Source organism: Lolium perenne, chromosome 2 (genome assembly GCF_019359855.2).
Source record: "Lolium perenne isolate Kyuss_39 chromosome 2, Kyuss_2.0, whole genome shotgun sequence".
Classification (NCBI taxonomy): Eukaryota; Viridiplantae; Streptophyta; class Magnoliopsida; order Poales; family Poaceae; genus Lolium; species Lolium perenne.
Genome location: NC_067245.2, coordinates 306313253 through 306385341, shown reverse-complemented (window position 1 = coordinate 306385341; position 72089 = coordinate 306313253). Strand labels below are relative to the sequence as shown.

Sequence of the window (72089 nt, the reverse complement as noted above, 5' to 3'; positions counted from 1 at the left end):
GGAAGTTGTTTACTACTGTAGCAACCTCTCCTTATCTTAGTTTTGTGTTTTGTTGTGCCAAGTTAAGCCGTTGATAGAAAAGTAAGTACTAGATTTGGATTACTGCGCAGTTCCAGATTTCTTTGCTGTCACGAATCTGGGCAAAATCCCTCTGTAGGTAACTCAGAAAATTATGCCAATTTACGTGAGTGATCCTCAGATATGTACGCAACTTTCATTCAATTTGAGCATTTTCATTTGAGCAAGTCTGGTGCCATTTTAAAATTCGTCAATACGAACTGTTCTGTTTTGACAGATTCTGCCTTTTATTTCGCATTGCCTCTTTTGCTATGTTGGATGAATTTCTTTGATCCACTAATGTCCAGTAGCATTATGCAATGTCCAGAAGTGTTAAAAATGATTGTGTCACCTCTGAATATGTCAATTTATATTGTGCACTAACCCTCTAATGAGTTGTTTCGAGTTTGGTGTGGAGGAAGTTTTCAAGGATCAAGAGAGGAGTATGATGCAACATGATCAAGGAGAGTGAAAGCTCTAAGCTTGGGGATGCCCCGGTGGTTCACCCCTGCATATATTAAGAAGACTCAAGCGTCTAAGCTTGGGGATGCCCAAGGCATCCCCTTCTTCATCGACAACATTATCAGGTTCCTCCCCTGAAACTATATTTTTATTCCATCACATCTTATGTGCTTTTTCTTGGAGCATCGGTTTGTTTTTGTTTTTTGTTTTGTTTGAATAAAATGGATCCTAGCATTCACTTTATGGGAGAGAGACACGCTCCGCTGTAGCATATGGACAAGTATGTCCTTGGTTTCTACTCATAGTATTCATGGCGAAGTTTCTCCTTCGTTAAATTGTTATATGGTTGGAATTGGAAAATGATACATGTAGTAATTGCTATAAATGTCTTGGGTAATGTGATACTTAGCAATTGTTGTGCTCATGATTAAGCTCTTGCATCATATGCTTTGCACCCATTAATGAAGAAATACATAGAGCATGCTAAAATCTGGTTTGCATATTTGGTTTCTCTAAGGTCTAGATAATTTCTAGTATTGAGTTTGAACAACAAGGAAGACGATGTAGATTCTTATAATGTTTTCAATATGTCTTTTATGTGAGTTTTGCTGCACCGGTTCATCCTTGTGTTTGTTTCAAATAAACCTTGCCAGCCTAAACCTTGTATCGAGAGGGAATACTTCTCATGCATCCAAAATACTTGAGCCAACCACTATGCCATTTGTGTCCACCATACCTACCTACTACATGGTATTTTCCGCCATTCCAAAGTAAATTGCTTGAGTGCTACCTTTAAAATTCCATTCTTCACCTTTGCAATATATAGCTCATGGGACAAATAGCTTAAAAACTATTGTGGTATTGAATATGTAATTATGCACTTTATCTCTTATTAAGTTGCTTGTTGTGCGATAACCATGTTTACTGGGGACGCCATCAACTATTCATTGTTGAATTTCATGTGAGTTGCTATGCATGTTCGTCTTGTCTGAAGTAAGAGCGATCTACCACCTTATGGTTAAGCATGCATATGTTAGAGAAGAACATTGGGCCGCTAACTAAAGCCATGATCCATGGTGGAAGTTTCAGTTTTGGACATATATCCTCAATCTCAAATGAGAAAATTATTAATTGTTGTTACATGCTCATGCATAAAAGAGGAGTCCATTATCTGTTGTCTATGTTGTCCCGGTATGGATGTCTAAGTTGAAGAATAATCAATAGCGAGAAATCCAATGCGAGCTTTCTCCTTAGACCTTTGTACAGGCGGCATAGAGGTACCCCTTTGTGACACTTGGTAAAAACATGGGCATTGTGATGATCCGGTAGTCCAAGCTAATTAGGACAAGGTGCGGGCACTATTAGTATACTATGCATGAGGCTTGCAACTTGTAGGATATAATTTACATAACTCATATGCTTTATTACTACCGTTGACAAAATTGTTTCATGTTTTCAAAATCAAAGCTCTAGCACAAATATAGCAATCGATGCTTTTCCTCTATGGAGGACCATTCTTTTACTTTCAATATTGAGTCAGTTCACCTATTTCTCTCTACCTCAAGAAGCAAACACTTGTGTGAACTATGCATTGATTCCTACATACTTGCTTATTGCACTTATTATATTACTCTATGTTGACAATATCGATGAGATATACATGTTACAAGTTGAAAGCAACCGCTGAAACTTAATCTTCTTTTGTGTTGCTTCAATGCCTTTACTTTGAATTATTGCTTTATGAGTTAACTCTTATGCAAGACTTATTGATGCTTGTCTTGAAGTGCTATTCATGAAAAGTCTTTGCTTTATGATTCACTTGTTTACTCATGTCATATACATTGTTTTGATCGCTGCATTCACTACATATGCTTTACAAATAGTATGATCAAGATTATGATGGCATGTCACTTCAGAAATTATCTGTGTTATCGTTTTACCTGCTCGGGACGAGCAGAACTAAGCTTGGGGATGCTGATACGTCTCCGACGTATCGATAATTTCTTATGTTCCATGCCACATTATTGATGTTATCTACATGTTTTATGCACACTTTATGTCATATTCGTGCATTTTCTGGAACTAACCTATTAACAAGATGCCGAAGTGCCGCTTGTCAAGTTTTTCGCTGTTTTTGGTTTCAGAAATCCTAGTAACGAAATATTCTCGGAATTGGACGAAATCAAAGCCCAGGGGCCTATTTTTCCACGAAGCTTCCAGAAGTCCGAAGGAGAGACGAAGAGGGGCCACGGGGTGGCCAAACCCTAGGGCGGCGTGGCCCCACCCCTGGCCGCGCGGCCCTATGGTGTGGGCCCCCCGTGCCGCCTCCTGACCTGCCCTTCCGCCTACTTAAAGCCTCCGTGACGAAACCCCCAGTACCGAGAGCCACGATACGGAAAACCTTACTGAGACGCCGCCACCGCCGATCCCATCTCGGGGGATCCAGGAGATCGCCTCCGGCACTCTGCCGGAGAGGGGATTCATCTCCCGGAGTACTCTACACCACCATGGTCGCCTCCGGAGTGATGAGTGAGTAGTCTACCCCTGGACTATGGGTCCATAGCAGTAGCTAGATGGTTGTCTTCTCCCCATTGTGCTATCATTGTTGGATCTTGTGAGCTGCCTAACATGATCAAGATCATCTATCTGTAATTCTATATGTTGCGTTTGTTGGGATCCGATGAATAGAGAATACTTGTTATGTTGATTATCAAAGTTATATCTACGTGTTGTTTATGATCTTGCATGCTTTCCGTTACTAGTAGATGCTCTGGCCAAGTAGATGCTTGTAACTCCAAGAGGGAGTACTTATGCTCGATAGTGGGTTCATGCCTGCATTGACACCTGGGACAGTGACAGAAAGTTCTAAGGTTGTGTTGTGTTGTTGCCACTAGGGATAAAACATTGATGCTATGTCTAAGGATGTAGTTGTTGATTACATTACGCACCATACTTAATGCAATTGTCTGTTGCTTTGCAACTTAATACTGGAGGGGGTTCGGATGATAACCTGAAGGTGGACTTTTTAGGCATAGATGCAGTTGGATGGCGGTCTATGTACTTTGTCGTAATGCCCAATTAAATCTCACTATACTCATCATGATATGTATGTGCATGGTCATGCTCTCTTTATTTGTCAATTGCCCAACTGTAATTTGTTCACCCAACATGCTGTTCGTCTTATGGGAGAGACACCTCTAGTGAACTGTGGACCCCGGTCCAATTCTCTCTACTGCAATACTTGTTCTACTGTTTTCTGCAAACAATCATCTTCCACACAATACGGTTAATCCTTTGTTACAGCAAGCCGGTGAGATTGACAACCTCACTGTTTCGTTGGGGCAAAGTACTTTGGTTGTGTTGTGCAGGTTCCACGTTGGCGCCGGAATCCCTGGTGTTGCGCCGCACTACATCCCGCCGCCATCAACCTTCAACGTGCTTCTTGACTCCTACTGGTCCGATTAAACCTTGGTTTCTTACTGAGGGAAACTTGCCGCTGTGCGCATCACACCTTCCTCTTGGGGTTCCCAACGGACGTGCCAACCACACGCATCAGACACCACCGCCATCTTCATCAACGCTGCTGTCTCCCATGAGGAGGGAGTAGTTCTCCATCGAGGCTCGGGGCTGTACCGGTAGCTATGTGGTTAATCTCTCTCCTATGTACTTCAATACAATAATCTCATGAGCTGCCTTACATGATTGAGATTCATATGATGATGCTTGTAATCTAGATGTCATTATGCTAGTCAAGTGGATTTTACTTATGTGATCTCCGGAGACTCCTTGTCCCACATGTGTAAAGGTGGCAGTGTGTGCACCGTGTGGGTCTCTTAGGCTATATTTCACAGAATACTTATTCACTGTTATGAATGGCATAGTGAAGTGCTTATTTATATCTCTTTATGATTGCAATGTGTTTTGTATCACTATTCATCTATGTGCTACTCTAGTGATGTTATTAAAGTAGTCTATTCCTCCTCCACGGTGTAATGGTGACAGTGTGTGCATCGTGTAGTACTTGGCGTGGATTATGATTGTGATCTCTTGTAGATTATGAAGTTAACTATTGCTATGATGGTATTGATGTGATCTATGCCTCCTTTCGTAGTGTGATGGTGACAGTGTGCATGCTATGTTAGTACTTGGTTTGGTTATGTTGATCTGTCATGCATTCTAAGGTTATTTAAATATGAACATTGAATATTGTGGAGCTTGTTAACTCCGGCATTGAGGGTTCGTGTAATCCTACACAGTTAGTGGTGTTCATCATCCAACAAGAGAGTGTAGAGTCTAGCATTTATCTATTTGTTCTGTTATGTGATCAATGTTGAGAGTGTCCACTAGTGAAAGTATGATCCCTAGGCCTTGTTTCCAATACTTCTATCGCTGCTTGTTTACTATTTTACTGCATCTCTACTGCCTGCAATATTACCACCATTCATCACACGCCAGTCCTGGACAGCAAAGCCTTTTCTGGTGCCGTTGCTACTGCTCATACTTATTCATACCACCTGTATTTCACTATCTCTTCGCCGAACTAGTGCACCTATTAGGTGTGTTGGGGACACAAGAGACTTCTTGCTTTGTGGTTGCAGGGTTGCATGAGAGGGATATCTTTGACCTCTTCCTAACTGAGTTCGATAAACCTTGGGTGATCCACTTAAGGGAAAACTTGCTGCTGTTCTACAAACCTCTGCTCTTGGAGGCCCAACACTGTCTACAGGAAAAGGAGGGGGCGTAGACATCACCATCCTCGGAGACTAACAACTTAACAACACTTCCTTCGTCTTTGTTGTCTCTTTTGAAGGAGTTCCAAGATGTCTTCCCCGACGAGCTTCCTCATGGACTACCACCGCTTAGAGGCATCGAGCACCGCATCGACCTCATACCTGGTGCTCCTCTCCCAAACCGCGCCGCCTACCGCACCAACCCCGAAGACACAAAGGAGATTCAACACCAAATTCAAGATCTCCTCGAAAAAGGGTATGTTCGTGAAAGCTTAAGCCCTTGTGCGGTTTCCGTGATTCTCGTTCCTAAACCGGATGAGTCGCAACGAATGTGTATGGATTGTCGCCCCATCAATGCCATTACCGTTCGATACCGCCATCCCATTCCACGTTTAGATGACATGCTTGATGAATTGAGTGGTGCCACAATTTTATCTAAGATTGATTTGCGTAGTGGTTGCCACCAAATCCGCATGGCAATTGGCGATGAATGGAAGACGGAATTCAAGACCAAACTCGGTCTCTATGAATGGCTTGTCATGCCATTTGGTCTTCATCTACTTTCATGTGTCTCATGAATCACATCTTGCGACCTCTCATTGGCAAGAGTGTGGTTGTATACTTTGATAATATTCTCATTTATAGCAAAAATCTCGAGGACCATGTGCAACATGTGAGAGAAGTATTATGCATCTTGCGACGTGAAAAGCTTTTTGCAAATCTTCCCAAGTGCACCTTTGCCCAAAACAAGTTGGTTTTTCTTGGATTTGTGGTTTCCGCCGATGGGATTGAAGTTGATTCTTCGAAGGTTGAGGCCATACACAATTGGCCCACTCCTACAAATGTTGGTCAAGTTTGAAGTTTTCATGGACTTGTCGGTTTCTATAGACGCTTTGTGAAAGATTTTAGCACCATTGCTTGCCCTTTAAATGAGCTTACCAAAAAGAATGTTCCGTTTGTTTGGGGCAAGGCACAACAACACGCTTTTGATGAATTGAAAAAGAGACTCACCGAGGCACCACTACTCGTTCTTCCCGATTTTGCAAAAACTTTTGAGCTAGAATGTGATGCGAGTGGTCTTGGAATTGGTGGTGTCCTCATGCAAAATGGAAAACCCGTGGCATACTATAGCGAGAAGTTAGATGGCGCACGCCTCAACTATCCTATATATGACAAGTAACTTTATGCTTTGGTTCGTGTTCTTGAAGTTTGGCAACATTAACTTTGGCCAAAAGAGTTTGTCATTCACTCCGACCATGAGTCTTTGAAGTATTTGAAAAGTCAACACAATTTGAACAAAAGGCATGCAAAATGGGTTGAGTTCATTGAGTCCTTTCCATATGTAATCAAATACAAGAAGGGCAAGGACAATGTAGTTGTGGATGCTCTTTCCCCGCAAACTCACCCTTTTACTCACTCGATTGGATTTCCATGTTTTGGGACTTGATGAAATCAAAGATTTATATGCCTCCGATACCTTCTTTGGACCAATATTTGCAAAGTGTTCTAGTGATAAGGGCATCGATGATTTCTATTTGCACCAAGGATTCTTGTTCAAGGGCAACAAACTTTGTATTCCCATGTCTTCGCTTCACCTTTTGCTCTTACAAGAATCACATGGTGGTGGTCTTACGGGACACTTTGGACGAGAGAAGACATATGCCATGCTTTCCACTCACTATTATTGGCCAAGAATGTACCGCGACGTGGAGCGCCTTTGCCGACGGTGCACAACATGCTTACAAGCTAAGTCCACTTCCAACCCCTATGGACTTTATACACCATTGCCTATTCCTTATGCTCCTTGGTCCGACATAAGCATGTATTTCGTACTAGGATTGCCTCGAACTAGATATGGTCATGATTCAATTTTTGTAGTGGTTGATCGATTCTCTAAAATGGCTCATTTCATACCATGCTCCCGAACGGATGATGCTTCACACATTGCCTCCTTGTTTTTTAGGGAAATTGTGAGACTCCACGGTGTACCAAGAAGCATTGTTTCGGTCCGAGATGTCAAGTTCATGAGCTACCTTTGGAAGACACTAATGGCCAAGTTCAACATCAAGCTTTTGTTCTCATCATCCTCACATCCACAAACCGATGGGCAAACCGAAGTGGTGAACCAAAGCCTCTCCACACTACTCCGAGTCCTTGTCAAGAAGAATTTGAAGTCATGGGAAGATTGCATCCCGCATGCGGAGTTTGCCTACAACCGCTCCAAGCATTCTACAACAATGAGTAGCCCTTTCATGGTCGTCTACGGGTTTGAACCACCTACGACAATTGACCTACTTCCACTTCCACTACATGAGCAAGTCAACATGAACATCGACAAGCGAGCACAATACATGAAGAAGCTACATAAAGATACAAGGGCAACGATCGAGCAACAAGTTCTTCGCCAAGCCACTAGACTCAACATGAATAAAAAGGCACAGATCTTCAATGAAGGAGACCTTGTACGGATACACCTTCGCAAGGACCGCTTCCCTCAAGAACGAAACTCCAAGCTCAAGCCCCGAGGTGATGGTCCCTTCAAGGTCCTCAAGCGCATCAACGACAATGCCTACGTCATCGACATACCAACATCCAAGTACTTGGTGAGCAACACGTTCAATGTGTCCGACCTCTCACACGATCATGGAGATGAGGAGAACATAGAGTCGAGGACGACTCTTTCCCAAGGGGGGGGAGATGATACGGGGTGGCCTTTGGACACCGCCTCCTCAAGACCGGCAAGCCCTCCTCGTGGCCCAATGACACGCGCTCGAGCCCAAGCCCTACACCAAGAGGTGAATTCGCTCCTTTCCACGTATGCATTTGATACCCCCTTGGATGGCATGCTACTTCATGCAAATACCCCGTGTTCAATCAGGTACATCGACCAAGACACAAGCCATGAAGACCAAGCTAGTGGAGAGAGAGCTGGAAATGAAGAAGATGAAGTCCCAGCACGCCAGCCGGAACTTCCGCCCCTCAGGACCGGAACTTCCGAGATGCCTCAAAGATGCTCTCCAGCGCCCAGGAAGAAGCATCCAGCCGGAACTTCCGCCCCGAGGGACCGGAACTTCCGCCCACCGGAACTTCCGCCCAAGTTCCGCCCTTGTTCCGGAAACACGCCAAATACATCCCGGGGACATACTGCAAGGAAATTGGCCATTTCCGGAACTAGGCCGGAAGTTGGCCGGAACTTCCGGCCCTACCGGAACTTCCGGCCCCCAGGACCGGAACTTCCTCCCCGATGCCGCCAAGATGCTGTCCAGCCCACCAAGTGAAGGGAATCCAGCCGGAACTTCCGCCCAGGCCGATCGGAACATCCGCCCGTGACCGGAACTTCCGCCCAGGATGGCCGGAACTTCCGCCGATGTGACTTTCAGCACAAAAAACACTTTTCAGCGTGTAACTTACCCCTTCGCCCCACCAACTATAAATAGCCTTGTTGGCTCAGATCTGAGATTAGACTTGATGTGAAATTAAACCCGAGCTTTGCTCACCCTTGCGGGAAACCTACCTAGATCTTAGATCTTGTACCCACCCGGGCTGCTTGTCGACTCGTGAAGATCTCTTGGGCGACTTCTATCAATTGTTGATCTTTTGCTTGCACTTCTACCTATTTGGTCTTTTGCTTGCACTTTTATCAACCTTCCGGTCTTTTCGCCCTTCTAGATCTCTCGGGATTCGACTTGTCTATCTCTTTGCGGGACTTCTACCGGAAGGTATTTTCTCGCAACCTCTATCGAGTTGGTGGTTCGGGCCAACGAGGGAAAACCGATTTGTGTGCGTGTGTGTGTTGTATCCCACGATTCCCCTCCGTGTTCGTCGCGTTCATCCACCTCCCCCACGAATTCCACACAAATCCGTGAAGATCGGGCCACCCCTAGGGCTTAGCCCACATCAGCACCAGCAACCACGGCGCGACTTCAACTTCGTCGGCCATGACAACTTTTCTTGTAGTGCCAGTTAACATCCGCAACCCTTTCAGTATTAAGCTGCAAGGAATAGATAATTGCATTAAGCAATGTGTGTAAAGTAAACAATAGAATTACCCTTGGATAAAACATTGTTGTTTTCTCCCTAGGAGCAACAACACATCTACAATCTTAGAAGTTATTGTTACTCTTCCAGAAAACTAGAGGCATGAACCCACTATCGAGCATAAATACTCCCTCTTGGAGTTACAAGAACTTACTTGTCCAAAGCATCTACTAGCAACAGAGAGCATGCAAGATCACAAATAACATATGACATGACTATAATTGATCTCAACCATAGTATTCAATATTCATAGGATCCAAGCAAACACAACATGTAGCATTACATAAGGATGATCTTGATCATGATAGGCAGCTCACAAGATCTAAACATGAGGCACAAATTGGAGAAGACAACCATCTAGCTACTACTATGGACCCATAGTCCAGAGATGAACTACTCATGCATCACTTCGGAGGCGGGCATGGCGATGTAGAGGCCTCCGGTGATGATCTCCCCCTCCGGCAGGGTGCCAGGAAGAGCTTCAGAACCCTCCCGAGATGGGTTCTGCAATGGCGGTTGCGATGGAAGTTTTCGTGGATGGAGTCTCGGGTGGTATCTAGGGTTTTCCCGAGATCGTGAATAAATAGGCGGAGGAGATAGGTCAGTGGGGTGCCGGGGGACCCCACACCACCCCTAGGCGCGACCAAGTTGGCCCACTCCTAGGGCAGGTGAGGCCAACTCTTGGCGCCTCTCCGACTCCCCTCTGGTCTCAGTCTTCCTTACGGTAAAATATTGACTTCGACTTTTGTTTCGTCCAATTCCGAGAATATTTCCTTTACAACTTTTCTGAAACCAAAAATAGCGGAAAACAGGGAACTGGCACTGTGGCATCTTGTCAATAGGTTAGTGCCGGAAAATGTATAAAAGTGCAACGAAGTGTAAGTAAAACATAGTGAAATTTGTGTAAAACAAGCATGGAGCATCAAAAATTATAGATACGTTTGAGACGTATCAAACATTCCCAAGCTTAACTCCTGCTCGTCCTCGAGTAGGTAAGTGATAACAAAAAAAATTTGAGGTAACATGCAACTATCACAATCTTGATCAAGCTTTTGTAAAGCATTGTAAGCTGGAATCAAATTACTCTAAACATAGGCATGATAGATATAATTCTAACAATAGAACTTAGCAACTATCTTATAACATGAGAAGTAACTCAAAAAAAGGATCATGAATAATTATTCAATGAAAGCAACTGTTTGTTTATGAGCATAGAGAAAACATAGCAAAGTAGTATTCAGCTTGTCCTTTATGGAATAGCAAAACATAAATTCTAGGACACCTTTAAAGTTCAAAGGGTGACTAGATACAAGTAATTTAAGAACAAGCAATAGCATAATCATGAATGAATCAATAGGTCTTGGGACTATGCACATTACACTCAGAATGACAACTATGCTCTCTTAATTGGTGCATAAAGCAAGAAGATGAAGACACAACATAAAAGTAAAAAAATGTCCTTCAAAGAAGGAAGTAAGAATCAACAATTTTTATAGAGTTTTCAAAAAGGTATGGTACTTATTAGCTTTGAGCTCTCATTGTCCCTATCAGAAGAATCTTCAATGGTTAAAGTTAATGTGAGGAAAAAAATAAGTGATATTCTTGACAAATCATAAGTTGAAAATCCCATGCCCCTTGGATACGAGTACTTGCACCTCATGCTACTCAACTTAGGTCCCAAATAATTTCTTGTCATTGTAAGTATACATGTATTATTAAGAACGCAACAGGCGTACCACTTGCCCCATGATATGGAAGTACTCTTTCATATAAGAGCAATCCCACACCAAAATAACAAGACAGACAGACAATGAGCATCTCAGCAATCGTTTTATTTACTATGGGTATAGCTTTTTATTGAAGATGCTTCATAGAATGCTCACTATATAATGTTGTAAACCTCCACCATGAATGATGCATGATTTAGGTTAGCGGCCCAGCGTTTCTCTAAAACATATACAAACTCCATGGACTTACAAATTTCCATTTTATTTTGCATCGATAGGAATCCATAAACAAAAGATCATGACATCAACTAAATAATAAGTGCAATGTTGAAAGTGTTCCCCCTGAAAGCATGGTTGTGCTAACTCCCAACTTACAACTTGTAAGCATATATTCTACATAAGATAGTCGCAATGGTTCAACTTTATTAAGTGCAAGAAAGTAAATGTATCATCAAGTTCATGAGAGCTTTACTGACAATTTTTCTCATGATCAATTCGAAAGATAGATAAAAACATGATGAATATACTTGGACTAGCAATAATGCTAATAGGTTGATATGGTGGACACACTTGGCAAACTTTGGTTTTTAGTGGTTGGATGCACGAGTAGAGCTTCATACTCAGTACATGCGAAAGTTAGCAAAAGACTGGGAGCGACCAACTAAGAGAGCAATAATGGCCGTTATCATGCATAGCGACAAAACAATATTAATAAAAGCATAAAGTGATATCACAAGTCAAAAACTAAATGACCATGGAGGCTTTAGTTGACTGGTTGGTAGTCATGACATGGTATAAGCATGTGCCAAGTCAACCCATAAAGCATCAAAGGATAATATCACAATATCATGCTTCTTATGATAGAAAAAACACATGATTCTTTCAATGGCACATTAAGCACTCTCAGATATTTGAGACAAGTCATGATGCAACAATAAATACTAAGAATATCATAAAAATAACATCCAACATGACATGCCAAAGTCTATCCCACAGTCTAGACAAGCTTCCTTTTGCATCACTATTAGCATGAAACTTTTTACTCCTCTCCAACACCAATCAATTTATTTGAAATAAATCACATGGATAAAAATCAATAAGGACCAGAGAGCTAATCATACACGAATAAAGAAAACTAACAATCTCTAAACAAAAATAAAAAAGTGAGAAACCAGAGCTAAACGAAATACTAGAAAACTAGAACACTCGCAGAACAGTAAAAGTGAAAACTAGAGTATTCTATGCAATTAAAATGGAGTGTGTCATTCAACAAAACAAATATGCTGGGATCCAACCTTATTGTACAGAAAAAAATAAAAAAAATAAAAAAAATAAAGACGGTCCAAGAATAACACATATCATATGAAGCAATAAAAATATAGCGCACAGAAAGATGACATGTTGCTTTGTTGATGAAGAAGGGGATGCCTTGTGCATCCCAAGCTTTGATGCTTGTACCTCTTGGATATTACTTGGGGTGGCAGGGGCATCCCCAAGCTTGAGCTTTTGTCCATTCTTCACCTCATTACATCATTCTTGTCTCCATACACTTGAAAACTTCCTTCATACAAAACTTCACACAATTTCTTATTAGCAACGTTAGTGCAATCAAAATAACAAATCCACTTGGGTCCAGTTATAACATATATCAGACATCCATTAAAATATTAGCTACTGTAGAAACTCCTTCAAAAAGCTATTTCTCTTAAAAGAACTCAAAAAGAAAGAGAATAAGAGGCAAATGCAAATAGTGGCAGAAATCTGTCAAAACAGAACAGCACTTGAAGATCGATTTTTTTCGAAAATTCTCTGATGATCAGATCGAAAGGTGCGCAACTAATGAAAGTTAGATAATAACCCGGGGCATATGCTCAAAAATTGGCAGCTCAACATTACTTACTGGCTGGGAGTATGAAGTTTTACGGTAACAACGCATAATCTATTTATGGACAACAACTTCCCCAAATTCTACTTTCTTCCTATTAGAGGCTACTCTTTGCACAAAAACGAAATAACAATGATAAAGAGAGGTTGTTACAGAAGCAACAACTTCCAAGACTCAACAAAAGACATATTATAGAAAATAAACATGGGTTGTCTCCCATAAGCGTTTTTCTTTAACACCTTTCAGCTAGGCGCAGAAAGTATTTGCATCAAGTATTATCAAGCAAAGAAGCATCAAGATCAACAACTTCCTCTAAAACATAACTTGTAAAAATAGGTACTTTAGATACCCTTGGAGATGATTCAACATGTAAATTACTCTTAGTTGTACTAAAAGTTCTATCGATTTTAAACATATTATGGGGCTTTGGTTTGGATACCTTGGAAACATAAATGATTTTTTGCTCTTTTCACACAAATTTTTTCTCCTTTTTAAACCCAAGAGAAGAAAAAGTTGAACTTAAAGTTTCCATAGCTTCCTCTAGTTTACCAATTCTAGGGTTTCTATTATCATGGATATTGCTAGCCTCTAAAACAATGATACTTTTATTGATATTTTCTATTGATTCATTGATTTAGCTAGCGTTAACAAGGAAATTTGGCAAACTTTTCTCTATAGAGCTAAGTATTTTTACAACATCTTCTGTTGGGGGGATAACCCCCGGTATGCCAAAGGCATGCCAAACCGGATGGTTTGAGCCATCAAGATACCGGTTTAATATTGATACCGGAGGTAGAAACCAAGAATTTGGCTAAGTGAAGCTAAGCCGGTATCCCCAAGAGGGGTATACCGGAACCGGATAAAGAAGACACCGGATTACCGGTAAGAGGAGCTTATCGGTAAAGCTGGTCAAAGATTCTCTTCGGAGCTAGAAGACAAAGATGAGCTAAGCAAAGTAGCTTTAAGCGAAGCCCTGACGCCAAAGGTGGAGGATGACGCCAAAAGCAACCGGAGGCGTCAGCCTCTGTGATTAAAGAAGCCGGCGCCGCCATTTTGGACTAAAGTGACTTTGTAAAAGTAGTTTGTCTAGTCAAAGATGCCATTAGATGCCATTAGGGTTTCTTGCCCTGTAAGCCACCTCTCCCCTATATAAGGAGAGGGGGTAGCCCCATTACGGGCACGATCATGAAATACGACATAGGACATATGTTCTTGTAACCACAAACCCTCCCCCGAATCCTCTAGCGCACATTCGGCCCCAACTTAAGCCATCCCATGGCATCTGCTCGTTCGCCACGACGACAGTTGGCGCCCACCGTGGGGCCAGCAGCTGCGCTTGCTGGGGTACAAATTCGGGCGGGCCTCCTCACCGTCGACGGCGAGCGTGTCGTCACCGCTCTCGTCGACCGCGTCCTCGGCATGGACTACATCAACGACAACACCGGCTACTTCGCCAGCGGCGGTAAGTACCCCAAGAAGAAGCACACCGTCGAGCTCGGGAGCTTCCGCGTCTACTACGGCACCGTCCCTGAGCGCCAGCGCCTCTCGCCGGTGCTGGTGGCTCCGGACCCCCCAAGATCTGCGCTTTCCAGCGGCCGTGCTGCCGGCAGCGTCGAGGTGCTGGTCGTTGGCACGGGCGACGCCGGCAAAGGAGCTGCGACAGAAGCGGCTGCAACGACAAAATCCACGCGCACGGCCAAGCCGCCAACCGAGCGTGACCAGGTGGTTGCCGGTACCTCCGCAGCGCCACCGGAAACTCCACTCCAGGCGGCGATGAGCGTCCTCGCCACGCCCATCGCGCAGAACATCGACCCGGTAGCGGCTCAGGCGGAGCTGGAGGCACAACGCCAGAGGCTGCTCGAGAACGGCAAGGACATCATCCGGGCGCAGCGCGAGCTGAACCTAACCCTACATGAGTACAACGCTGCCCATGGCTTTGCTTCTGTTAGCGCGCATCCGGCTAGGCAACCGGAAAACAGGCCTAGAGGTCGCAATCTAGAGCAGGATTTGCGCAAAGAGATTCTTGCCGGCAAGAGTGCCTCTGCATCTGTTAGCATCGTAGAGAAACCGAAGTACAGTAGCCCGGATAAAACCTTAAAAGCTGCTAGGGCTGCGGTAGAGCTGTGTGAATCGCTTACCGGTGACGCGTTGGCAAAGCAGCAAGATCGTGTAAAAGAGTTGCTTGATATGATTGAGGTGCAAAATGCTGAGCAGCAAGCTAAGATAAACAAAGCTGTAGCATCAAAATCTCTGCGTTCCGCAAGGAATGCCGGTAGCAAGTCCCATGGGCAGGCATCGTCTCCCCATCCGGACAAAAGAAAAGAAAAAGCGAATGCGCAGCAAATGACTGTGTACGACCCGGTTCTTGCCGGAAAACAGCAAGCCGGTGCCGGAAAGCAACAAGCCGGGCGGTACGAGGCCGGTAGAAAAAATCAAGGGGAAACAGATGCCCTTGCCGGAAACGGCAACGCCGCAAAAGAGTATGCCGGTAGAGAAGGAAGTGGGCAAAACTTCCGCGCTGCAAAAGCAGCATATGTGGAAGAAGAAATGCCTCCACCAAGGTACCGGCAGGCAAGAGCCGCGGCACCAGAAAGATATGAAGAGGTTGACTCAGGAGCTGAAAGAGTTGTGGTCTACCGGAACCCATTGGGAGGCCGGTTAGGCGAAAGATGCCTACCAGATCGGGATGCGAGGCACCGTCTGGATAGGGTGTATTTGTCCGAAATAATTGAGGCAGAAGGACCTCCAGGTCCAAAATGCTTTGGTCCAAGGATCATGAAAGAAGGACCACCGGTTCGCAACTTCCAGTTGCCACGTGACACGAAAACATACGATGGCACCACTAAGCCGGAAGACTGGCTCGCGGATTATGTTACCGCGGTCTACGTCGCTGGTGGCGGAGGAACTGTAGCCGGAGGAGGAAATCGCCGTTGGGCAGTAAGAATCGTACCTTCGTACCTGGTAGGACCGGCAAGAATCTGGCTGAAACAATTTGCCAGCCGGAAGCATAAACGGCTGGCTGGACTTTGAGGAAGCCTTCGTGAGCAATTTCAGCAGCACTTATCGAAGGCCAAACAGGCCGCAACAACTCGCTTTGTGCGTGCAACGCGGAAACGAAACAGACCGGGATTATCTGGCCCGATGGAACACCACAAGGAACTCCTGTGAAGGGGTAATAGAGGCACAAGCCATAGCTTGGTTCAGCAGTGGGTGCAGAAGAGGATCGCCGTTGTGGCAAAAGCTGCAGCGGAGCATGCCGACAATGTTGGCTGAGATGATACGTGTGGCTGATAGTTACGCATTGGGAGACCCAATGCAGCCGGTAGTGCAAGCTGACCCGGAACAAACAAACCAACCTCAGCAACGACAGGAACAATACCGGGATAACCGGCAAAACAAACGAAGGGAAGAGTTTCCGGATCGAAGATATGGTCCACAACAGGTAGCGGCGGTGCAGGAAAATTCTGGCGCCAGCGGAAGCCAAAGACAAAAAACCGGATCGCAGCCATGGGCGGGTCCAAAGAAACAATGGGTTGAAAAGAAGCCCTGGCAAAGTAATGAGGAAAGATACACCATGGAATCCGCTATGGATCAACCATGCCGGTGGCATACACCAAACCCCGGAAGACCGGCTAACCACTTGACAAAAGATTGTACCTGGACCAAAAGGTTAATGGGCCAGGGCACGACAAAAGATGCCGGAAAGCTGCCACCACCACCTCCACTTACCGGACCGAATGCCGTACCGGTGCACCCGCAAAACCGCCCTCCACCACAACAAGTTCACCAGGTGGGAAACGGCAATGGCCAGCCACCTCCACCGGCACCTTTAGGCCGGAATGTTTACCACGATCCGGACATGTGCTGCGTCGTGTTCGTCACTGAGCCAACAGACAGGAAAAGTATGCATCGTCGCTCCATGGAGGTAAACGCAGTGATGTCGGCTGTCCCAAAATACATGCTGTGGTCTGATCAAGAGATCAGCTGGTCGTTCAAGGATCACCCCAAGCTAATGCCTAATCCGGGTTGTTATGCTCTTGTGGTTGACCCTATCATGCACGGGCCAAGTACTCGAGTCAAATTCAGCAAGGTGCTGATAGACAATGGGAGCAGCATCAACATCATGTACCGGCATACTATGCGCACACTTGGGATAACTGAGAACATGCTGCAGCCAACGCACACGACTTTCCATGGAATCGTTCCGGGTTTGTCTTGCTCGCCCATGGGAAAAGTCCGGGTGGATGTGTCCTTCGGTGGACGTGACAACTGCCGGGTAGAAAACCTTCTGTTCGAGGTAGTGGACCTAGACAGTCCTTACCATGCGCTGCTGGGGAGACCAGCACTGGCGGCCTTTATGGCCTCAACTCACACAGCCTATCTCAAGATGAAGATGCCGGGACCTCGTGGACCCTTAACCGTGGTGGGAAACTACAAAGTCTCACTGGAAACCGCTTCCGTCGGATCGAATCTGGCCGAATCGCTGGTGATTGCAGAGGAAAAAAAGAAGGATGCAAACTGCTGTTGCGCTGGCTCAGTCCTCACAGTTGAGCTTAGCGACAATGAGCGGAAGCTTGGGCACACTGGCATTCAAGCCAACCAATGAAACAAAAGACATCGTGCTGGACCTGGCTCACCCTGAGCGTACCGTCCGTATCGGTGCCGGCCTCAGTGAGGCATAGGAAAGCGCGCTCACCAGCTTCCTCCGTGAGAATCGGAATATCTTTGCCTGGTCTACTGACGACTTGGTAGGTGTTCCGAGGGAGCTGGCTGAGCACTGTCTGAATGTCCGGAAAGATGCCAAGCCGGTAAGGCAGCCGCTGCGCCGGTTTGCTGAAGACAGGAGAAAGATCATTGGAGAAGAGGTAACAAAGTTGTTGGTTGCCGGTTTCATCGTGGAAGTACTACACACTGAGTGGCTAGCCAATCCGGTGATGGTCGAAAAGAAGAAAGAAGAGAACCTTGAAGCAAAAGCTCAAAAGGTATGGCGTATGTGCATCGACTACACCAACCTGAACAAGGCTTGCCCAAAAGATCCTTTCCCATTGCCCCGGATCGATCAAGTGATTGATTCCACTACTGGATGTGAACTGTTGTCTTTCCTGGATGCTTATTCCGATTTCCACCAAATCCCCTTGAAAAAGGAAGACCAAATAAAGACTGCGTTTATCACCCCGCACGGGGCTTATTGCTATGTCACCATGCCTTTCGGTTTGCGCAACGCTGGTGCAACGTACCAGCGCTGTATGCAAAAGTGTTTGTATGATGAAATCGGTAAAAACATGCAGGTATACGTAGACGATGTCGTGATAAAAACTAAGAAAAAAGAAACCTTAATCGACGAACTCCGGCAAACATTTGATAACCTAAGAAGGTTCCGGATGAAACTCAAGCCGGCAAAATGCACCTTCGGTGTCCCAGCCGGCAAGTTGCTCGGTTTCCTTGTATCAAGCCGGGGCATAGAAGTAAATCCGGTAAAAATCCGGGCAATCGAAAGAATGAACATACCGCACGATCTAAAAGATGTGCAGAAGTTTACCGGAAGCTTGGCATCGCTAAGCCGGTTCGTGAGTAGGTTGGGAGAAAAAGCTTTGCCCCTCTATGCTTTGATGAAAAAATCCGACACGTTCGTCTGGACCCCTCAGGCAGACGCTGCGTTTAAAGAACTAAAAGCAATGCTAGCAACAGCGCCTATAATGGCTTCACCTTTGGAAAGGGAGCCCATGTTGTTGTACATCGCGGTAATAAACCGGGTTGTGAGCGTAGTAGTTGTGGTTGAAAGAGAAGAGGAAGGAAAAACCGTGCAGCGACCGGTATACTACCTGAGCGAGGTGCTCTCCCTCTCAAAACAAAACTACCCTCATTTCCAGAAAATGGCTTATGGCGTGTTCATGGCTGCCACAAAGCTTAAGCACTACTTCGAGGAGCACCCCATGAAGGTGGTGAGTGAGGCACCCATTTCCGATATCATGTGCAACAAAGATGCTAGTTGCAGGATTGCCAAGTGGGCGATTCAAATATCCCCATACATACCGGAATACGAAAGAAGAGATGCCATAAAATCGCAAGCTTTGGTAGATTTCCTGGTTGATTGGGCAGAAATGCAATACAAGCCGCCAGACCAAAAGATAGAGTACTGGAAGATGCACTTTGACGGATCCAAGCTCAAGGAGGGGCTAGGTGCTGGAGTGGTACTTACTTCACCTAAGGGAGATCATCTCCGGTATGTTTTGCAAATACACTTCAGAGCATCCAACAATGTGGCTGAGTACGAGGCTCTGGTTCATGGCCTTAAGGTCGCAAAGGAAATCGGTGCACACCGGATCCTTTGCTATGGAGATTCAGATCTAGTGGTGCAACAGTGTTCCGGAGATTGGGACGCAAAAGATGCCAACATGGCCTCATAACGGTTTCACGTGCAAAAGATTGCCGGCTTCTTCGAGGGCTGCGAGTTTCACCATGTGCCACGGGCAGAAAACGAGGCTGCAGATGCTTTGTCCAAACTGGGCTCATCTAGGCAAGAAATTCCTCCCGGAATAGCCCTAGAGCACTTAAGAATACCATCGATAAAACCAAGCCCGGAATCGGAATCAATTTTCGTACCGGAATCTCATGTTGTACCCATGGAGATTGATGAAGTAAACCCGGGGACTGCTCCGGTAAACTCGGGGACTGCTGCGTCCATACCGGAAGAAGCAATGCTAGTGGATAACATGGAGATAGACGTACCGGTGTTTTTAGTTCGAGAAGCACCATCTTGGGTTAAACATATTAAGGAATTCCTGATCAACGGCACCTTGCCGGTTGACGAAAATGAATCAAGACGAATCCAGAGAAGGTCCAAAGCTTACACCATCATCAATGGCGAGGTGTACAAGAGAAGTGTTACCGGTGTCCTTCAAAGGTGTGTGGAACCGGAAGAGGGAAAAGAAATGCTAGTGGAGATTCACCAAGGCGAATGTGGGCACCATGCTTCATCGAGGGCACTGGTTGCAAAAGTATTCCGGCATGGGTTCTATTGGCTCACTGCTTTGGAGGATGCTGAGGATTTGGTGCGAAAGTGCAACGGGTGCCAGAGGTACGCCAAGCAAAACCATACCCCATCATCCGGTTTAAAGACGATACCGTTAACTTGGCCTTTTGCTGTTTGGTGCCTTGACATGGTTGGCCCGTTCAAAACCGCTAGAAGCAGCTTTACTCACATCTTGGTCATGGTGGACAAGTTCACCAAATGGCTTGAGGTAAAACCTATCGCAAAATGTGATGGGCATACGGCGGTAAAATTCTTAAAGGATGTTATCTTGCGGTATGGATACCCGCATAGCATCATCACAGACAATGGCACAAACTTTGCTCAAGGTGAGTTCAAAAGATTTTGTGAAGATAACAATATTCGGTTGGATCTGTGCTCAGTCGCGCACCCGCAAGGCAATGGCCAAGTGGAGAGAACAAACGCCTTGGTACTTTCTGGTATCAAGCCCGGGCTAATTGAACCGCTTGAAAAGACACCGGGGTGCTGGCTCGATGAGCTACCATCTGTGCTGTGGAGCATAAGAACGACTCCAAACCGGTCTACCGGATATACTCCATTTTTCATGGTTTATGGGGCTGAGGCCGTGATTCCAACCGATATCATACATGACTCACCAAGAGTTCAGCAATATACCGAAGAAGAGGTAAAAGAGGCAAGAGAAAATGATGTGGACTTGCTAGAAGAAGCAAGAGAACTGGCCTTGGCAAGAACAGCCATTTACCAACAAAACATGAGACGCTATCATAACCGGAAGGTTAACCCAAGAACATTCCAGGAAGGAGATCTGGTGCTACGCCTGGTGCAGCGCACTGAAGGCCGGCATAAGCTTTCTCCCCCATGGGAAGGGCCTTTTGTTGTGAGCAAGGCTCTACACAATGACGCCTATTACTTGGTTGACGCACAGGAAGCAAAGAAAGGAAAGGCGGACAGGTCCGAAGAAGAAACCAAGCGCCCGTGGAATGTAGCTCTTTTGCGTCCCTTCTATGCATGAGACTATGTTGTAAGAAGTTCCTTTTTGTATCTTATATGTAATGAATAAAAGATGCCGGCACCCTCGATAAAATCTCGGGGACTGCCTCTACCGAAATTGCATGTAATATGTTTATTTTTTCAGTTACCGGTTGGTTGGAGAACATTTTTTCTTTCCGGCTTAGTAACGTGCTAAACCTACCGGAGTCTTCGACTCTGCTGCTGTCCGAAACCCGGCTTCATGGCAAGCAAGATAAACCGGTAGGAACTAAGCACGCGAACAACGAAGAGAGGATATGGGAACAAACAATCCGGAAAGTTTAACTAACCCCGGTTATACCGGTTTTTTGTGAAAAATTTCGAATTATTTCTAAGTTCAAGAAAGTGCTTGCTTGGCAAAAGAACTTTGTGACTCATACGCCAAAAAACCCAGAGGGTAGGCAGAGCCAAAGAAAAAGAACCAAGTGTGCATCGGATTGGATGCCGAAACGATTCCGGAATCTTCACAGTGCAAGATAAAAAGGCAAATTGTAAGCAAGGTGCTAAACTAGGCAAACACAACTTAACAACTTACCGGTATAGAATACCGGCATAACCTGTCGTAGCACAACCGAAATCCAAAAAGGCTAAGTCTTATATTACATCAAAAGACCCCGGCATACCGGGGTAGAATTTAACCGATAATGTTTTAAGTCGAACAGGACCAAGAGACATTTCACAAGCAAGTAATCAAGCAACAGGAGCTTCAGGAGGAGCATCAAGGAGAGCATCGCCGGGTGCTGGGCCTTCCGGAAGCGCGGCATCTTCACCCTCCTCGTCTTCCTCATCGCTGAGAAAATCTTGGACACCTGGAGGAGGGGGGATGAAGGTGCGCATCGTAGCGTATTCAGCGATCCGGTAGGCTCGGTCCTCGCGCTTGGCGGTGAGAACCGGATCCAGGTCAGTAGGAGCTTCCTCGCGCACGCCAACAAGGGCGTCCAAGTCCACATCCGGATACCAAGAACAAGCCACGCGAAGCGCAGCGTCAGCTCCAGCGCGGGCAGCAGAGCACTGCCACTCGCGGATCCTCCTGCCGGCGCTCTTCAAGCGTTCGTTGGCCAGCAGGGGATCGACCGGCACCTCATCCTCGGGCCACAGCACCTTGCAGAGCTGGGTCGCCACTTCAGGGATATGATCCACTGAGCGCATGTGCGAAACCGCGCATTAAGGGCTACCAGGTGGTCGTAGGCGTCCCAAGGAGCATCCAGGTTCTTATAGGCTTGCGCAACCCGGCAATCCGCCACCTTCTTCTGAGCGTAGACCTGAGAATCCGGGAAAAGGTCTACAATGCACAAAACAAAAAATAAGTACATGCTACCGGAAAAGATAAGCTTATAAGCAAAACCGGCAAAGAAAAAGAGAACTTACGGTGGGCAAGCGAGTCGGTTTGCATGACCAAAAGGTCATACTCCTCCTGCTCTGCCTTCAGGCGCGCGGCTTCATCCTCGGCTGCTTTCCGCGCCTTCGCTCCCTCCTCCAGTTCAGCGCGAAGCACCACGTTGGAGTTGTTGGCGTCCTCCAGGGCCTCGTTCATCTTGGCTTCAGCAGCAGCTTGGGCGACTTTCATCGCCTCACTGTGCTTTAGCCCAATCTGAATAAGCTGATCCTTCAGCCCTTTGGAGTAGAGATCCTGGGCATCCAGAGCCTTGCGGTGATCCTGGAGGAGCCGCTCCTTTTCAGCTAAAAACCGGAAAGAAAAAGTCAGCAAGAGTGCAGATGGTGACGCAGGAAAAAGGCAAGTTAGCCGGACAAGAATAACCGGTACCTTGGAGCGCCTTGACCTGCTTCTGGAGAGCCTCGATGGAAGCTTCCGGGATTGCTGTTAAACAAAGAAGTTATAAGTTTTGAGAAGAGAAACCTTCCGGTAAAAGTTGCCGGAAGCGCGAAATTTTACCTTGGCACTTGCTATGTGCTTCAGAAAGATCCCGATGCTCCCACAGAAGCTCCTCGAAGAGGTGGGTGCGGGTGTCAGCAGTGCTCTGGTAAAAAGAAAAGAAGTTAGAAAGAGAAGCCGGTTTTCTCTAAGTTTCCTACCTAAGTTTCGCGCTAAGAACTGCGTTCTCAACCCGAAACTCGGGGACTGGGCATGCCGGTTTTTTGAGTTCTTACTTAAAGTTTTGCGCTAAGAGCTGCGCTCTCAACACAAAACTCGGGGACTGGGAAGATAGATGAGATCCGGAAAGAAAGAAACCGGCATGAGTTCACAAAATTGAGAAAACTAAAGAAATTGGTTAAACTTACCACGAGATTGTTGGTGGCATCGTGCCACACATTGTCAAGTTCCCGCACCGCGCGCCGCAGCCGCGCGAAGTGCTCCTCTGTGCACCGAGGGCCAGCGGGGTCCGGCACCGGAAGCCTGTCCTTCCCCAGTCCGCGCGTGGCCGGTGACATGTCCGCGGCGTTCCACTGCTCCGCGTAGGGGAGAAGATTCCCCAGGTCGCGGCCGTCGCGGGTCAGCTTCATTATCCGGCCAAGGACGCCGGAGGGTTTCCCTGCGACAGCGATAACGGCGCGGCCGGCGTGCAGCGCTAGCTGCTGAGGGTTGGAGGAGCTGCCGGGCGCCGTGACCTTCTCCTTGGCGGCCTTGGGGGCTTCTGGCGGCGGTGTTGGCGCAGCCTCCGTTGGCTGGGCGCTGGGCGCTTGCGGAGGTGGCATTTCTACGGAGGGGGAAGGTTCCGCTACCTTCTTCTTCTTTCTCTTGGGGGCAGGAGAAACCGGAGTTTCCACCTGCCCGGAAGTTTCTGCGTCGGCGCCGGTGTTGCTGGCGCCGGTGTCTTGTTTTTCGAGAGGGGAGGCTTGCTCCTCCTCTGCGCGGTGATGTGGAGATGTAGGGGCCGCGCGCCCCAAACTTGTTGTGCCCCCCAGAGGGGAGGCAGAGGTGTTGCCGGCACCAGATGGTACCGGACTTATGTGAGGAGGAGTTGAGGACCTTACGGTTCCCTCAAAGCTCTCAGGCCTCGGGCCTAGCTTGAGCGCAGGGCTGAGCAAAAGACAAAGAGAAAAAGCAACCGGAAAATAGGTTGGAAAAAGCAACCGAAAGAAAGGTTGGAAAAAGCAACCGGAAGAGAAAGTTCGTAAAAACGAGGCAAAAAGTGAGGGCTTACCCGGAGGCGGTCGGCATCTGTTTGGCCAGGCGGCGCTTCTGAGCCACAGCCTTCCCCCCGACGACCTCGATCCGCGGGCGTTTGGCTGGGACAACTTGGCTTGAGCCGGCATCAGACGCCGGAGCCTTGTTCTTCTTGAGCCGCGGAGCAAGATTCTCCACGAACTCATCGCCGGCCTCGGCGCGCAGGGGCGCAACATGCTCATGGACCTGCGGTTGCACGCCAGTTGAGGGGGCATCTACTGAGGAAAAGTAACAAGGAACATAAGATACCGGGAAGTAAAAGCTACCTCATGCATAGGGAGATCATCAACGGAGCCAGGGGCTTCCGACGAGGATTTATCGGGGCGGGAAAGGTGGGTTCGGCCCATCTTGAGGTCGCCCCAAAGGATGTAAGGGTCAGGATCAACCCGGTCCAAAGGACGCTTCCGGCAGATGCCTCGCCGGTCAGATAAGATGCCCGGAAAGCGGTCCTTGAGCTGAGAACAAATGAAAAGCAAATTAGTCACAACGCAAAGGTTACCGGTGCAAGAACCCGGATTACGCAAACTCTTACTTCCTGAGTCGGAGGGTTGGTGGAGCTAAAAGGCCGGAGGCCCCACTCCCAATCGTATGGCATCGCAGTCTTGCAGATCTGCTTAGCCTTACGGACAACGTCCTTTTTGCTCAAAGGGAGGCCAGTGATCTTCGTGGGATCGCCAGGGCCGTACATCTCACACATCTTGTGCGCCCGGCGCTTAAGAGGAAGCACCCGGCGTGAGATAAATGTGCGAATGATATCATCGGAGCAAATGTTGGTCTCCTTCTTCAGCTTCTCGATGAAGCGCACTATCCGGTTCGTTTCAGGAAGACTGGATCCGGGGGAGTATTTCCAGTTGATTTGTCGGGGCGGCGCCGGATTGTAAGCCGGTAAATCAATGAGATTCGGGGCCGTCGTTCTTCACATAAAAGAAGGTCTCTTGCCATGCACGGCATGACTCAAGACCGGTAAACTTGAAAAAGGGGCTCCCTTGGCGCTTGCCAACGATGCAAGACCCGCATTGTACGGGGGGTTTGGGTGCAGGGATGTCCTTGCCCTGAACGGAATTGATCCGAAGAGCAAAGAAGCGAGCAAAAGTCTCGCGAGTGGGGCGAATGCCAATGTAAACCTCCATGAAGGTGGCGTAACAAGAAAGATAGAAAATGGCATTGCCAGGAAGATGGTGGGGTTGGAGTTTGTAGAAGTCGAGAAAACGACCGAAGAAATCGGAGACAGGAAGGCCGAAGCCACGCTCAAAGTGAGCAAGAAAAACGACGAACTCACCGGGTTCGGGTACCGGTTCGATTTCGTCGCGGGGAAGCCGGCAGGAGACTCCTTCCGGTATCCTCCTAGACCGGTAAAGCCAATCTATTTCGTGTTGGGTGACGTCGGAGCCTTTCCAGGCTCCGCGTGTAATGTGGGATAGATCTTGTTCGGAAGCTTGGCTAGAGCTGCCGGCTTCTTGGTCCCTGCCGGTGTCTATTTCCATCTCGGCAATCTCCGCACTAAGCCCGTCGGAAGATGCGGTCCGCTCGCTACTGGAGGAGGACTCGGAAAGAATCTCCTCGCTAGACATCGGAGTTTAACCGGAAAACTGTTTTCCCCGAATCTACCCTCGCGCGAAGATCTACGAGTAAGAAGAAAAGCAAAAGAAAAGAGAAAATAAGTACGCTATCGGCCCAAGATCTACAAAGTGGGGAAGAGAAGGGTAAAAGCCAATCCAGCCTAACCTGAGGCAGCGGAGACGCGAAAGAGGAAGTTCGCCGGTGAAGCAGAGCGCTCGAGGTCGCCGGAGAAGTGCGGCGACGGACGGGCGAAGACGAACTAGATGAAGCAAGAGCACAGGGCTGCGGGAGCAACGCCGCGAGGAACCTCCGCGCGGCAGAGGCTTGGCGAGGCGTGGCGATGCGGTGGCGGAAGTTGCTGGGCGTCGGAGCTCCGGCGACGAACGGCAACGGCAAGGGCGTGAGGGGGCAAGGGCTCTCTGTGCGCGAAGAACTGAGGAAGTGCGAAGGAAGAAGAAGAAGGAGCAACTCCCCCATTTATAGGAGGAGGGCTTAGTGGGCTGGCAACTGCCGGGCCGCGGCGGTTCGCCTCGTGGGCCTCCACGTGGCGCGTCAATACACGCGCCAAGAAGAGGAGGCCACATGCTCGCCGCACGGATCCGGAACCACAGCCAGGATCCGGTGTGCCGCATTCAATGAGGGCGCGGGAGCCGAAGGGAAGTGACCCCTGACACTGGCGCGCTCAGGTACAGTGCGCATGTCACTGACAGGCACTGTACCCGAGAAATTCTCGACTTCGCCGAGGAGGCAGTGAATGGCTAAGATACCGGAGAATGAGATACCGGAAAACACTTTGCGAAGAGAGAAAAGAGACAAGTGCGGCAAAGATGCCGGGAATAAAGCTGGCCTCCGGAAAGATTAAACCGGAATCTTAAGATATGAGAACCTGGCATGGTCTGTTGGATAGAATCCACCAGACTATACCAGCTTCGGGGACTAATGTTGGGGGGATAACCCCCGGTATGCCAAAGGCATGCCAAACCGGATGGTTTGAGCCATCAAGATACCGGTTTAATATTGATACCGGAGGTAGAAACCAAGAATTTGGCTAAGTGAAGCTAAGCCGGTATCCCCAAGAGGGGTATACCGGAACCGGATAAAGAAGACACCGGATTACCAGTAAGAGGAGCTTATCGGTAAAGCTGGTCAAAGATTCTCTTCGGAGCTAGAAGACAAAGATGAGCTAAGCAAAGTAGCTTTAAGCGAAGCCCTGATGCCAAAGGTGGAGGATGACGCCAAAAGCAACCGGAGGCGTCAGCCTCTGTGATTAAAGAAGCCGGCGCCGCCATTTTGGACTAAAGTGACTTTGTAAAAGTAGTTTGTCTAGTCAAAGATGCCATTAGATGCCATTAGGGTTTCTTGCCCTGTAAGCCACCTCTCCCCTATATAAGGAGAGGGGGTAGCCCCATTACGGGCACGATGATGAAATACGACATAGGACATATGTTCTTGTAACCACAAACCCTCCCCCGAATCCTCTAGCGCACATTCGGCCCCAACTTAAGCCATCCCATGGCATCTGGTCGTTCGCCACGACGACATCTTCCGAAGTGATCCAAGTTTTAACAACATTAGTAGGTGGTATTCCTACTAAGCTTTTAATTAAATTGCAGGCTTCTAAAGCAGGAGTGCCCAGAAAATTACCCCCTATGAGAGTATCCAAACCATACCTATTCCAGTTTGATATGCCAACATAAACATTTCTAAGAAGGATCATGGTAGAATATTTTTTTAGTACATCTATGATGAGCATTACTTATTCTAAAGCATCTTTCAAACTTTCTGCCTCTTGTTGTTTAAAAGAACGAACCTCAATTTCAGGAATACTCATTCTAGCAAGATAAAAATAGAACAACAGAAATAAAAGCTATAATAACAACTATTTTGGTGTGTGTTTTTGATATAAATAAGCAAACAAGATAAATTAAAGTAAACTAAGCAAAACAATAACAAAGTAAAGAGATTGGAGATGAGAGACTCCCCTTGCAGAGATCCTCTTTCTCCCCGGCAACGGTGCCAGAAAATCTTGATGGTGCTCTAGGGACGGTGCCAGACAATCTTGGTGGCGGTTGTTATGGAAGCGGTCGGGAAACCCCAAGTGGAAGGTGTGATGAGCACAACAGTAAGTTCTTTCTCAGTAAGAAACCAAGGTTTAATCGACCAGTAGGAGAAAGGCGGGACTTTTGAAGGTGTTGCTAGCTGTCTATTGGCAGGGCGCACTACCGGCATCAGCAATAACGTGGAACCTGTACACAACACAATCGCAATACTTTGCCCCAACTCACAGTGAGGTTTTCAATCTCACTGGTTTTGCTGATAACAAAGAGTTAACTGTATGGTATGGAAAGAGATATTTGCAGTGAATGAAAAGAGAACAGTGCTTGCAGTAAGTAAACAGAATATGATAATTGTATCAGTGTAAAAGAAAGGACCGGGATCCACAGTTCACTAGTGCTGTCTCTCCATAAAGATAAATAGCATGTTGGGTGAACAAATTACAGCTGGGCAATTGACAGAATAAAGTTCATACATGACAAGATGACTAGTATGAGATTCGTTTGGGCATTACAACATAATATATAGACCATAATCAGGAATGGTGTTTTGGCACATGGGAGCATATGCTCCCTTTATTTTGAAATGCATGTTACATACATTTTGAAATTTCAAAAAATTGAAACGAAAAATTCGAACATACATCTTCACGTGCTACACGCTCACAAAGTTGTTTCATAAAAATCTGACTTGTCGTGTGACGTGTGTAAAAAAGACAAAATTCAATGCTGAAAATAAAGCTTTTCAGGAGATAAATTTTCTCTTTTTTACACATACCACAAAACATATTGGTTCCTCGCGAAACTTGACGAACGTACGTATATTGTGGAGATGTACATGTAGAATTTTTTATCAAAAATTTTCGACATTTCGAAATATTACTTTTTGATAGAGGGAGCATATGCACCCGGGAGCCGAATTGAATTTCCGGACCATAATCCAACTGCGTCTATGACTAATAATCCACCTTCCGGTTAGCATCCGCAACCCTTTTAGTATTAATTTGCAAGCAACAAATAATCGCGTTAAGCAATGTGTGTAAAGTAAACAATAGAATTACCCTTGGATAAAACATTGTTGTTTTCTCCCTAGTAGCAACAACACATCTACAATCTTAGAAGTTATTGTCACTCTTCCAGAAAACTAGAGGCATGAACCCACTATCGAGCATAAATACTCCCTCTTGGAGTCACAAGCATTTCCTTGGCCAAAGCATCTACTAGCAACAGAAAGCATGCACGATCACAAATAACATATGGCATGAATATAATCGATCTCAACTATAGTATTCAATATTCATCGGATCCCAGGAAACACAACATGTATCATTACATAAGGATGATCTTGATCATGATAGGCAGCTCACAATATCTAAACATGAGGCACAAATTGGAGAAGACAACCATCTAGCTACTACTATGGACCCATAGTCCAGAGATGAACTACTCACGCATCACTTCAGAGGCAGGCATGGCGATGTAGAGGCCTCCGGTGATGATCTCCCCCTCCAGCAAGGTGCCGGGAAGAGCTTCAGAACCTTCCCGAGATGGGTTCTGTAATGGCAGTCGTTGACGGAACTTTTCGTGGATGGAGTCTCGGGTATCCAGGTTTTTCCCGAGATCGTGAATAAATAGGTGGAGGAGATAGGTCGGTGGGGTGCCGAGGGGGCACACCACCCCTAGGCGCGACCAGGAGGGCCACGCCTAGGGCAGATGAGGCCGCCTCCTAGTGCCTCTCCGACCCCCCTCCGGTCTCTATCTTCGTTACGGTAAAATATTGAATTCGGCTTTTGTTTCGTCTAATTCCGAGAATATTTCCTGTATAACTTTTCTGAAACCAAAAATAGCGGAAAACAGGGAACTGACATTGTGGCATCTTGTCAATAGGTTAGTGCCGGAAAATATATAAAAATGCAACAAAGTGCAAGTAAAACATAGTGAAATTGGTGTAAAACAAACATGGAGCATCAAAAATTATAGATACGTTTAAGACGTATCATGAACCCCCACCTCAGAGGACTAGGAGGAACCGTTTTATTCCCTTCCCGGGGAAGCCAAACTGCACGACTAGGTCTGGAACGACGGCTCCTACTCCATCGATGGCTCTAGAGCTGGCATGCTCCTAGTGTCGTTGATGGGAGAGAAGCTAAAGTACATGGTTCATATGCTTTACCATAGGGAGCACTCGACAAACAACACGGCTGAGTATGAGGGTCTGCTCGCTGGACTCAGGATCACGAAAGAACTAGGCATCTTGTTTCTGAAAGATCGAGATGTCGCCTAGAGGGGGGGCGAATAGGCAATTAAAAACTATTGCGGATTTGTCTTGTAAGAATGCGGAATTAAACTATCATTTAGTTTACAAGCACAAACCCTAAATATGCTAAGCTCAACTAAGTGTAACAATAGCAACTAGAGCTAAGCAAGATTGGCACAAGATATATGTAGCACAAGTGATAGCAAGATATATGAACTTCAAGCACGATGGCTATCACAAGGAAAGATAGCTCGGGTATAGAAATAACCGAGGCACGCGGAGACGAGGATGTATTCCCGTGTTCCCTTCCTTTGCAAGAAGGTACGTCACGTTTGGAGGAGTGGAGGTCCCACGAAGGATTCCCCGCGCCACGAAGGCTCACCCTATTCTTCGAACCACACCCACGAAGGATAATGGCCCTTTCCTTATGGTTAGCTTTTCCTCCGCTCCGGAGATGGCAAGCTCCACAACCACTTCACAAGCTCCACGAAGGAGAAGCCCGGGCCTCTTCACAATCTTCTTGAAGAGATCACCGGAGCACCAATCACCAAGCCAACTAGGAGGTCTCCCTCCAGGAGTAACAAGCTCACGGTCTCTCACTCGAACAAATCGTGGTGGAGAGCTCAGCACTATGCAATGATGCAAAGCAAGAACACCGGAGGTGTTCAAGTCCTTCACACTCAAATCCCACCAAAGCAACGAATGCTAGGATGAGATTGGAGAGAAAGAACAAGGGGAAAAGTCAACCAAAGACTTCAAGATCTAGATCCCAAGAGATTCCCTCACTTAGAGAAGAAATGGATTGGTGGAAGTGTAGATCTAGATCCCCTCTCTCAAATCCTCAAATATGAGCAAGAATGGTTGGAGGAATCAAGGGGGAGAGCAAGTTCTTCAAATAGTAGCAATGGAGGAGAGAGAATGGGAAGAACTACATGTCCCAAGGTGGAAGAAGGGTCTATTTATAGCTAGGAGCAAATAAAACCGTTGGGGGGAAAAAGACAAAGAAAATCGCAGGAAAACGGGCAAAAAAGACAGCCCAGCCGGCTGCCAGGCCGGCCGACCGGCCTGGGCGCTGAGGAGCCCGGTCGGCAGCCTGGTCGGGCCGGCCCAGCAACCGGGCGGCAGCAGCGCTCGCACCAGGCGGCGGATGGGCGAGGAGCGCGCGGGCGCGTGGGCCACGCGGGGCGGAGGCGGCCCACTGGGCGCCCGGTCGGGCCGGAGGAGGCGCCGGGCAGGCCGGAGGCGGACCGGGCCCGAGACCGGTCGCGGGCCAAAAGGCCACTGGACACGGTCCGGATGGCACCGGTGCCCGGGCCGGTCACGACCGGGTGGGCCGGCGTGCCGCCCGGCTGCACCCCCCCTCTTTTTTTCTTTTTCTTCTTTTTCTTCTTTTCTCGTTTTTCCTATTTCTTTAATAACTAATGCTCCCGAACTCTGATTCGCATGAAACCAATTTTGTTGGAAAGATAACGATGAATAGAATCCCAACAAAAACTGGAAATATGGAGACTCCTCACAGAACATTTCTAGATGATTTTAGAGAGGGAGTCTCCCACCGTCAAGAAACGGTGAAAACGTCCAAACTCGAAAACGCAATAGAAGATGCATGTGGATTCCGTTTTCGATGAACTTGGGCTTGTTGTAAAGCTAGCAACAAGCGCAAGAACCTCACACAGAGAAACACCAAGAAGCAATAAGGATATGCAAAGTATGCAAAGGATTGAGCTCCCTAAGACGATGTGATCGAGTTACCCAACCGAAAGCCCCTCTTGATAGTGCGGCTATCTATCCTATAATCCGGTCTCCCATCAACCACCCCGAGACCGGTAAAAGGAAAACCTATCAAGGTCATACCTTTGCCTTGCGCATCCCACCACTTGATCATTGTCGCTTCGTGTATACTCACAAATGCTCCCCCATACACAATGATGGGAAAGCTTCATTGATGCACATCTTCACATGTCCACAATCACCAAGTGGGCGGCAAGCTTCAAGCATGTGATCCATTCAAGATGCTCAATTTGAACTTGCCCAACTCAACCTTGTATCTTCTCATACTCACTTAAGATAGAGCATGGCTAATATTGAGTTCCACATAAGAACTCTATCTTCATTTCTTCTTCTTGATCATATCACATATGTATCTTCAAATCGATGATCTTGATGCCAATACACAAGGTATATCTTTATCTTCATGGCATCCATACTTGAATCCAACACATGGAGAGCAAGTAGATCCTATGGAATATTCCTTCATATAAACTTAATGAAAACATTAGTCCATATGGGTTGTCATTGATTACCAAAACCACACATAGGGGCAATATACCCTTACAGTTTCCGGCGGAGAGGATCAGGGACTCGACCGTGTTTCCCATTTTATTTTAGGGTCCTTCGCGTAAATTTCTAAGATTTTGCTTTATTTCTATCTTTCTATAAGGCCCTTGATGTAAAGTTGTACCCACCGACGATGAATTGAAGCAGGACCTAGGGTCCTTCTGGACCAGTCTTCCTATTCAAAAAAAAGTCAATATATACAACTCAAAATCATTACCGATTGGATACATCATAGAATATATTTTCATATAATATGTATATAATGTCATTTTTGATAGTTTTATCTATTTTTTTGTTAAACTTTACTTAGTTTGATTTTTTTAAATAAAATGTAGACCTTATTTGTTAGAGCGGAGGGAGCATATACAAGCTATCTTGATCACTGTTTCCAGCTAACATGGCAGGTGTCATACATTAAAGCGTACAGAGGGCTACTGTACTTGGAATTTAACGAGCTGGCTGTATGATTATGAACCATGTGTTAAGCCGGGAAAATAGGCCTCGCATTGATCCGTCAAATCAGAAATTTAAGGACGCTGCAAATATTTTGCTCCGCCAACACCTAAATCTTGACCGTCGGTTTTATAATCCGAGAGCTATGCAAAATGTTTTAAAATTTATTTTCGTAATATGTGTTATCTAAACCCATAAAGCAAAGCATCATGTCTAAAGATTCTGGCCTTCTATCTATATATAGAAGTAGCCAATCCACCACTCTAGCAGCCTCATCACAATCTAGCTAGTTCGTAGTCGTGCTCGCGTAGCACTCGTACGCGCGCAAAGGACACGTTACAATGTCAGCCTTGTATTCCGAGAAACGAAGGCATCTCTTCGTCCTGCTCAGCCTCACTCTCGCCGCCGCCGCATCCGATGTCTCCTTCTATCCCTCCGCGGAGACCGCCGCGGCGGCGCACTGCGACGGCACGCTGTACCCGGAGCTCTGCCTGTCCACGCTCGCCACCTTTCCGGACCTCCACAAGAAGTCCCTCCCGGAAGTCATCACCCACGCCTGCAACCGCACGGAGACCGACGTCACCGCAATGTCTTCCAACTGCTCCTCCTACTTCCGCGGGAAGTCGCTCAGCGCGCGCGACCGCCGAGCCCTGTCGGACTGCGTGGAGCTTCTCGACACCACCATGGACGACCTCCGGGCCACCATCTCCGACCTGCAAGACCCCGCCAAGCGCCCGATCATGGATCACTGCATGACCGTCCTCTCCGCCGCCATCACCAACCAGCAGACGTGCCTCGAGGGCTTCTCGTACCAGAAGGGCGGCGACGTGCTCTCCCACGTCGAGCCCGGCATCAGCCACATCGCCCGAATGGTCAGCAACTCGCTCGCCATGACCAGGAAGCTGCCCGGAGCCGGAGCGCCTTCGCCGTCCACGTCGAGCCTCCATGAAGAGCGGCAGCCGTTCACGGGGTACGGGCAGATGGTCAAGGGGTTCCCGCGGTGGGTGAAGCCTGGTGAAAGGCGGCTGCTGCAGGCACCGGCGTCGGGCATAAATGCCAATGCCGTGGTGGCCAAGGACGGGAGCGGGACGTACAGCACCGTGTCCGCGGCGGTCGCGGCGGCGCCGACCAACTCGAAGAGCAGGTACGTCATATACATCAAGGCCGGCACGTACTTGGAGAACGTGGAGGTGGGGAAGAACCAGAAGAACCTCATGTTCATCGGCGACGGCATAGGCAAGACGGTCATCAAAGCCAGCCTCAACGTCGTCGACGGCTCCACCACCTTCCGCTCCGCCACACTAGGTAAGTAATCCACTGCACTCGATAAGCCAGGGACACCGGACACCAACCTCTATGTAGAAAAACTGCGTTGACTGGTTTTGTACTTTTAGTATTGCTGCTACATTCCGTCAAATCGAATGGTCAAGTTATCTAATACTCCTTTATGTCAGGATACAGGAGGAATCACCTATTTATCAAAGTAAAACTTTGCACAAGTTAGAAAAAAAATATTGTAAAACGTCAACAACTATAATATACAAAATAAAAAAATCATGTGATTTGATGTTTTACGTGCTGATATATTTTTATATACTAGGATCAAACTTAATGAAACTAGTATGCACTAAATTTCGGCGCATAATATTTATTTGCTAATGAAAAATGTTAATGTTAAATAATATTAATTAGACATGGCCTCTACAACAACATATTGGCAAGGGCTAGTCGAGGCATGCATCAAGGATGCAGATAGCCAAAAAAAAAAAAACGCCCCACCAAAAATGATGCGGGATTCACATCAACAGAAAACAAATCTCACCAATGAAAATATCCACACTGAAGAAATTCTCCAACATCGTGGCTTTTAAAAGAGAAGAGTGCATGAGCTATTATTCAGTCTGACCACGAAGTCTGATCATGAGCTTTCGCCCGGAAAAAAGTCATGATCAATCTTCATGCAATGCCTTCGTCAAGGAAATGGTTAGAAGACTACCATGGTGAGATACAAATGATAAAGGTCATACCTAGAGTTTTTCACCTCGGAATGCTAAGAATGAATTGGTACTCGATGAGAACCACTAGTAACGAACCAACCTTGTGTCGCTGCCCCACTTATCAAGTCACTGCTGCAATTCGACGACCGATCACCAAACACAGCCGCCATGCACACGATTTTGACGTGGTCTCGCCATGCAAATGAAATTGTGCTCGCACAATCATCATCCTCTACTCCATCCATTGCGCGCACAACCAGATACAGCTGCTCATGCACAGGGTCTTGACGTGGACCGTGCAATACGAGCTGGCTATCCAACGAGCCGTTAACCGCCGGTGAGAACCCCCGCTCTGCACAACTTGGCCGAGACGGCAGCTTTGCATACCAGAAAGGTAAAACTTGGAAATCTGCCCGACCTTGATTGCTCCGCTTATCTCGTCCCATCGAGCCCTCCGTCTCTTTCACCAGGCTGCTACCTAAATACAGAGCCTGACGTTCCCAACTACCTCACTCTCGCTCGTATGCACTCAACACGAAGCAGGCTAAACATATGCAAGATCGCGTCCGCCCTCAACTACCTACTAACACCTAACGCGATGAGGCTCGGATTAGTGATAGACTAATTAAATCGGAATTCTTCCTCCTCTAGCTTTCCCCCTTCTCTCAAAGAAAAAAGAGAGCGACAGCTTCAGGTCGACTTCCCACCCCAGCAATCACCGGGCCGCTACATGCATGTGCAAAGCTTTACAAAATAAAATTTCGAAAAGTTATATCAACGCCAAGTTCAGGTAGAGGGTTTTTTTTTTTCATTCAAATGTTGCTGCAATTTTATCCACGGAAGCCTAGCTTCTAAACAGCAATCTAATCTTAGAATCATAGTTGAAGGACTAATTAAGTGGTGCGTATCAAGTTACAAATTTGAAATTGAAAGTATATAAATTGGATAAAAAAGATAAAGTATCGGATGAAAAGTTCTAGTTAAAGGATTTCACCGCGCAAGTTTTTTATTTCTATTTTTTTGTGGAGTCCATGTACATACAATATTTTCCTTGAAAAGAGCTACATCTAAGTATCAAGGATATATGTATGTGCTTGATTTATGTCAAAATTCTAAAATTTATAAATCGGATTTTTTGGGGCCAGTTCCAAACTCGAGATCAGAAGTACACGGGCCCTCCCTCGTATTTTAATAAAGAAAGAGATTGCCGACTCATGATCCACCCATATAAGTAAAGAAACTGAAATGTTCTTTTGGCACATGAGTTCCAGCATTCCCTCTATATTAGATTTTAAAAAAAAATCTTATCTACATGTTGCGAAATAAATTGACAATAATTTTAAACTTGTCAATGCCATATCCCACAAGCACGCAAAATCAAAATGCGTTTTTTTATAATGGACTGCACACAAATGAAAGAGCCTCAGTTTTCTATTAAATTTGCAAATGTGATAGTCAGATCCACACTTTTCATTTTCTATAGCCTAAAATAAACATTCTTTTCAATTGAGAGTTTACACGTTTGTTTTCTCTTTAGGATACACACCACTGGCTACATTCTTTTTAGGATTTCTTGAAAATCAAAAATATATTTTTTAATTTTGAAAAAATGGCATCACTTGTTGTATCCAAATGCACCAAAGCTTCACTCCAAACAAATTCTTTTGAGTAGACAACTATGGGTGTGGGATCCCATGGCGATAGATGAGAGCTTTTTTCTTTTGGAATAGTCTGACGGGACAATGAAGTTGTTACAAGATCATTAGATTAAATCTCACCTTTATGAGACACCAAAGTGTCAAATCTAGGATTTGAACTCTGGTGGGCTAGGGGTGCCACTTTCCTCCTAACCATCCAACCACAGGTTGGTTCTCTAAGAGAATGGAGTTGTTACAAGATCATTAGATTAAATCTCACCAACATATATTACTTTCGGAGAAATTTACTTATTACAAAGAGAAAAAATATACGAGAAATATTACTAATTAAGAAAACAATAAGAGCGATTTTCTAGCTTTGTCATTTTTCTAAGCTTCTGTGCAATGTTACCAACACATTCCAACTTAATTTTTGTTGTGGCTAAAACCACAGACTGTACTCCCTTCGTCCCATGAAAGTGGTACATCTAAAACTTTGATAAATCTCGTCGGGCGGAGGAAGTACATTTTTTAGGTGCCCGTGTTTAGTCAGAATAAACAAGCAAATAGAAAATTAGCAAGCTAGCATTTGAGAATCTGATTTTTGAACATGATAATAAGCTAACCAACTATACGGTACGTGGTAATGCTGCAGCGGTGGTGGGCGACAACTTCCTGGCCCGCGATCTGACCATCGAGAACTCGGCCGGCCCATCGAAGCACCAGGCGCAGGCGGTGGCGCTCCGCGTCGGCGCCGACCTGTCGGCTTTCTACCGCTGCAGCTTCGTGGGCTACCAGGACACCCTGTACGTGCACTCCCTGCGGCAGTTCTTCCGCGAGTGCGACATCTACGGCACCATCGACTTCGTGTTCGGCAACTCCGCCGTGGTGCTCCAGAGCTGCAACCTCTACGCGCGGCGGCCCCTGGCGAGCCAGAGCAACATCTACACGGCGCAGGGCCGGACGGACCCGAACCAGAACACGGGCATCTCCATCCAGAAGTGCAAGGTCGCCGCCGCGTCGGACCTCGCCGCCGTGCAGTCGAGCTTCCGGACGTACCTGGGCAGGCCGTGGAAGCAGTACTCCCGCACGGTGTACTTGCAGTCGGAGCTGGACAGCGTCGTCGACCCCGCGGGGTGGCTCGAGTGGGACGGCACCTTCGCGCTCGACACGCTCTACTACGGCGAGTACCAGAACACGGGGGCCGGAGCTAGCACGTCCAACCGGGTGAAGTGGAAGGGTTACCGCGTGATCAGCAGCTCGTCGGAGGCCAGTACCTTCACGGTGGGGTCATTCATCGACGGCGACGTCTGGCTAACTGGCACGTCCATCCCCTTCACCACCGGGCTGTGACCGTATTATTCTATCACGGCGAGATCTGGGTTTGATGGCAATAAGTGAACGACGCCCAGAAGCAAAAAAAAAGCACCACTTCGATCGTTTTGGGATGCCGATTCTTTGTTTTTCTAGACCATCATATACGTGATTGGTTCATTATATATTGATATACGTGCAACGCATATACCGGTTTAAGATCTCCGTATATGTAATTCTTCATGTTGGTTTGTACTTAATTATGCAATAAACATATTTATATATATGTATTTTTTAGGCCATGCACTACATCATGGTAGGGATTTTGGGGCACTTATATGTGGCTTAAAATGTATTAAATATGCCCTCTAAACTTTTAAGGGCACATAAAAATATGCCGAATTTACTAGCTACTCGGAAAGTAATGATGGCACATCTAAAATGTGCTCTCAAAGGTATACTTTTGAGAGTCTATCTTGAACGTGCCATCAATACTTTTGAGGGCATATTTTAGATGTGCTCTTAAAAACATTTGAGGGCACATTTTGGATGTGCACTCAAAAGCATTGAGAGCACATTTTGCATGTACCACTGAAACATATAGGGGCACATTTAGAGCATCTCCAGCCACGTCCCTCAAACGCATCCGGATCGAGCATTTGGGGGACGTGTTTTGTTCGTGCTGCGTTTGGGGACGTCGCTCCCCAGCCGCGTCCCCCAAAGGTCGCCCCCAAACTTTAAAATATAATTTTTTATTTAGTATATAGAAGAAATGTGTAGGTTAAAAGGTGATAATATTGAAAGCAACAAACACAAATTACATATAAAAACATCGAAAAATATAAACTAACTTACATATAAAAATTTAAACTACTTCTTCTTTGATGGCCCCGCCTCGTTGTCCTCACGGTGGCGCTTCCTGCTCGTCACCTCTTCCGAAGAGGCGGTGTCGTCCGACGCATCGGAAGAACTTGTGTCCTCCTCATCGTCGACGGAGCTCGCCGGCTGCGCCTTCGGCTTCGCTTTCGCCTCCGCCTTCATCCGGGCCGCCACCGCCTCCTCAGCCTCCTCCTCCTCAGCCTCCTCCTCCTCCTCGTTTGCCTCCCATTCTTCGCCGTTGTCCGGCGGCGGGGAATCATCGCCGCTGTTGGGCGTCCGGACTCTGTCTCACCAATGGCGCCATCCTGGAGACTTGCCCTCGCTGTCGGTGTCTGATGGAAGCCCAGAGAGGTCGCTCATTGTGAGAAGTTTGGATGAATGGCGGCCGGTTGAAGATCCGAAAGCGCCTATGTACAGGCCTTATTGAGTGCGGATGAATGGCGACGCAGATATCGAAGAGACCGGCGGTTGCTCTTCCGCAGAGTTCGCGCTCCATTCCGGAGGTTCGCGCGTCGATCAACGCGGTTGTCAATGCGATGGTCCCACTTCCCGACAACTGCATCGTCCCTAGGTAGGCGGCGGTTGAGCGTCCGTCCGTGAGTCGCTGACGCATCGGTCCCGCCATGCCTCGCTTCGCATTTTGGTGTGTCCGGCGTGCCCCGAGCGTCCCCTGTGTAGCGGGGACGGGCTCGGGGCGCGCCGGACAAAAAATAGCTTTGGGGACGCGGCTGGGAATGTTTTTTTATCCGGCGCGCCCTAAATACCTTTGGGGTACGCTTTGGGGAACGCGGCTAGAGATGCTCTTATATATGCCATTGAAACTTTTAAGGGCACATCCAAATCGTGCCCCGATAACTTTTAAGAGCACATCCAAATTGTGCCTCAAAAACTTTTGAGGGCTCATCCAAAATATGCCCTAAAACGTTATTAGGGCAGCTTGGAAGAATTCCCATAAAACTCAATATACATTTTGCATATATTACACAAATAATAATAATTCAGCAAATCATTCAAAGTTCAGTTCACAAAATCCAGAGATGGAATCAAATGCATGCACTCTTCAGTTGTAGCATACTCACATGTACAATGAACACAGCTGAATATAACTCCCATAATTCAGAGTTGCGAAAATTTATGAAACATTCACACATGATTTCAGAAAGTAAAAAACAAGTGGTACAAGCACAAGCTGCCCACCACCGTATACAGCTGATCGCTGTCCCAGAAGATTGCCGCCCCATCTCGTCGCTGGAAAAAAAACCACCAACCTGATAGATCACCAGTCAACTTACATAAGCATAAAACTAAATGTTGAGATAAGGTTCAAGGCTTTAAGCTAAGAAAAATGATCTTATCCTGCTTAGATAGCTAAACAATTTAACAATAACCAGCACGATCCAAAACTTCTGTTATCAGCATCTTAGAGGGTATATCATCACTTATAGTAAGTCATCCTCACTTTACTTTAAATAGACAGTAGAAAGAGCATTGGATTTCCCAATCAAACAGTACTTCCTAGAACAGTATTTCCCAATCAACGACTCGAGAGGGTCCAGTTGTTGCACGGGTCTGATGTGGTTCGATGGAATCTAAATGAGACTGGTAAATTCTCTGTTGATTCTATGTATAATGCGTTGATCCAATCCGATACGCCAGTTTTTAAGAATACAAAAATCTGGTCTGTGAAGATTCCATTGAAGACGAAGGTCTTTGCTTGGTATCTTCGTAGGGGGGTAATTCTTACTAAGGACAATCTTGTTAAGCGTAATTGGAAAGGTAGTAAAAAGTGTGTGTTTTGTCTTCATGATGAGACTATCAACCACCTTTTCTTCGAGTGTCAATTCGCGAGATCTATATGGTCAATAACCCAAATAGGTTCTACCTTATACCCACCTCGGAGCGTGGCACATCTTTTTGGTAGCTGGCTCAATGGGGTGGAGCGTAGGTTCAAAACTTTTATTCGGGTGGGGGCGATCGCCATTATTTGGTCGCTATGGCTATGTAGAAATGACAAGATTTTCCATGATATTAACTCTTCATGTTTGCAGGTTATCTACCGGTCCACCGCTTTGCTCCGTTCGTGGTCTTTGCCGTATAGAGAACCGCGACCTCTTTATGGAGGTATCTACACGATTGGAGAATGTGGCGAAGGATATTTTTTCCCAACATGGATGACGGCGTAATCTACGGATAGAGCCTTCTGCGCTCTAGGCACTCTCTTTGTTTTCGGTGTTTTCAGTTTTTCATGTAATGGTGTGATACTATGTGTGAGTGTGGCTGTGTGCATCATATTATGCAGAGGCCGGGTGTAATACTTTTTTTAAAGTAATGAAAGCGCCCTTTATCGAAAAAAGAAGAATGGACATTATAGTCACATGTTACTATGCTGTTATAGACACACTTCATTTCAAACTTCCAATCACTTAAGATACTAGGGTGTTGATGCTCAATGAATATTGAAGAAATGATGCAAAACTCAATTCACTTTAACAGGAATAAACGCTGCCAAACAAAAAATATATGTATGCTTTACCTCACAAGTCACTCCCATTTCCCCTGGATACTTGTTCTAAAAACAGAGTCCATCACTATCACTACCATGTCAGAACCGCCAAAAACCTCTGGCCTGTGGCCGCTTCAATGCAATAACACAATTATTTATGTACCCTGGAAACCTGAAAACTGCACCCGCATCGATGGGCATAAAAATTATATATCTATATATATATATATATATATATATATATATATATATATATATATATATATATATATATATATATATATATATATATATATATATATATATATATATATATATATATATATAGGTCTGCTATTCTCGAACCGGTTCGAGAATAACTATTCTCGAACCACTTGTGAACTTCGTGCCATTTTCTAAGTGAACTTCCTGGCGGAACTTCAAAATTGTATGTTTGGGCGGACAGTATTTTTACGTTTATTTTCAAACCACTTATCGGAATGACGCGTGTGATATACCGTTGGATTCGTATGAAAATTTCGCAACTTTTTCATGTTCAATATTTTTCCAAATTCTCTATGGTTCTAAAAAAAATTAATTACACAAAACTATGTTTTCAGTGAGTACTCCGTTTTCGGACAGTATTTTAGGTGTATTTTTCAAACGGTTTGTCGAAATGATGCGTACGATATGCCGTTGGAAAGCTGCTGACTAGGCGCAGATTTGTCAGGTACAACATTTTTCTAAATTCATCACGGTTTAAGAGCAGATTTGAAAATACGTAATTTTGTTTCTGAGCTTCTTAGTTTTTTCGCACAGTATTTTGGAGTTTAATTTTGAACCACTTGTCGGAATATTACAAATGATATGGCGTTGGAAAGATATAGCTCAGGCGCAACTTTTTTATGTTTAATGTTTTTTCAAATTCTCAACGGTTTAAGTTTAATTTCAGAAATATGCAAAATCAAAGATAACGCCGACACTCGTGCGATTTTGAAATCGGCTCATCTAGATTGATTAGGTGTGGCATAGCCGCATGTTGGAGTATTAATAGAGTTATATCACTGCTAATTCCATGTGGTGCTGGTCGATTTGTGCAACGAAAGGCCTTACCAACGATTTCTATGTGTATGATTTCCGCCCAAAAAAACAAAGTACTTAAAATGTCCCAGTTCATAGAAGTGAACTTCCTGATGTTTTGTTAGTGAACTTCGAGTCGCGGTATAAAAGTTCACCGCATATTAAATATTAGCTTCTCACACGGTTGATGGTGAACTTCACTATTTTATGAGTCGCGGTATAAAAGTTCACCGCATATTAAATATTAACTTCTCACGCGGTTGATGGTGAACTTCACTATTTTATGCTTACGTGCATCTGTGGACAAGCGAACTTACATTTTAAGTAAAAAGTGAACTTTCACAATTTTATGTTTATGTGTTACATTCTAAAAATTAATAGAAACTACACACCAACAAAAACATCAGTGCAATTCACACGATTTAAAGTTTACACAGTGAACTGTTGTAGACGGCTATACATTTAACTTTTGGCCCATTACACAAAGTGAACTGCCAATAGATTTGGGGCAACTTCCCCAAAATAAAGCATTAACTTACAATCTGGTGAAGTGAACTGCTATTTTTCTATCACCCACACATCGAGAACATATATGTATTAGCTATTCTCTAAGCAATCGAAGGTGTTATGGGTACAACAGCATCACCACCATCTGCTCGTGCACATACTTCACAAGTCCCTGCTCGTGCACATACTTCACAAGCCCCATCTAGTTGGAAAAATCTGAACTGAAGCACTTGGGAGGAGTGAACTTCACGGAATTAGGTGAACTGAACTTTCACGCTAGCTACAGAAAAAGCAAGAAACTTTCTTGCATCTCATTTCTTTGCCTTCAAGCTGCATGTGTATGACAAAAGAGTACAGCTTAATTACCTCTCCAAATTACAATTCAATCACATCTTTATGATAAAGTAATATACTCTCATTTGATACGTGTTTCACTCACAAATCAGCAATATCAATGTATGAGTATGATTTTGATGTCGAAACATGTACTGAAATTGTGGAAATTGTGCAACGTACATTTACTAAGTGTCACCAACACATCAGCAGTAGCATCCAACAGCATACAATGAGCAATGATGAATTGTACCACAATGTATTAGCTGATGTAGTTTTTACTGAACTTCTTTCCCCTCACACAGTAAGCTTACGCTGAAAAAAGATGTGAACTTCATAGCCGGGATCTTGGCGTGCACGAATGTTCACCAACGCCGATGCGGAGGTAGGTGATGGATATTTGCCAACGCCGATGTGAACTGCAGTGCTCCAAAATTAAATCCGAAATTCTAGTTTTCTGCATCTATACAAAAGTGCAACACATATATCAATTACCCATACACTAATCTAACCACAAAAGAGTGAACTTTCCAAGAACAAATTAGTGAACTCCGTAGCAAAGAGCAAATAAAGCACACATGAATCGGTTTTATGTGTACACATGGAGAGGCTAATGTTTCTGGATGAGCCGACAATAGTGAACATCTTTTATAGTCTAATGTTTCTGGATGAGCCGACAGTAGTGAACATCTTTTATAGTCAGACATGCATCAGCACATACTTGTACCATATTTTGCCCAGGCTTAATTCATTTTTTCCATAAAAACTGAGAACAGCAAATAAAGAGAAACAAGAGACAGAGGACCAGTAGTTAGGACAAGGACGATACACCTGAACCTCACACATGCAGGAGTGAACTTTAGAAATTACTTTTTTGTGTTGATATATTTCGAACTTTTGCCTAGACAAAATGCTATTACTCTCCACAAATAAGGTTAAAAAAAACCTAAAACAACCACAAACAAAAGCCGTTTAGAACTAGCAAAACAATTCAGAAACCTACAACTCGATAGTGCACTTTACACCGACCAGGAGGACCTGCTGCCCGAGCATGCTCAGCCCAGCTCTATGTGCTGCTACTTCACATTTTTGTCCTTATGTGGACAAACGAACTTGTATTTTAAATAAAAGGGAACTTTACATTGTTGTGCTTATATGGACAAGCGAAATTGCATTCTAAATAAAAGCGAACTTGCATTTTAAATAAAAGCGAACTACACATTTTTGTGCTTATGTGGACAAGTGAAATTACCTTTTAAACAAAAGCAAACTTGTGTTTTAAATAAAAGCGAACTTCACATTTTTCTGCTTATGTGGACAAGCAAATTTGCATTATAATTAAAAGTGAACTTCACATTTTTGTGCTTATGTGGACGCGCGAACTTGCATTTCAAACAAAGCGAACTTACATTTTAAATAAAATCGAACTTCACATTTTTGTGCTTATGGACAAGCGAACTTGCATTTTAAATAAAACTTAACTTTACATTTTGTTCGTATGTGGAGAAGCAAACTTGCATTTAAAAGAAAAAACGAAGTTGGCATTTTTGTGCTTATGTGGACAAGCAAACCTGCATTATAAATAAAAGGGAACTTCACATTTTTGTGCTTATGTGAACAAGGGAAATTGCATTTTAAATAAAAGCGAACTTGCATTTTTAATAAAAGCGAACTTCACATTTTTCTGATATCAAGATGGAAATAAATAACAAGTGCACTATCTAAACCGAATGAGTGAACTTCCTAAAACTAACAGGTGCACCGAGGGCATTTTCTGATATCTTTTTTAACAGGAAAGTGAACTCCCTATTTGGCCTAATTGAGCTTCTCACAATTAACATGTGACCCACTCAGTGATGTAAATAAACAAGAATTACAACCAAGAATAAAATCACAGGAAGCAATAGCATTTCGCATGGCAGCAACCATCATAGCAACCATAGTCCACAGTGTGAGTAGCAGGCTGACCTGGGCAAGAGAGACTCGCCAAAGCTGTGGACTCCTAAGACATTATTGCTTCCATGATGTGGGTGAAGTTATCTAGCAGCGGTCCGCCTGAGTATCCACGGAGCTGCAGGTGGACTTTCCAGCAACACACACTAGATTGCTGAGAGGTGCGGTCGTGTGCTGGACTCCTTCGAGAAGCCCGCTGGACTGTTGAGGATACACGAGTGAACCCCCAGTGTAGCTACATTTCTGCACATGGAGCTTTACAATATCAAAAAGAAATAAAATAATATTCCATCTAGCAAGAATATCTAAACTAAAGTAGCAGGAGATGTGACCTTCACGAATTAGGAGAAGTGAACTCCGCGGATTAGGAAAAGTGAGCTCGTCATCTCCGTACCTTAATTCCTGTTGTGCACACTTGTGCTCGGCTGCTTCATGCAATGAAGAGCATGACTTGCAGTGACAACCGCAGGAGCCAGCCGCAAGAACTCCCAGCTCGTTGCAATGCTGCTTGTGGGTACTGTGATGATAGTTAAGTAATATAAAAAAGCAAACTTCACATATGGAAAAAGGTGCACTACGCCAATCAAGTAATGTGAACTTCAAAAAGGAAATTCCACATATCTTATTAGCATAAAAATCACAAACTCAAGTGCAGGCTTGTGAAGCTTTGTAGGTTTCAGCTACTTTTGAGATTAGTACTGCTCAATTAGTTGCAGAAAAAATGTCAAATTGTTCTACCTTTTTGCTCTGATACTAATTTGTACAGACTGCTATGGGCAAAATATAGATCTTTCTTAGTGTTAAGAATGAGTATAACTGCATAATAATAGGGAACGGGAATGGAATCTTGAATGCATATGCATAGTTTACTTGATAATTACCTTAAGTTTTAGCGTTGAAATCCCCATGGAGTATTACCGGATCATCCATCCCGCAGCCACAAACTTCACAAATATTCTATCTAGCAGGAATATATAAAATGAAAATAGCAGTCGATGTGAACTTCACAAATTAAGAGAAGTGAGCTTCACAGATTTGGAGAAGTGAGCTTCACAGATTATTAGAAGTGAACTTATTAAACACCATATTCTATCTTTAATCATGGACTTATTGATCTTTCCCCGTAAAAATGAGTTCTCTGAACATTAACTCTCTAAACTGCGCACTCTTTCTAAACTGCAGATTCTGCAGCGCTAGCAAGCTACTCACGTTGTGGTTCAGTTGTATCCATGTAGTAGTTCAGAATTAATTTTCCATAGCATCAATCACTGTAGAGGCTTCTCAACTTCCTGCACGAAAGAGGAGGGGGGAGATGAACTTACCTAGACTGAGGTGGTGCTAACATAAATATGCAAACTTACTATGTGAACTAATAAAACTTCTCTGACCAAACTAAATGGATTTCCTTCGTAGATTGAAGTGAACTCCACAACAAATAAGATGAAACATCGGAGAGTGTTTAATTTAATCTCTCTTAGGAATAACAACAAATATGTAGAGGGCATATGCTATAGGTGAGAATTCATTAGCGAGAGCGAACGAACCGGCAAACACAGAAATTGCAGTGGCGAGTTATCAAATATATACAAACCGGTGAACTCCCGCGAAGGCGCTGGTGGCGCGGTCCTGCAGGTCATGTAGGGGAAGCATGAACAATGGAGAAGAAGTGAACTCACATGAAAATAAAAGGTGAATTTTCCATACACATGGAATGAACTTCTCTTTGCCTAATCAGCATCACACATCAACAATGCATACTGCATCTTCCATCTACTATTTTTAGCATAAGAAACATGAATTGGTGGGAAAAGAAAGTAAACGCCTACTAGGTACCAGGATGAAGCGGAGGAGTGGCACAGGAGCCTTCTCACGACAGTGAGATGAAATGGCAGTAGGAGCACAGTGCGTGGTGAATGCCATGGACGCGTGCGTATAGCGGAGATCAGGAGCTCCGTCCGGTCGCACGGCGATACTGAGCAAATTGAGTGAGCTCCTGGACACAGGGGTGAACTGTTAAAAAGCACAAAACTGAACTGTCGACTTACACAAAATAAACTGAGATAAACAAGCAGCAACACATTAGGATTAGATGCACACGAGAAAAAAATGAGACAATACACTTACACTTCCCAACAGCAAAGAGTATATTTCTCAGAAACAAAAACCAAACTTCCAAAATATAGATAATTTCTACAGGACAGTGCATAACAATCATGTTTTAGTGCAATCATCCATTCAAAAATAGATGCAGATTAATGGCTTCTTCTCTTTCTAAAGAGGTTCATTTTCAAGCATAAAGCCAGAAATTCAGGTCTCATTGCACAGGATACTTCAGCCCCTGTATAGCTTGTTCCAATGATGTGAAAAAAAATTACTTGAACCCTCATTCATCAAAAGGGAGTCAAAAAATTATAGTCAGTATCATAAGCATAACAAACTAGTTTTGACGTACAAAAGAAAAGTCTACACCAAACTGGAATATTCAATGAGACCACAGACTTTATATGGGAGATTTGCCATATACGTTGATGGTTGTTGAAATTCAGAACTACTAGTTCAAGAAATTAAGAACTTGCAACCATTGTATTTCTTAACTTTCGTAATAGATCACCCTTAGGCAGTATAACAAATAGTTATAGGACATGCACACACACATGGAATTTTCTTTGATAAGAATGATGCAACCATAATCAAATTTGCATCAATAAACAACATCGGAGCTGAAATATTTTTGCAAAGATTTATAAAGAAATATGGTGCAGCTACTTTGTAGTAGGGAGATGATTAGCAGCTGCAGAAATGCATGCGAGATTATGCAGGAGGAGTAAGGGAAGCAGATGTGCACGACTGCTACTAGGAGATGCTAGGCAGGGGCGACAGAGTGCACGACAGCCGTGGACACAGGAAACCAGGAACTGACGGCCACGGAAGATCTTCCGCGTCTTTAGCCAGGGGTGAAAACAGACTGGGCATAGTCAACTGCCACAGAGACGCGCCGCGAACTTCTGTTGCGGTGTGCTAGAGAGGCTCGGGGCGGAGCGGTGAAGAACCAATGCGTTCTGAACTTGGAGGGACACGCATCGCGAACTTCCAGCCTCCGCGGTTGGGAAGGAGGTCGAGGCGCCGTAGCTGCCGCCGATGGGGAGGAAGATCGGGGCGCCTCTGCTGCCGCCCAGCCTTTCCAATCGATGGAAGGTCCCCGCCCAATCCCATCTTTAATCCCTGCCGGCTAGCCCCAAGTGCCGGCGGGAAGCCGCCTGCAACATCACGCGGGTCCTGCGACCTCCTCGGTTGGTCGGGAGCTGTAGGCGCGGCACCTCGGCCTCGTGAGTCTCGCCAGTTGGGGGATGAGCCAGGGCGGTTAAGAGCCTGGGTTGGCCGGGGCCGGCGAGGAAGAAGGCGGGATATGATTTTAGGGAGCCGCACCTGCGAGTACATGGCCGCCGCCGATGCAGATGAAGCCGGAGCAGGAGTTCGGGACCTGTGCCGGGGAGTTAACGGCCACCGCATGGGAAGAAGCCATGGCGGGAATCTGGGAGCCTCGCCACGGAGTTCGCCGACGGGAAGAAGCCGGGGCAGGAGTTTGGGAACGCGCCGGGGAGTAGCTGCCTCCGGCAGGAAGAAGCTGAAGCGGGAGTTCGGCCGGGTTGCCGTTGATTGGGAAGAAGGTGAAGTAGGTGCGTGGAGGAGTTCGGATAAGGTAAGGAGGTGGGTCGCTAGTTTTTTCTACTGGTTGGTTCTCTGACCGGTCGGATTTTAGAGTTGGTCTAGGGGGTTCGAGAATAGCTATTCTAGAACCACTCTTAAGGGGTTCGAGAATAGTTGGGCTCTATATATATATATATATATATATATATATATATATATATATATATATATATATATATATATATATATATATATATATATATATATATATATATATATATATATATATATATATATATATATATTGTGCATAAGTACAGACCTCCATGAAGAAGAACTACATATATATTGCACAAGTAAATCCCGTGCAGGTCCACAATGAACCAGTCACCTATATATGGATAGTTTGCAAAAACAAAAGAATGGACATCAAAATGATCGAATATTATGCGGTTTTCGCTTCTGGGCGTCGTTCTTTTATCGCCATCACGCCCAGAACTCGCCGTGCTAGAATATATAATTTGGTCACAACCCGGTGGAGAAGGGGATGGACGTGCCGGCTAGCCAGACGTCGCCGTCGATGAATGACCCCACCGTGAAGGTGCTGGCCTCCGACGAGCTGCTGATCACGCGGTAACCCTTCCACTTCACCCGGTTGGCCGTGCTAGCTCCGGCCCCCGTGTTCTGGTACTCGCCGTAGTAGAGTGTGTCGAGCGCGAAGGTGCCGTCCCACTCGAGCCACCCCGCGGGGTCGACGACGCTGTCCAGCTCCGACTGCAAGTACACCGTGCGCGAGTACTGCTTCCACGGCCTGCCCAGGTACGTCCGGAAGCTCGACTGCACGGCGGCGAGGTCCGACGCGGCGGCGACCTTGCACTTCTGGATGGAGATGCCCGTGTTCTGGTTCGGGTCCGTTCGGCCCTGCGCCGTGAAGACGTTGCTCTGGCTCGCCATGGGCCGCCGCGCGTAGAGGTTGCAGCTCTGGAGCACCACCGCAGAGTTGCCGAACACGAAGTCGATGGTGCCGTAGATGTCGCACTCGCGGAAGAACTGCCGGAGGGAGTGCACGTACAGGGTGTCCTGGTAACCCACGAAACTGCAGCGGTAGAAAGCGGCTAGGTCGGCCCCGACGCGGAGCGCCACCGCTTGGTGCTTCGACGGGCCGGCCGAGTTCTCGATGGTCAGATCCCGGGCCAGGAAGTTGTTGCCCACCACCGCTGCAGCATTACCACGTCCGATAATTGGTTAGATAGCTTACTAGCTTGTTCATAAACCAATTTCTCAAATGCAAGCTTTCTAATTTTCAGTTGCTTGATTTTTCTGACTAGAACCCGATCACCCAAAAAATGTACGCTAGATTTGGTTTTAGCCAGCAAAAGATAAATGCAGTGGGAATGGGATGATGTCATTCGGGTGTTGCATAAAAGTTCAGAAAATTGACCGAGCTAGAAAATCACCCCACACGTTGCTGTTAAAATTTTGGATGTGCCTGAACAATGTTGTTGCTGTAGGAATGCATGGGAATAGGCATGTTTCTAAATTATTAAATCCACGTTTGATCATGGAATTAGGCATATTTAGTTATTAACAAAAGTCCATGGCATTTTAATCACAAATAAATGTAAATATATCGCAACAAATATGTACTCTGAGTCTCTGACTCCATTTTAGCAAACACACATTTAGTTGTTTGCAAAAGTACTATTTGTCACCATGAAGTGTTAAATAGTTGTGCCCATTAAATTTAATTTACATAGATTAATTCCATAATCCAAACACATCATATACAAGTACCAGTTTTGGCGTGAATATGTTCAAAAGGACTCATGGCTTCCTAGACAATGACAACTACTATTGTAATTTTTTATTTAGCATCTAAAGTGATTTAAAAAAAATTAGAATCCGATTCTATGTCATGGGAACTTAAACCCGGGTCGATGGGTTGTACATCCACATCCATAACCAAATGAATTATGCTCACTCTTAACTAGTGTTTTAATTATAATTTATATATCTTGATATCCCATAGTTGCTTGTCTTACTTAGCCTAAGTTATTGGGTGCATATAGGTGAACCATAATATGGCTTTGGGCTTGAAAAATAAACACTAGTTTTATTTCCAATTTATTAATCACATCTCGTAAAGTTTTAAATCGTCTATTCACTCCCCCTCTAGGCGGCATCTAAGTCCTTACAACACTGGATTATGGAAGGGTCACACAATCTTTTTAATCGGGCACACAAGAACAATGCAATCTTTTTAATAGGACACGGAATAACTTTGCATTTTTTTCAGACACGGCTGGAGTCCTAGGTAGATACGTGTGTAATTTTATAAAAAACATATCTACATGTCAATTCTCCTTGCATCTTATCTGGCCATATATGGTGCGATACTTTCCTTTTGTACATTGTTGAACATGTCAAACAACATTATATAGTTATGGGGTTATTAGACTCTTATTAAATCCTAACTATAAATTTTAAATCTAGCCATAAAAATAATTAGGATGATGTGGATTAACGTGGTTATACCTTGTTATTATGCTTTTAGTACATAATAGATAGATGCAATGTATATATTTTAAACTAAATCACCTATGCCCGTCCCTTCAGGGTGTATCATTTAGGTTAGGTGTGTTATAATTCAGGACTTTAATATGGAGCGGACGTTATGTGGAGGTAATGTATTTTGTGATTGCCACCAAGCGATGGTCTAGCCTGGCAATTGCCACCCACCATCGATAAAGAAATCAAATCAACAGCGGACAACTCCTTTACTCCATGCATGTGCTGAAATCGGGATCATTCGCTCAATACAATTTTTCCAAATTTATGCATTTTTAATAATGTATGTCGGGGATTTAAATGATGAAGCATGCATGCACACTAAAACACTTAGAACATCTGTTAGATTTGTTTATTTCTGTTGAGTAGATTCTTCTATGTATATATATATTATATAACCATATAGGCAGGTCATGAATAACAATCGCTTTCTACATATCCATTATCACTGTGGGCCAAAAGTATTAGCCACCTTCATATCTGGCCAGAACGAGCGAAGAGGATGGACGAACAGACGCTGACGCTGCATGGAAAGCGTCGCCTCGCATGCAGCAGCAGCATGTGCCCACGCGCAAGGCAACAACAATGAGGCCCGTCTGGGCGGCCACACTGCCACAGGACCGTGAGCGTCCTACCTGTATTGATTGACGACGACAAAGACAAACTGACATCTACTCCCACGCGCCTTTCTGTGTGAAGATCGGATCAAACTAGGCAAGACTAGGTAGAAAGCAGTGCAATTTGACAACATTTATTCAAACTAGACAAGACTCTCGAGAAATGACTTTGTCTAGAACATCCCCCGCACGAAATCATTAGATTTATCTAAAATTAAAAGTATCAATACACAAAATACGTGAGAACCAACCTGAGGTTGGGTGGTTAGGAGGGTGGTTGTACCCCCAGCCCACCAGAGTTCAAACCCCAGGTTTGACATCTGTGTGTCTCATAAAGGCGGAATATTCATTAAGTGGGAGGCGACGTTCCCGTCGACAGCGAGGCGCCTGTGGTGACTTCGTCAATTTCAAGATCCAATCCGCCGGCTCGGTCTTCCGGAGGTGCTCATAGGGGTAGGGTGTGCGTGTGTGCGTTCATAGGGGTGAGTGTATGCGTGTGTATGTGAGCGCCTGCGTTTGTACTGTGTTTCTCAAAAAAAGAAAATAGTGTCTACGTATATATATCTGATTTTGGACAAACCTAAGATATTATTTTTTAGACGGATAGAGTAGTAATAGATTTGAGCTATAGAAAATACAAAGAAGTTCAGTGATTAGCATTAATCGCGAAGAAAAAAAAAACAATGCAAATCCGAAGGCAACAACATGCACAAAAATCTCCCATAGCAATCGCTGATCGCGAATCATTCTCTTTTCTTTATGAGATAGAGACACACGCTTGATTAGGTAGTTGCGGCATTGCACTCGATCGGCTCGTACAAAGTTCGATACAGCCAATTCGCAAAAGGAAAGTAGTAGTGGCTCCGTTTCTTAAAAAGCTTCCGAACTTTAATTAGATACGAAGGTATATTAATATATTTTAGTTGTAGATTCATTCGTATCTAGAAAAAATTGACATGACATTCTAAAGAGTAGTAGGCATGATAGATAGGGGCACCCTCAAGACTGAACCTTGTATTTCCGTTATGCTTATAATGGAAAGGGGAGAGAATCCCAGATGGAAAAAAAAATAGGGGCACCCTCTACACCTTGCTGGTGTTCGCACTGTAGGCACATGGTGCATCCTCGCAACTTGGCAAGCAAAGCTGCCGCCTGACCTGTGGCTGATCAGAGCATGCACTGACTGCACCGACGCATACGGGCAAAATTAAGGGTTCCCAGCTCGATCACGGGCGAAAACTTAATGCTACGGGCGGCCATATATATGCATCCGCCGACCGAGCAGTCATTGCCGGCCCACAGCCGCTGTGCGGCGTACGTGCCGCCTGATTATACTTTGCCATGGATCGCACGGATGCCAACCAGGAAAAAGTCCTAATTCTGCCGTGCACTACAAACGGTGAACACGTACATCTTACTATTAAAGCCCCAACTCGACCAGAAAACACCATTGCCGACACACAGGGGATACGTACGCGTACATGGAACTATGGAAACATGCTGCCAATGCTACCCAACTATACTGTCCGGTGCACAATAGTGTTTGCATAGCATCGTCCCGTGCAATGTACCATATGGGTACATGTGCGCAGGGTTCGATGATTACTTGTACTCCCTCCGTCCACGAATAAGTGTACATCTAGATTTTGTGTTTAGTCAAACTCTTTAAACTTTGATCAAATATATAGGAAAAAGTAGTAGCATTTATGACACTAATTTATTATCCCGAGATTCGTTTTGGAATGTAGTTTCAAATTATACCAAAATCTTATTATATATGTTTCTACCTTTTTTTTCACGGTTGGTCAAAATTTAAAATATTTGACTTAGTACAAAAGCTAGAAGTACACTTATTTGTGGACGGAGGGAGTATGCACTATTTCGCCAGCCTAGCTTGGTATGCCAATTAATTGTGCTAGCCTGTGTTAAAATATATTGATTACCTCATTTGATGATGAGTTCAGATTTTCGCTTTAGTTGGTTAGCCTATCACCTTAGCATGAAAATCAGAGGGGCCCTTTCACCGATGCCATCCTACATCCAAGTCACTGACTAAAAGCCAAAACCTCGATCATCGATCGACCACCCCTTCCTCTCATTGGCGACGACATCCTTGCGGGCGGCCCTAGGTACCCCTCTATCCGAAAAACAACCTACAAGAAAGCTTATCTTCTAGCAAGTCAAGTTTTCCTGGCCCTGCAAGGTGCACGCGTTATGGGGCTACTCAATGACTCTGATCCCAAATCCGCAATACTAAAGGTTGAGGATGAAGAGAAGAAGAAGAAGAAGAAGAAGAAGAAGAAGAAGATCAAGGTCCTGAATCCAATCTATGGCTTCTAGGTCTCAAGGAATCATCAGGTTGTGAGCATCCTGCTCAAAAGGCATGTCGTAGGACACGTGCTATCCCAAGTTCTCTAACTCGAGCACGCCTCCGCGGTGTGGGCTACTATGGCTGATATGCTCAAGGATCAGTCCAAAGCCAAGCTCGGCATGCTGGGTGCAGCACACACAAACACCAAAATTCGTAAGACAATGTCTACTCAGTTTATCTTTATGATTAATGGGTATGCATCCGGACTTGCTCCTGCAGATCATGAATTCTTAGCCGTGAGGATGAGAGACTGGACATATATCGTGAGTTTGGAGTTTTGGTTAACGGAATTGCTAGTTCTCAGTAGACTACGAACGAAGCATGTGCTCAATAGACTTCCATAATGTTAGATTTGTATCATGATTCGTGCACTTGATTTGTAAGTTAGGTTGCAACTGACATTTTCCAATTGCAAGTTAGCCTTGCAACTAAAAATTTCCAGTTACAAGTTACTAGGTTACAACTAGCAAAGATAACTTCAAATCATTAAATTTGCTTCGTAATACATGCCAAGGATGAGTTGCAACATGTTGCAACTGAGATCCAATAACTGTCATCTTCTAAGAACGAAGTTAAGTCACACTATTTGGTTAAACTAGCTAGTGCGGGCCAACACCGTTAGAAACCGCCGTTACCCGCAGACATCGTTGCATGTAATCCTGCTGCCAATGTTATCCGAATACTGTCTGGTGCAACAGTGTGTTTGTACAACATGCATGCATCGTCCTGTTTTTGAAACAAGACGTGCATCGCCCGTCGCAACAAGTGTATGTATAAATGCAGTACATGATGATTACTCGTCACTGCATTCTATCCACATCCAGACAGGGCTATAGCTTGGTGAGCTGGTGTTCCAGTTAACTAGATCGTGACACTCACATGTATCGATCATATGTGTACGTGACCACATGCCGTGAAGCTGGTGTGCGTAAATTCGTACAGCAAGGCGAGCATTTAGGCTCTTGGATAGACATGCATGACACGTACGGGGATATGGATGGATCTAACAAACATCGTACTGCTGCTATTGTAGCTAGTTGGAGGCTATAGTTTGGACGTATCTACGTAGTTGCGTTAGATGGTAAACACGTTCTGTATGTAACCGAGGTCTCCCAATGCACTTATTACCTCGATTTACTTTATGTTTAGAAATCTACGTAAATTGCTTACTTACTGATCGAATGCACGGAATGTAGTAAGCAACATTTAGCATACTTTCTTCATCCACAAATAAATGTAAGTTTATTTAGCCTTGTCCTAAGCTCCAATTTATATTAATTGACTTTACTTTGTGTCGATATGTATCTAATAAATAAACGTGGGATGTATCTAGACAAAGTTAATTAAATTAATTTGAATTGGAGGAAATATTAAATTTGATCAACATTTTAGAATAAAATAAAATATTATGAAATATTATTATAAAAGTACTTTTAGTTTTGCTAGCTGAGAACTAAAGTAGTTTTATAATATTGGTTCTGATATTTTTAATTTTTTATTACTTTTAGCACTGTTTGTACTGATATAGATGATTATTAATGGATCGATGAATTTTTTGCAAAAAAGTAGGTTTGCATCGTGAATCGTGCACTAGAGTTGTAAGTTGGGTTGCAACTGATATTTTTTCAGTTACAAATTGGGTTGCAACTGAAAAAACATCGATTGCAGGTTGGGTTGGAACTGAAAATTTCCAGTTGCTTGTGAGGTTGCAACTAGAAAAGTACCTCTAGACTATTTGATTTGTTTCATGATTCGTGCTATTAATGAGTTGGAACTAAAATTTGATGTCATCTTCTGACTGAGAAGTAAGTTAGTTCTTAATCGACTTACAACTAATCACACATTTATAATATACTTCCTCCGATTCATATTACTTGACGACACTAATATAGATGTGTATATAGATATATTTTAATTATAGATACATCTATTTTAGTGGCAAAGTAATATGGATCGGAGGGGGTACCATTTTCATGTCATATATGTTGCCATTGTTTGCAAGAGACTGGTTAAAGTTTGAAAAAATGATTTAAAGAAAAGCTAACATTATAGATGTAGAAAGTTTTACTACCATATTATTAATAACTGGTGCAGAGAGCAGACATGGCAGCGGATATGGATATATAGACATGACATCGGATATGGATGGATCTAACAAACAGTGTATTGCTATTGCAGCTAGTTGAGGGCCCGCTTGTTGAAGGCTTGCTAGCTTGGAACTATTTCTACGTGTAGTAGGGCAACATGGGTAAGATGCATGATAGCAAACACATTCCACGTGTAAAACAGAGTTCTCCCAATGCAGTTAACTCCCTTTACTGCATGTAACAATCTAGTACGTACTCTCTCTGACTTACAATATTTGTGTCGTTAAGATAAGATACATGCGACTTAACGATAAGTATTAGAAATATGGAGTATCAGACTTATATTCAAATTATTTGATGTTCTATCTTTTTTTTCCGAATAGTTTATATATAGATACATTTTAGTTCATGTGTTTATTTATTTTATAGTTTGTATATAGTCTACACTAAAATATTTAAAACATCTATCTCTTATAATTTAGAATGCATTCCTACTCAACTATCGAATAACCGAGGGAATGTAGCAGGCACCATTTTATATTCAGTGGTCGATGCAATGGTTTTACTAGCTTACCGACTGTGGCGGAGCGGAAGGTGGTGGAGCCGTCGACGACGTTGCGGCTTGCCTTGATGACCGTCTTCCCAATGCCGTCGCCGATGAACATGAGGTTCTTCTGGTTCTTCCCCACCTCCACATTCTCCATGTAGGCGCCGGCCTTGATGTATATCACGTACCTGCTATTCGAGTTGGTCGGCGCCGCCGCGACCGCGGCTGACACAGTCGTGTAGCCCCCGCTCCCGTCCTTGGCCACCACCGCGTTCGCGTTTATTCCCGACGGCGCCGCCTGCAGCAGCCGCCGGTCACCAGCCTTCACCCACCGCGGGAACCCCTTCACCATCTGCCCGTACCCGGTGAATGGTTGGCGCTCTTGTTGCACGCTCGGCGTGGACGGCGAGGGCGCCGCGGCTCCCGGCAGTTTCTTTGCCATGGCCAGCGAGTTGCTGACCATTCGGGCGATGTGGCGGATGCCGGGCTCCATGTAGGACCGCACGTCGCCACCCTTCTGGTACGCGAGGCCCTCCAGGCAGGTCTGCTGGTTGGTGATGCCGGCGGAGAGGACCGTCATGCAGTGGTCCACGGTCGGGCGCATCTCGGGGTGCTGCAGGTCGGAGATGCTGGCCTGGAGGTCGTCCATGGTGGTGTCGAGAAGCTCCATGCAGTCCGACAGGGCGACGCTGTCGCGCGCGCTGAGGAGCCTCCCGTGGAAGTAGGAGGAGCAGTTCGAAGCCATGGCGGCGACGTTGGTCTGCGTGCGGTTGCAGGTGTGGCTGATGACTTCCGGGAGGGACTTCTTGTGGAGGTCCGGAATGGTGGAGAGCGTGGACAGGCAGAGCTCCGGGTACAGCGTGCCGTCGCAGTGCGCCGCGGCGGCGGTCTCCGCAGAGGGATAGAAGGAGACATCGGACGCGGCGGACGTGGCGGCGGCCAGTGTGAGGGTGAGGAGGACGAAGAGATGCCTTCGTTTCTCGTATAAGGCCGACATTGTGATGAGTCCTTCGCGTGCTACGCGCGAGCACGACTACGAACTACTGATAGTAGTCTACCAACAAGTATCGAGAGCTAGAATGTGAGACTGGACTGGTGGATTGCTGTTTCTATATAAGGAAGGCGAGAATGTGGAGCTGAGATCCGCAAATGCATGCTGCAATTGGATATGGTTGTGGCTGTTGGATTGTAAAACCGACGATCACGATCTAGGTGTCGGCGGAGCAAAATAATTGCACTGTCCTTAAGGTGCTAATTCGACGGATCAACGCGAGGCTAATAAATTTATTCGGCCTAACTACTGGTTCATAATTATACAGCTAGTACCTTATTAAGTTCCAACTTGATGGATTCGTTGTAATGTATGCTACCTAACTTTAGAGCAAGCAAGCAGTGAGATTGCCCCGATCGATAGGGTATGTATAGACTGCCTCGCGCTTACAAATGTCAAAAAATCAACATATATAAGCTTGATCAATGTTATAGATTAAAATACGAGTATTTACTATACTAAATAAGTATTAGTAGACCGTCAAATATAATTTCGTAATATATTTCTTTCATGATGTACATGTTTATATTTCTTCTTTATATTAGGTTAAATATTGTACCTTTGACTTCTAATAGATTTCAAAGCATTACTCATTGGAGGTAGTATATGATTTAACTGACTGTGATCCACGCGTTGCTATACATGACTTGTGAGAAAACTATTCAGATCGTTTCAGTTTTTGTATGGTGTGTTATATTTATGTGCCTTCATTTGGCTAATTTGTTAAATGCTGGCAAAAGCTATTTACGACACATATAAGGGGATGCATAACAGATGTTGATCTTCTCTAAGCTTACATGTAATCTTGATAAGACGATATTGTATAATAGGTTAATTATCTCTCACGAAGTGCCTTTGGCTCATGAGCTTCAGCACCCCTTCATGTTAAAAATTCAAAATTCTGTTTATAAGTTTTAAAAATTATGAGAACAAAATTCTGGACATGGTTACTGATGTATTCTACAAGTATGCAAAGTCACAATGTGAAATAATTTATACTATGAGCTACATAAAAATGACAAAATCTGATAAATATAAGATTTGAGAATATTCATACTTAGATCGCACTTTTATCATTTTTGTGTTGCTTTGAGTACAAAATATGTGAATTTCAAATTTAACACGTCTATTGGAAACACCATTGACTATATCTGATTTTTTTTCAAGAAAAAACTGAATCTGATTTCTTTTTTAAGACAATGGGATCACTGGAGCTTGGGAGCCATAAATCTCTATTCATGATCACCTAGCATCTCTCTAACATATATGCGTTCATTTAAAGAAGTAGAGGCGTGTTATACAATAGAAAAATTAGTATTCTCCTAATTGAAAAGAGGTTATCTCTTAGCTTAGGAAGATAACATATTCGCTTCATTCTCTCCTCGCCAGAAGATAAGTAATTTCAAACATATGAGTTATTTTACAACACTTACAATGAATTAGCACATCGATTGTTGTGATCTAATGGTTTGGAAGTGGCAATACTACACAAGATTTCGTGTAACCTGAAACCATGTTGAATAGATAGATGTTCAAATAATATTCTAGACGAACTCCTTAAAGTTTTGGTAGGGTCATTTGCTTTACCATCAAATATATTTTAGGGTAGTGCGAAACATAGTTTGTATGTTATAGCTTCTGGAGGAAGTATTTTTCATTATGCTCTGCAATACTTATTTTAATTGAAAGTTGTAATGCAATAGCTATTTTTAGTGTTTACATATATTTCATGTAATGAATCTACTGATATTTGATAGACCTGATTCTTTCTCTACTCTGAATATTATGGTCAACTTAAGTGTATTCCTTGATGTTGTATATGATCTATGAGATTGTAGTCACATAGTCCCATTTTTTCGTAGTTACAGATATATGGTGTTGTGATATTTGTAGTGCACATGCTGAGAAAGGATGGTAAAATGTTGCTCAATTCCCCTTCAGGAAATTGTGCATGCAAGATAAATGAGATAGTAGTGACTTTGAGTGTGTTGTTCTCTAGAGTCAAAAGAGAGCACGTAGCCAGACCATTCGATGTGGTGCGCCTCAAGGTGGAGCACGAGGGAGATGTCAATGCCTCGGACGAGGAGTCGGCCAACGTGAGCAGCATGTCCTTCGCCGCAGACAAGATGAAGATGAGGCCACCGAACTGCCATGGAAAAATACTTCCCCCATCTAAAATAAGTTTCGTAGATTTTTCTATTTACATGTATCTAGACGTGTTTTAATACATAGATACATGAAAATCTATACAAACTTTGTACACTTATTTTGAAACGGAGGGAGTACTTGGTAGACATATCACTGCATCGCCATATCACTGCATGATGCGAGATGTGGGCGGTTAATCCGATATCTCACCACTCTGCCGGCCTGTCTGGCATCCTCTTATGTGTCCATGACTCACATGAGGCCCGTCTTTTGGCTTCCATCTCCGTGGAGTTCGGCCATCGCAACGTGGCTGGTGGGGACACCATCCTCCACCTCTCACTATAGTTACGGTTTGATGTCTACGCACGCTTATGTTTTTGTAGATAGTGTTGGGCCTTCAAGTGCAGAGGTTTGTAGAACAGCAGCAAGTTTCCCTTAAGTGGATCGCCCAAGGTTTATCGAACTAAGGGAGGGAGAGATCAAAGATATCCCTTTCAAATAAATCAGCAATTACGATACAAGAAGTCTCTTGTATCCCCAACACACCCAATACACTTGTCAGGTGTATAGATGCACTAGTTCAGCGAAGAGATACTGAAATACAAGTAATACGGATGATTATAAGTGGTAATTACAATCTGAAATAAATATGACAGCAAGCAAACATGTAGCAGAATTGGTTGTAAACGGTGTTTCAATGCATAGAAACAAGGCCTAGGGATCATACTTTCACTAGCGGACACTCTCAACAATGATATCATAATTGAATACATAAATATTATCTCTTCACTACGCCACTCTGAACAACTCTCCGGTTGGATAACGAACACAAATTCACCGCGTAGGGCTGCATAAGCACTCCTTAAAGTTCGCGTTCCCAATCTATGGACACCCCATGCTATCACTTTGAGCATACAAAGATAGTGCTAACAAGACACCACAATTCATAAGTATTTCTGTAATTTAAGCTTAAGAGACACACACGATATGCACACTGTCACCTTCACACCGTAGGACAAGGTGTCTCCGAAGATCATATAACAAAACCACTTGAGTAGCATAATAGTCAAAGAATAACATCTACTTATTCAACTAGATTTTAAAGCTCATGATCACATAAAGATCATATCATGGGAGAGAGAAATAGACCACATAGCTACCGGTAAAGCCCTCAGTCCCGAGGGAGAACTACTTCATCCTCATCATTGGAGTCAACAACGGCGATGAAGATGGCGGTGGAGTCAATGGAGATGGCTCCAGGGGAAATTTTCTGCCCCGGCAGGGTGCCGGAACAGAAACTTCTGTCCCCCGAAACATGTCTTCCGTGGCGATGGAGCTACGGAACTTTTCTGGGAATATGACTATGGTTAATTTAGGGTTTTCGCGCCGAGAGGCAATTTATAGGCGGAAGGGCGAGGTCGGTGGGCGCCAGGGGGCCCCACACCACCCCTAGGCGCGGCTAGGGGCTGGGCCGCGCCTAGGCCAGGTGTGGCCGCCTCCTGGCATTTCTTCGTCTTCCCTCTGGACTCCGTCTTCGTTACAGTAAAATATAAAATTTTGGCTTTTGTTTCGTCTAATTTCGAGAATATTTCCTGTACAAATTTTTTGAAATACAAAACTGTAGAAAACAGGGAACTGACACTGTGGCATCTTATCAATATGTTAGTTCCAGAAAATGCATAAAAATGCCACGAAGTGTAAACAAAACTATAGAAATTGACGTAAAACAAGCATAAAGCGTCAAAAATTATATACGTTTGCAACGTATCACGGCTCCCCTCCCCCATGTTCTCTCTCGCCAACGTTGGCATGGCCTCATTCACTGACGGCTGGAAGGGTGATTTCCTTACACAAGGCACAACAACTTCTCAGGTGTGTAAGGGCACATCTAAGAAAATAAAAAGTTCACAGTGCTTTTCATGAAAAGTAACATCATGTGGACTATGGGAGCATTTTTTGCACGCCATAACAATTTTGTGGACTATTTTACCGGAAACTCTTTTTAATGCTCGAGCTCCACATAGCTCCTTTTTTTGTAAACAAAAGGAATATGGTATCAACAGGTTTTGGAAAAATCTGACAAAAATTCTGAATGCACATAAGATGTATTCTATGATTGTGTTAAATACGAGTGTTAAATCCCTTATACATTTGGGTACACAAAAATGACTTCAGGCACACTTGTTATTTTTGTGTAGCATAAAGTATAAGGTATTTCGTATTGAGATCTTACACGCCTGTAGGATACATCTCTAGCTATATTCATATTTTTCAGATTACTTTAAAATTTAGAACTTTAAAACATGATTTCCAATCCAAAAAAACGAGCTCCAAAAGTCCACACTACCCCAAATTTTAACTGGTTGTATGAATGTGCATTCACCGGGCAAGTATTTATATAAACAGTGAATGCTGGTAACTTGGTATAGATCGATGCAACCAGGCGTCCAAGCCCAAAAAATAATCCTTTTTAGGAAAAAATGTACAAAATGACCCTCTGGCCAAACTATTTCATGCCTCTAATCTTTTTTGTGGCGTTCTTGTAAAGAGCGCCACACCTATCTATGAGGTGTCCAGGGCGCCACACAAAAAGGTTAGAATCGTAAAATAGTTTAATCGGAGGATTATTTCGTGCATTTTTTGCAAAAGAATTATTTTTGCGTAAATCGCCCAAGCCCCACCGCTGAACAATAAGGCTCAGTTCTTTTGGCGGCTTCTCCGAGAAGCTGCCCTCCCCCAGCTTCCTGGAGAAGCCGCACCAAAAATTTAGGGAGGCTTCCGGACTAGTCTAGTCTAGACCATTTCGGAAGCCTTTCAAAATTTTGGGAACGGCTTCCCCAGGAAGTTGGGGGAGGGCAGCTTCTCGGAGAAGCCGCCAAAAGAACTGAGCCTAAGAAGTGACGTTTTGGCTTTTTTTTTCCAGTGAGGGTGTTACGTTTCGGTAGCTGAGCTGGTGTGCTCGGGTTACCAAACAATGCTACGGGCTGTGTACGTAAGACTTCAGTTACATATATACAGTATGAAATTGGGCCCATGGGCTACACAAAAAGTCAATGGTCCACCCAACTATGTTTTGGAGCAACTATACAAGAGTTGGTTGGAACGTGGAATACGGAAATTCAATTTGGCTCCCAGATGCGTATGCTCCCTCTATCAAAAAATATATTTTGAAATGTCAAAAAAATTTGACAAAAAATTCTACCTCTAGATCTCCACAATATATGTTCGTACGCCAAGTTTCGAGAAAAACCGATATTTTTTGTGGTCTATATAAAAAAGAGAAAATTTATGTTGTGACAAGCTTTATTTTAAGCACTGAATTTTGTCTCTTTTACACACGCCACAAGACAAGTCGAATTTTGACGAAACAACTTTGTAGACGCGTAGCATGTGAAGATGTTCGTGCAAATTTTTTGTTTCAAATTTTTTGATGTTTCAAAATGTATCTAAGATGCATATGATCCCATGTGCCAAAACACCACTCCCGTTTGTAGCTCAGTATATACGGGGAGAGACTTGTATAGGATCTCTACATTAGGTAGAATCAAAGGATAAACTCATAAAAAACATATTTTGAACATGCGAAAAAATCAAAAAATAATAAACAACATGCATATAGATTGTATTTACAACTCAAAGAAATTTCAGCTTAAAATCTGACCTACACTTGGAGAAATAAAAAAAAAGACAAATTCTATTGTGAATAGTGTCCTGGTTGAGTAGTATTTCACACTATTCACACTCAGATTTATCTTTTTTGTCTCTCTAAATGTATGTTGAATTTGAATTTGCAAATTTTTTGGCGTTGCATATATAACATAGATGTGTGTTGTGATTTTTTTTGAGAATTTTTAAACATGTTTTATCTTTGCAAAAAATTGTTCTCATAGATCCTATCCCAGATCTGATCCTACCTAAGTCTTCCCCGGTATATACATACATTTTTCAAAATTCAAAAACAACATTTCGAAGTTTATCCAAAAAATCTGAAGCTAAATCTAAATGTATACATTATTATCTTCTACCAACCTAATGTTCAGGTTGTGCAAAAATGACAAAATCTGACCGATTTTACGGTTTTGCACAGCCCCAAATAAAAGGTATTTCGAGCTGAAATTTTTGCAAGTAGGTAGAACACAATATTGTCTACACCTGGATTTATATTCAGGTTTTTTAAAAACTTTTAAATGTCATTTTTTCAACAAAAAAGAAGTGCTACATGTAGTGGTTTTCTGTTCGTGAGCTACTTTATGATTTGACAATTTGCCATTACAGACAAAAGAACATTCTTGAATACAGATAAACATTGGAAAAGTGAAAACTGTAGCCGCATCGATGACCATATAAATTACAGAACATCATGTTCACAATCACATAACGGGCACTTACACTGATTAACAGATGTACCCCATAATAGTTGATACATTCAGGTCGAGGATATGAAAGCTTTTAAAACATTTTAAAACGAAGGTAGTAGTAGTAGTTTTACAGCCACGCTCTGAGCGCGAGCGCACGTACGTACGTGTACGGATAGCAGTAACAAGCATTTCATACCAGATAGTACTCCACCTCCAATCAATGGCGGCTTGATCCATCACTCGATCGCGGCATCGATCAGTTGGGGTTAAGGTCCTGGAACATGCGGTCCCACTTGACCGTCTCCTCGCCGCCGCTGTCGATGTCCTTCATGGCGTGCACCGTCGCGGCGCCCCTGCATCCGCCGGCCCTCGGTGGTGCAGCAGCCGCGGCAGCCTTGGGCTTGGACCTGGTTCGCTTCGGCGCCTTGCAATAGCCGTAGCTGGAGCTCGCGCGTACGAAGTCGACGCCGTCGGGCTGCTGCTGGCATGGGACCAGCACGAGCGCCGCCGAGGACGACGACTCCCCGCGTCGGCGGACGATCGAGCGCAGGTACCTGGCGGCGCGGTCGACGGCAGCGAGGATCCGGGACAGCGACGCGGCGGTGGCGGCGGAGGAGGAGCGGCGGAGGAAGCGGGGGCGCGCGAGCTTGAGGATCTCGAGGCGGTGCTTGGCGACGGAGATGCCCATGCAGCGGAGGAACTCGTGGTCGAAGTAGGCGGCGTCGCCGGCCTCCAGCTCGTTGCGTGCCAGCACCAGCGCGTACTCGTTCACCAGCGTCGGCTCCAGCCGCGCCGACGAGAGCCAGGCGTGCCAGTCCATGAGGCCGCTCATCGCGCCGGCGCCGAGCGGGGTATCCCTTGCCATCCGCTCTGGGTGATCTTGGGGCTTATAGGAAGTTGATTCCGGAGTGGTGGAACCATACGGCGATCGTCCGGTTTCTCTAGCCCGGTGGTGCTAGCTACGGCATGGCACAGTTGGGAGCGCTTGTGACTTTTGTCACGTATGGTTGTTTTTCAACACTGACAACACATGGTAGCTGGTGGCCGGTGAGTGTGTAATAAAAACTAGTACAAGCTGTCAAAAAAGATGTTAAAGCTCAACTCAAAATCATGGATAAGCCATCATTTCTTAGAATTCATATGTTATATATTCAAATCATAGAGAAGTTATATATCGAGCATATCAAATAATCAATTTTTTGAACATGAAGCTAATTCTTTGGATATTTTAATAACTTTCAAGTTTAAAGATTAATTTTCTACAAGTATGTTTATTGCTTTGTTTTGGAAAAGCAACAGAAGTGGAAAATCAATAATCCCTCCTTTCCAAAATTCTTGTTGTGATTGTAGCTCAAACTTAAAAGCACAAAGAATTGTTTGGTTTTGCATCTAGATTACTCATGTTCAGATATCACTTAAAAGAATCCACCAAAAATTAGATCTTTATGCGACCATAGGCTCACCTGTATTGTCTCAAGGTTTTTGGAAACAGGGTGACTCTCACTTCTTGGTTGGTCTTATGGCGAAAGGAGAAATTCTTCTTCCCATATGGTTCGTTCTCAATTAGAGATGGCTCGAAATAAGGTTCTAGGAGGATAAATGGCTAGGTAACGCCATGCTCCATGAATAATATCTAGCTCTGTATAATATTGTATGTCACAAAATTTATACGATCGCTAAGTTGTTGGAAACTTCACCAGCAAATGTGACATTCATACAAGATTTTGTTGCCTCCCACGCTAGCAACACGGAACGATTTGATACAACGTCTAGATTTGGTCCAACTGATACAAGGAACTGATCGGTTTCGACGGAATCTTCATCGAAGTGATAATTGGTGTAAAGCTTTAATCCAGCCAGACGTGCCAATTGGTAATAAAAAAACATTAAATGGAAGATCAAGATTCCTTTTGTGTGGTATCTTCATCGAGGTGTAACCGTCACCAAAGACAGCCTTGTGGAATGCAATTGCCATGGAAGCAAAAAAAAGTGTGTCTTCTCTCGCCATGAAGATACAATTACACACCTTTTCTTCCAGCGCAAGTTTGCTACATCTATATGGCCAGTCATTCCGATAGGTTAACTTTATACCCACCACATAGCATTACAAATTTATTTGGCAATTAACTCAATGGTGTGGATCTCTTATTAGGGTGGAAGCAATTGTCGTTATTTGGTCACTATGGATATGTAGAAATGACAAGGTTTTTAGTGACCAAAATTCTTCTATCATGCACGTTATCTACCCGCGCACAACTAAGCCCCGTTCATGGTTGTTTCTAAAGCATGTGCATCATCGTGACCTATTTATGTAGGTGTCGACACGTTTTAAGGATAGAGCGATGGAACTTTTTTTATCCCACGGATGTCATGGTAATTTACAGATTGACTCTCCATTAGCATAGGCGCCTTAGCAGTTTTTATGATGGATAGTGCGGATTTTGCTTTTTTATTCTGTCATTTGATACTTGTGGATTTGAGTGACTATGTGCATCTTTGTTATGCAGAGACAGGGTGCGATACTTAATCCCTTTTAAGTAATACATCACCTTTATCGGAAAAAACTATACAATGAAGAGCATTCGATTTGTTTGTATGTATTAAGGGTTGTTACATGTTTGACACAAGGTCTATCGTATCACCAGTTCTATATGTGGCATTAAGATCACCGACAACTACAAAACAAAATATCATTTTCCAACCTTTATCTTGTCAAGTGTTTTTTTGTTTTTGCAAAATACATTGATGTGTTGTTTGCATGAAAATTTAAATACGAGAATTACAATATGTTATATTGTGATCAAATTTGTGGATAGCTGCAGAAGTACTATAGCATCCCTGAACTAATGGGAGTGCTTGTCGTAGTGGCACACATATTTTTAATATCACATGAACTGGTTGTTGTTCTATGTCGGCAAATATGGATTATTTAGTGATATTTAGATTTGTATTTTTTTTACCATCATCCGATAGTTGGATCTTCTATTTATCAATGTGCTAAATTTGAGATGTTTCGTGTCGCATTAGACTTGAATAGTATGGAAGCACTACTGATTAAATCTAGTAGGCATGATAAGTCACCCAAAAGAGGAGGCACTATTACATTAGTCTAGTGGTGCTCCATTTTAACCAAGTGTTTTTAGTATATTATTTTATTCATCCATTTGGGGAGGAGATGGCTTGAGCTTCGGTTTAACCTGTTAGACACCGTAGCTGAAATTTTTAAACTTGCCGCAAGAAAAGGAGTTTGCAATTAATATGTTATGGTTTGTATAGTTTTCACCGTTTACTTTAATTCATCTTGGAATTCAGGTGTTGTTGCAACTTGTTTTTTGTTTGACCAGTGCAGTAGTTGGCCCTAGTTTATTATTATTATTTTGTTTGCCCGGTGTAGTAGTTGGGCCTGATTTCATTATTATTGTTTTTCACTTGTTGAGCTCCTTGTATAATATTTTTTTTAATAACCGAGACAGTTTATTAATACAGGATTAAGAATGGCCAATAAGATTTCATGCATGTTTACCTCTCGTCGGCCTAAGTGGATTGTCTCCATGGTATCCTTGGTGGGATGGCTTCTATCTTTTTTTACATTCTATGTTTCTTTGTTGGGTAATTGGATGTATGAGTGAGTATATATGGAGAAAAATGACCAGCATTACAACCAAGCACAGTAGTTGAGAAGAGACCATGCAAATAGGAAAGCATGTCAGGCCGGGATGAACGATACCTCGACCAAGATCAGCCGTTTTGCCACGGCATGGTCGCCCAAGACCCGTAGGAAGAACCATGGGAGAAGTGGCTCATTGCGCCACAATCACAATAGCGGGAAAATCCCATTGGCAGCATGCATAAATAGACTACACAAACGGATGAACAACGGGAAGATAGAAAATCCCGAAGTGCTAACTGCATTTAGGACCGAAACACGAAGCAGAGGATGAGAAAACATATTTTTTCAATGACGATGTGGGGTGGGCACTAGTCCCACATATTGGAAACAATGGAACCATCAAAATAATCATAGGAAACAAAGATGAACATTTGCATGCACAAAGAGCACATGATACAAAGCTAACAAGAAAACCTAAACAGATGGAAGAGATGACGAACCACATGCACACCTCGACAACTCTGGCATGAAATAGAGTTGAAGATACACGAGGAGAAAAGCACATGTACACCTAGAGGGTATCGAACAAGAGAAATTCAATAAGATCAAACTACCGGACTCGGAAAACAAAGGGGAAAGAATATAACACAAAACTAGGTTTCACAGTGAAAGGACATAGATGTTACCTAGAGGGGGTGGGTGGGATTGAATAGGCGATTTAAAACAAGCACGATTTTGCACAAATGCGGAAATTCCATTTTAATCTCGGGAGTATATGCTTCCTTTACAAAAAAAAAACATTTTCAAAATGTCAAAAATATTTCGCTCGTTTATATCCACATTGTATGTGCAAACCTAAAGTTTCGTAAAGATCGAGAATTTTTGTGCTATGTATAAAAAGACAAAACATTATCTCGTGCAAACCCTTATTTAGCACCAGATATTTTTACAAAGCCCACATGAAAAGTCATTTTTTCGTGAAACAATTTGGTTCGCACATAGGTTGTCAAGATGTCTGCGTTACATGTATTCTGATATTTTTGACATTTCAAAATGCATTTAAAATACATTGGAAACAGAGGGAGCATATGCACCCAAGAGCAAAAACACTGCTTCCGAACAAATGCGGAAATAAAACTAGCGTTTAATATATCAAGCATAAAACCTAAATATGCTTTGATCAACTATGCGCACCAATAATTTATGGTAAACAAGATATGCAACAAAGTTATAGCAAGATATATACCTTCAAGCACAATGCCTGTAAAAAATGTAGATAATGTATCCCAAAGGATGCTAATCTCCGTTGGAGTGGTGGGGAGGTTCAATAGCTCACTGTATTCTTCTCGCGCTCTGTCATGGTCCACCAGGGTACCGTCAAATAGGCAACGACAAGAACCTTGAGGGAGGTCACCAAACCCATACAAAATGTGTGAGGCAATCTCCACAACTTGATTAGAGGCTCCCGAGAATTCCACTGAGCTTTACACCATAATGATTGAGCTCCGCGGAAACACCAACCATCTAAGGTTTCAAGAAACCGGGAGGAACAAGCTCCAGGTACAAGCACACGATTAATAAGCTTTTCAATTTTCACTTTTGCGGATCCTAATAGAGAACTCAAAGTGATGCAACTGATGAACGTAAAAAACGCAAGTGCTCAAGTCCTTATCTCCCGAATCCCACCAAAGCAAGTCATGGTATGGAGAAGTATGAGAGGAAGAACAAGTAGGAAATATACAATTAAATCCAAGGTCTAGATCCAATAGCTTGCCCTCACAAAGTGGAGAGACTGGTTAGTGAAAATACTAGATCTAGGTCTCATCTCTTTTCCCTGAGACAAATGCAAGAATCATTGTAGGAAGAGAGAGATCAAGAAATCTCTAGAAGGTCAACAATGGGGGGGGGGGGGGGGGGCTCACGATATTGGGAACCTTTGGGGAAGAATACCCCTTGAATACGCCCCCAAAAAATCCAATTGTTACACACATATTCACCAGGGTTTGTACAACCACCCACCCATTGTTAGCAATCCAACCAACGGTCATGAGGTGGCGCTATGTGGAGCGGTGCTACTAGGCCACGGGGTCTGGTGGTACTACCGTTCCAGTACTTCTCAAGAATTGGGAAATAATAGGAGAGCTAGGAGGTCCAATCTAGTAGTAGCCGGAAACAAGATGTGATAGTGTCGGCCCTAGAGGGGGAACACTAATATCGGCAGCCAGAACGGTACTATCAGTTCTAGGACAAACGTTTCTACTAATAGCCATGTAAAAGGGGTGGTACTATTGGTGTTTTCCCCAGTACTTTCAGTCCCTGGAACATTATTTAGGAAAACAACAATATCTTTAGCATGCAAACTTTGATTAACATGAAACCAAGTTTTCTAAAAATATAATATGAAACCAAGCTTGTTAGGATCAAACAAAGAAGTGGTTCGAAACCTCGCTGAATGATGAACAACTAAATCTTCCAACATAAAAAATGCAACAAATTTTTCATACGAAATCCGTTTTTTGACGAATATGAGATTGTCATGAAAATTACACAAGCTCTAAATCCTTACATGAATAAGATACAAATAACAATGAAGAAGAATGATGTCAGAGATATAAGGTTTGACATCTCTACGAAAAATATAATCAAGTTACTCACACTTGAGAGACCCCCTTGATCCTACGACTATCATTCTATAACCCAGTCCCTCAGCAAACACCTTGGGGCTGGTAAAAGAAAAAACCTGTCAAGGTCATATATTTACATTGTGCGTAATCCATTTAAGCTAGACGATGATGATCATGCTGACCTCAAGTTGCAACACCTTTGTTGATTCCACTTGCTTGGTAAATTCTTGGGAATTGGTCCCCATACTCCACTATGTAAAAGACACACTTAGGAATATCGTCATATGTCCATTATCACCAAATGGATGGAAAGTTTGAAGCATATAATCTCTTGAGGCTCACCTTGAAATTGCACTTATCAACCTTTCGTTAATTTTTATCATGGATTGCCATTTCTATTTCAAGTTTTTTCGATCTTATTAAGATGGACATGTATACTTAGATAAAACATACTCCATCCACCCTGAAAAATTATATCGTAGATTTGTCTAAATTAGAATATATCTACATAATAAACCGTGTCTACATAAATGCAAATTTCGACAAACAAACAAGTTTTTGAGACAAAGAGAGTACATTTTTGTGTGAAATAAAACTCAAACAGAACCCCACTCTAATTAATGCTAGCAAATTAATTTGTGTTGTCCCATTTACCTACTCATCATACTGCCGCATGTGGAGCCTAGTTAGTTCCTACGTCTTGATCAGTAGCTAGGAGGACTATGGCTCATCGCTCTTGGACACTAGCACCTAAAATCGCATTTGACGCTCATAATGCCACCTCTAGAATAATATATCAAAACAAGTACCATGTATGAACTGTTGACGGTCTCAACGACTTACTTAATTCATAGTGATGGATCTAAGTATATCCTTAACCAATAGGCAAGCAACAAATTTAACATAACAACATGACACTTGTGACAGAGATTGGTTTGGGTGAAAAAAAATAGATCAGATGATATGAAAAAACCAAGAAAAAAAACTGACTGGTCCATCCCAATTATTATTACAAGCTAAATACAACCGAGTCGAGTTTTCCGTAGAATGTCTAGATGATTCAAATGGCATCTACACAAGTGGTGAGCCATCACCAGCAACATCAACAATCACTCTAGATAAGTGCAAACAAGAGATAGCTAAAATCTTCTAAAAGAATAAATCACCTTCTATCCTGTTTGTTTTGGAATGCCTATTCTTGAACCGTAAACAAAAAATATACGGCTTGTGCATGTTTGTTCTGCAATTTCTGAACTGCCTTATAGTTGGAAGTTAAGGTGCAAAAGGTGAAGCCAAAGATGATGGGTTTGATAAAATTTATCATGGATCGACGTTTCTATTTGATCAGTTTCTCCGATTGTACTACTGTTAAGCTAGCGAGTAAATTTTACCTGGATAAAAACATACATTTTGTGCCTAAAAAAAGGTTAAAACAATCACAAACAGTACCGCACTCTATGTAAAAGGATAGCAAATTAATTAGCACTGTCCTATTTACCTACTCATCATCATGCTGCCGCATGTGGAGACTAGTTAGTTCCTACGTCCTT

General features: G+C 44.1%; 3 protein-coding genes and 1 long non-coding RNA gene across 4 annotated transcripts; 1 reads left to right on the top strand and 3 right to left on the bottom strand.

Annotated features, from left to right (window-relative positions):
• The first annotated feature begins 32997 nt into the window (after window positions 1-32997).
• On the top strand, window positions 32998-37960 carry LOC127336932 (pectinesterase). Its single transcript, XM_051363800.2, has 2 exons — window positions 32998-34033; window positions 37018-37960. The coding sequence occupies exons 1-2, from the start codon at window positions 33070-33072 to the stop codon at window positions 37713-37715; spliced, it is 1662 nt and encodes a 553-aa protein (XP_051219760.1). The 5' UTR covers window positions 32998-33069; the 3' UTR covers window positions 37716-37960.
• Window positions 37961-44887: 6927 nt separating this feature from the next.
• On the bottom strand, window positions 44888-45952 carry LOC127330822 (uncharacterized). The gene is made up of 3 exons (XR_007869442.2): window positions 45792-45952; window positions 45243-45427; window positions 44888-45153 (listed from the first exon to the last, which is right to left on the bottom strand). It is a non-coding gene; the product is annotated as an uncharacterized lncRNA (long non-coding RNA).
• Window positions 45953-48885: 2933 nt separating this feature from the next.
• On the bottom strand, window positions 48886-57894 carry LOC127336933 (pectinesterase). Its single transcript, XM_051363801.2, has 2 exons — window positions 56776-57894; window positions 48886-49775 (listed from the first exon to the last, which is right to left on the bottom strand). The coding sequence occupies exons 1-2, from the start codon at window positions 57743-57745 to the stop codon at window positions 49084-49086; spliced, it is 1662 nt and encodes a 553-aa protein (XP_051219761.1). The 5' UTR covers window positions 57746-57894; the 3' UTR covers window positions 48886-49083.
• A 6512-nt stretch (window positions 57895-64406) lies between these two features.
• LOC127336934 (uncharacterized) lies at window positions 64407-65316 on the bottom strand. Its single transcript, XM_051363802.2, has one exon. It carries the CDS (start codon window positions 65168-65170, stop codon window positions 64562-64564), a length of 609 nt encoding a protein of 202 aa, XP_051219762.1. The 5' UTR covers window positions 65171-65316; the 3' UTR covers window positions 64407-64561.
• Window positions 65317-72089: the final 6773 nt, after the last annotated feature.

Bases quoted from the DNA above. Each gene is read 5' to 3' on its own strand.
- LOC127336933 (XM_051363801.2), bottom strand. From the start codon at position 57,745: ATGTCGGCCTTATACGAGAAACGAAGGCATCTCTTCGTCCTCCTCACC. The intron at 49,776-56,775 runs GTAAGCTAGTAA...GTAATGCTGCAG, and splicing joins CTTCCGCTCCGCCACAGTCG to CGGTGGTGGGCAACAACTTC.
- LOC127336932 (XM_051363800.2), top strand. From the start codon at position 33,070: ATGTCAGCCTTGTATTCCGAGAAACGAAGGCATCTCTTCGTCCTGCTC. The intron at 34,034-37,017 runs GTAAGTAATCCA...GTAATGCTGCAG, and splicing joins CTTCCGCTCCGCCACACTAG to CGGTGGTGGGCGACAACTTC.
- LOC127336934 (XM_051363802.2), bottom strand. From the start codon at position 65,170: ATGGCAAGGGATACCCCGCTCGGCGCCGGCGCGATGAGCGGCCTCATG.